This window comes from Ambystoma mexicanum, chromosome 11 (genome assembly GCF_040938575.1).
Source record: "Ambystoma mexicanum isolate Mex_15411 chromosome 11, UKY_AmexF1_1, whole genome shotgun sequence".
In the NCBI taxonomy this organism is placed as follows: domain Eukaryota; kingdom Metazoa; phylum Chordata; class Amphibia; order Caudata; family Ambystomatidae; genus Ambystoma; species Ambystoma mexicanum.
In genome coordinates this window covers 1,199,019,169-1,199,091,257 of record NC_090934.1, presented here as the reverse complement: position 1 = coordinate 1,199,091,257, position 72,089 = coordinate 1,199,019,169, and positions in this window count along the sequence as shown.

Genomic DNA, 72,089 nt, shown 5'->3' with positions numbered 1-72,089 from the left:
CTGGATATCTTGCACCCAGAAGTAGGTATCGCCATTCAGTGAAGGCTTGGCGGATGGCCAACAGTTCCTTCTCCAGGACGGAATAGTGTGTCTCGCTGGGAGTCAAGGTTTGTGAAAGGTAAGCAATGGGGTGCTTCAGTCCATCCTCAAGTTCCTGTTTCAAGACCGCCCCTATGGCCTAGTTAGAGGCATTCGTTTCCACTAGGAATGGGCGATTTATGTCGGGCTGGGTCAGGATGGGGGCTTGCGTGAACTCTGTCTTCAATCGTTGGAATGCTTTATCTTGCGGCGTAGATCAGATAAAGGGGGTGTCTTTCTTCAATAGAGCAACGATCGGCTGAACGATCTCGGAAAAGGTAGAAATAAACTTCTGGTAGAAGTTGGCGAGCCCCAGGAAGGATTGAACTTGTTTCTCAGATGTGGGAGTGGGCCAAGCCAGTATGGCCTTTACCTTTGAAGGGTCCATACCAATTCCTTCTGGGCTAAGGATGAATCCGAGGTAGTGAACAGAAGTAACGTGAAACAAGCATTTTTCGGGTTTGGCTAACAATTTGTGTTCACAAAGTCCTTGTAGTACTGCCTTTACATGTTCTTCATGTTTTAGAGGATCCTTGGAAAAAATTAATATGTCATCCAGATAGACAATGACGAAGAGGAACAACATATCAGAGAACACCCTAGCCATAAAACGCTGAAGGACTGCGGGAGCATTGGCTAGTCCAAAGGGCATGACTAGGTATTCATAGTGACTAAAGGGTGTTCTAAAGGCTATTTTCCATTTGTCTCCTTCCCAGACACGGATTAAGTGGTAGGCACCTCGGAGATTCAACTTCGTGACTATTACTGCACCTCTCACAGTTTCCAGGATATCTGAGATCAGGGGCAGTGGGTACCGATCTTTGAGGGTGCATTGATTTAAGCCTCGATAGTCGAGGCAAGTGTTAAGACGGATTTCTGAACTCTGTCCTGGAGAGGCAGAGGTTCAGAATGCCAGCCTAGTTTCTTGGAACAGGGTAACCTCTGGACAAGCCAGACCAATAAGGGTAGCGATCACGGCGGTCAAGACTATGTCTCAAGAGGGGTGAGGGTGACTGAAAGCCCGCAATGAGCACACAAAGCAAGGACACTTACAAATTACTCCAAGCAGGTGTTATATTAAAAATATATACACATTTATTACAAGGCCTTTGTAACATTGACCGTAGCGAGAAATCACAATAAAACTCAAGTAAACCAACACATACAAAACCAATACAATATATATACAAATACAAACGAGTCTAACGAGTTAGACGCACGAAATGTGTAGACCACCTAGATGGGGAGGAAAACAGGCAGTGCGAATAATAATTAGACCCAGTCCGCCTTCAGAGGCACCTAACTAAAAGGAAGTCCAAGCCCTACGAAGAGTGGAGCCTTGTGCTCAAAAGTACCTGCACACGCTGGTGCCAACGGGCAAAAAGGGGAGTCTCTTCGAGGGAATCAGGCAGTTTAGTTCGATGAACGATTGAAGATGAACAGACCTCCGCGACTCAAGCGCAGCCTCCACTGGGGGCAGAAGCAGAGCGCGAGTACGGAAAGGGGTGCTGTTAGACACAGCGGGGAAAAGCTATGGGCTCCTGCAGGAGGGCGACCAGTTCCTAGCGATGCTACTCACCGGTCCCCGATGCAGGCAGACCCAGGCTTCTCCGCGTCAGTTTCAGTGCTGGCAGGTTCAGATACGAGCAGGGGACGTCTCGGCGTCATGTAGATTCCGCAGCAGCAGAAGTTGAGTTGAGGATGTCCCAAACGCAGTGAACCCGCACAGTTTGTTACCACAGCAGGGCAACGAAGCGGCCGTGTGTATTTCAGCCAAATGTACACTATTCACTTCAGACCTGGGAATGCCAAGTGTACGAATCGTGTGAGAGTGACAAGGACTCGTAATACAACACAACCTGACGGCGGTTACAGAGCAAGACTACTGGGTAGGCTGGTCAGTCTGCTGGATGGCCCAGAGACACTTCCGAAGGCTTACGTGCAGGAGATGGTAAAGATGCCGAGAATAGTTGTTCCCACTATTCCAAGGGGTCGAAGTACCAGTACAGGCCTTCTTGTTCGATCAGAGGTAGAAAGGGTTTCACAAAGCGACAGCAGTGCAGAGGAGCAGTCCTTAAGCGGGTCACCAGCGATTCCTTGGTTCAGCCTCGTGGTTGCAGGATACTTGGCTCCTGTATTCCTTTGTTCGTGAGAACGCAGGAGATCGACCTAGTAGTGGCGTTTCCAGCCCCCTCTTATGCACGGTTCCCTTCGTGCCAAAACAGAGGGGACCCAATGGGAGATCCGCTCATAAAACACTCACACCATATGTGGACCTATCACGGACCATGGGGGTCCCAGGCATTCACACCACCCTAGACTTTCTGGCGCCCAGGATGTGTATTGGGACCAGACATCCCAGCTCCCCATCCTGGAGGCACACACAAGGCCTGTAGAAGCCTGCGAAAGCATCTGTGTTTCGAGGGAAAGTACATGCCCAAATAAGGAAGGCCCTGGGTCGGCTTGACCTGGGGGAGGTGAAGGGGGCAAGACGGTCAGTGGACAGGACAAAGAGCCTCGTGGTCTGGCCATTTTGGGAGCCAGGACACCATTTTGGGCTAAGCGCGAGAAACGCGCTTAAAATGCCAAAAGGAGCTCAAAAACACAAGAAACGATCGCTGCCACCAATCCCGTCCGTGATTCACTTGCACCGTTCATTTACAATCCAAAGAGAGTATCTAGGGCCTTTAGAAGACTAGAGACCCAAGAGAGCAGTAACTTAGCTTACAGTTCCCTCTTGTGCCATGTTGCGCGAAAGCTGCAACATGATAAAGAAACTACGGAAAACAACGTTTCCCGGTACTGACTGTTTTAAGGGCATGTCAGTTTCCCCATAAGAATGGAGCGAAAGCCCAGAGGAGTGCGGCAGAAGGCTGCACTTCTCTGGCAAAGTCTAGATCATGGTGAAAACAACAGCAAAAAGTTTAGGGGTTGCCACATGGAAGGAAAATTACCCAGTATTAAGAAATCTTTCCTAACAGCAAGGTCTGAGTTCCTTGGTATCCTTCTTGGGAACGAAAAACAACGAAGCACCCGCTGGAGATTTCGAGGGTCTTATGGTGCCGTTTTCAAGATTGGTGTCTAGGTATTCCCAAAGGGCCTTTTTCTCAGGTTCGGAAAGAATGAACATTCTGCCGAAGGGTGTTAGAGCTGAGGGATCTGTATCTATGGCACAGTCTTCGGGCCTGTGAGGGGGTAAGGATTGGACTATGGCAGTAGAAAATACATCAGCATATCCCTGATAGGCCTCTGGAACTTGTATGATATTGGAAACCATGAGTGGTGTTTCTTGGTCTCTTGGTGGTTCTTTAGGAGTTATCGAGGAGGGATCCAGGGATAGACAGTGGGACATACAGAACTCTGAGCCCAGGAACAATGATCCTGCTGTCCAATTGATATACGAATTGTGTTTTTGTAACCAGGGCATACCCAAAACCATGGGGTAATGGGCTGACTTAATGATGTCGAATCTAATCCGCTCTTGATGATGGTTTTTGGAAAGTTGGATCTCTTTAGTCTGCAGGCTTATGGGTCCTGAAGAGAGGGGTCTTCCGTCAATTGCTTCCACCGGCTGCATGGTGTTTCATGTCTCGTACGGAATATGATGACTAACAACCCAGTCTTGATCAATGAAAATTCCCATAGCTCTTCAGTCCACCAAGGCCAGAATGGGATAGGTCTTGTCTTTGGAGGGCGACAGGAAGGCCTGTAGTATCACCAAATTGTTTTGTCCAGGAGAGTTCAAGGATGGAATTGATGTGGAGCAAACATCTCTCTCCCAACACCTCGCTCCATCTAGGATCGGGAGCTGGCGTTTCCCGAACGCCGTGGAGGGGCTAGAGGGCATTCTCTGACAAGGTGTTTATCCGAGGCACAACACATGCAGAGGCCTGTGTGGATCCTTCTCATCCTTTCTTGAGGGGAAATAGGCCCACGAAAGGCCCCTATTTGCATGGGTTCCAGATCTATGTCAGGGGTTGGGGCAGAATCGGATTTAACAGAGGTCTCATGGGGATTCTTTTGAAAGGGTGTCTTGGTCTTTCTTCTTTCAGCCTTTCTTTCCTGGATTCGGAAGTCTATTTGCATGGCTAGATCCATAAGAGCCTGGAATGAACTAGGACGAGCCACCCTGGCTAATTCATCCTTAATGTCCTCGTTTAGACCCCTGCGAAATAGAGTGAAACTTGCTTCTGAGAACCAATCCGCTTCCTTGTCCAGTTGTTTAAATCTAGTAACATTCGTTAGCATATCCTGAGTACCCTGTCGGAAATCAAGTAAGCGTTCCTGAGCACTAAAAACCTGTTCTGGGCGGTCGAACATGGTCTTGAGTGCCTGAATGCATCCGTCATAATCATCCAGGAGGGCGTCCCCTGAGTTGACTAAGGGAGTGGCCCAGGTCAACGCATTCTCTGTGAGGTGCGAGATTATGAAGCCCACCTTCACCCTAGAAGTTGAAAAATAATAGGGCTTAAAAGTAAAATGCACCAAGCAGGAATCCATGTAAGGATTTTGCTGAGCCATCATATTTGTCTACCACTCCACCCAGTAACACACTGTCCTTGTTAGCGGGGTCGCAAGACAAAACAAGCTGCCTTAACGCAGCATTCCCAGCCTTTAAGTTCTGTACTTCAGTTGTGAGCTCTTGCATGCCACGCATAAGGTCCTGGACTGTTTTCTCCATAGCAGTATCAGTGTCGGTCGTTTGGCGTCTCAAACTGTCGTAAATCTCCCCCCGTCTCACCTGAGATCGCTTCTTGCTCTGTTCCGCGGGAGGATTCCTCTTGTGGACGGATCGGGTCTTGTATAGGCTCGCTCGAGTCTCGTCTGGCTGCAGAGCGCATTCAGAGTTCCGGGAAGGCCGCTGTTCCAGGATGTCCAGGAAAAAGGTAACGGTCGCTAGGAATCAGGATTCCGGGAGCAAATTAGAGGGTAGGGGTGAAAGGAAGGAAGAAGGAACCAGAAACAAGGAATAGTGGATTCGCCGAACAGCACACACACGTCAAGTCACTACCTAATGATAGCGTTGAGACGCGCGGGGCTGCGGGGGCGTGGCTAATTTATAGAACGTGCCGTGTGCGACGTGAAGACTGGTGCGAGGCAAGTCGCTTGGTGCGGCCATGTTGGGAGTAACAAAGAATACAAGCCCCGTCGGGATAAGGACCAGGAAGTCCAGAAAGGGCAGGTTCTATGGTTCATGAGAACGTGGGGGTGCAGATTATCTGGGGTGGGGATATGAACTTCATACTAGACGCCATGCTGGATAGGACTAGCACAGCCCCCAGGCCCTTATCTGGTGCAGCGCGTAGACTACTGACTCACAGCACGACACTCGACATTCACGATGCATGGAGGGCATTACACCCGCAAACGCGTGAGTACACTCACTACTCTTCAGTGCACGATAGTTCCTCCAGGATTGACATGTTTCTATTATCCAGTTCTATGCTGGGCAGAGTGGTGGAAACACGGATAATTGCACGTACTTTGTCGGATCACTCACCGATTTTGATAACCCTGGAATTGGGAATACCTGCCCCTACTATCAACACATGGCGATTCAAATCGGCCGCTCTGCAAGATATTGTATTTAAGGCAGACATCCGTGCTGACATACAGTCCTATTTTGAGCACAATACGCCCCAGTCCACCAACCTGGGGTTCCGCTGGGATGCTTTCAAAGCCTTTATCATGGGGGGCGTCCATTTCTCGGGAGGCGGGAGTCCTTAAAACCATAAGAGCTGCCCTGTCCCGCTCCGAAACTAAACTATGGGACCTGGAGTGAGCCCACCCGGCCGCGATTGACCCGAGTGTCCTCTCCCAGATCAGCGAAGAGCTCAAGTTTTTTAATGAACAAGCCACTAGGGAAGTCCAGTACTTCAGCCATCCACAGGCTGCACGTAAATATGGCGAGGGTGACAGACCCGGCAAAACGCTGGCCACCTTGGCGAGGGGTGAGTGGGGCCAAACCCAAATTACCTGCGTTAAGGATAGTCAGGGGGCAATTCAGTGGTCCGACCAGCAAATCCTTGAAGTCTTCATGGGCTTCTATTCTGAACTATACTCTCAACCCCTAGAACATAGTGACGCTGAGATGCAGGATCTCCTTGGGCAGATACCCACTACCTGTGTCTCCCCCGCAACAAGAAATCAATTAGATTCTCCTGTTACATTAGATGAAATAGTGGAGGCCATATCTAGTTTTCCTAAAGGAAAGGCACCGGGCCCCGATGGGCTAACGGCTGAATTTTATCAGGAGCATGTAGCTATATTGGCCCCCGAACTGCTCAAAGTGTGGAACGAGTCACTCCGGCTAGGATCCCTTCCCCCGACACTACGCGAGGCCGTCATTACGGTCCTGCTCAAGCCTGGTAACCCTAGCGATGACTGTGGATCTTACCGGCCCCTCTCACTAGTGAATTTGGATACTGAAATCTTTGCTAAGGTGATCGCTAACCGCTTCCTACCTGTCATGTTGTATATGGTGCACGATGACCAGTCAGGTTTCGTGCCCGGGAGATCCACGTCCCATAATATCAGAAGGCTTCTTAACGTCATGTCGCGAATTGACCAGGGTGTGAGTGCAGTTGCGGTCACCCTGGATGCTCAGAAGGCCTTCGGCATGGTGTCCTGGAGGAACATGTGGCTCGTCCTTGAGACCATGGGCATCGGACCCAGGATGATTGCATACATCAAGTTGTTATACACCTCCCCAGTTGCCAGGGTCCGTGTCAACTTCCAAACGTCTGCTCTGTTCCCTCTCTTCAGAGGCACCCGACAGGGATGCCCGTTCTCTGCGATCCTATTCGCCCTGGCTATCGAGCCCATGGTGGACTTTGTTAGGGAGTGCCACTCACGTAAAGGGATTCGGATACAGGATACCACCGAAATTATCTCACTCTAAGCAGACGACATGCTGTTGTTCGTCAGAGACCCCAATGTCCACCTTGATCCAATCCTGCGCAACATTACCCGCATTCTTACATACTCTGGTTTCACTATTAATTATACCAAATCCGAGCTCCTCCCCCTCACAAGCTCCACAGTACAACCTGCCACTGAGTACCCGCTCCGCTAGTCGCCTGACAGGATTAAATACCTGGGAATCCAGGTGTCTCTGACCAAAGACTCACTCCTAGCACACAACTACCTGGCCACGGCAGAACAAGTGGAAGCCAAGATAGCACGTTGGCGCTCTCTCCCACTATCACTAGCGGGGCGACTTTCGTTGGTAAAGATGATACTGCTCCCTAAGCTGCTGTACATATTCACCAACGTACCTGTCTGGCCCGGTAAGAAATACTTTGCAGATTTACACAAGCTGTGCCGTCAGTTTCTGTGGCACTCAGGTGCTGTGCGTAAAAAATGGACTGATATGACACTTCCCTACGAAAAGGGTGGGTTCATTGCCCCTGATATGCTGCGGTACTGTGTCGCAGCACAGGCACAGTTTGCCTCTTATTGGTACCCTGGGCCCCTCCCCATCCCCATGTCAAGCTGGAGACCCTTGCGGCATCCAGCACCAACATAATGGCCCTCATTACAAGTCCGGTGCTGGACCATGGTGCTATTAGCACCATAGTCCATGCCGGACTCAGGCATGGTGGATGGCGGAATTACCGCACCATTCCAAGGTGAGTGGGGCGGTAATTCCCCATTCACCATTTGCCCTTCCCCATTCCCATTTTTGCCCCATAGGGCATAATGGGAATGGGGAAAGGCGCTAAGTACGGTGCCGCAAATTGCGGCACCGTATTTAGCACCAAGGTCACTTTGCGGCATGGGTTTTAACGCCTGCAAAAAGCAGGCGTTAAAACCGGGACCTCTTAATCAGGCGTTAAGGGTTTAACGGCACCGTAATGTAATGAGGGCCAATGACTTTAATATTACATCGACAATACGAGCCGGACTCACCCATTGACCCGGTCCGAGCCATTGTGCATGCCTGGGGCCGGATATTCACTGCATGTGATGAGGGCCACCCATACTACAAATGGCTTCCCGCCTGGCGGTTTCCCGGGCTGGAACCCACAAACGACTTGGTCCTGGCGCGACACTGGAAGTCACTGGGGTACCTAGCCCTAACTGACTTCTACCCTGACGGGCAATTCATAACACAGCAGACTTGGAAGCCGGGTCACTCGGGGTCACCACTGGAACTCTTGCAAATCTACAGACTCCGGGCTGCCTTCCGTAATGCTTGGCCAGAATTTCTCAATGAGCCCCCTGACTCCCCTGGGATTTCCTACATTGCCAATTCGGGTGGTGCCCGCGGGGTGGTATCTTCATTATACAGACTTCTCCTAACTGTTACTCCACCACAGCCCTCCAGGGCCCGGGACGACTGGGCATCTGAACTGGAGTTAGAACTCACGGACCAACTGTGGGGGAAAATGTACTCTCACACTAATAGAGTCTCCCTGAACTTTCGCCATCGCATCCTTCAGTACAAACTGTTGAACAGGCTATACTACACCCCACACAGGATTTCCAGGTTTGCTCGTTCTGACACACGGCCCTGTCCTCGCTGCAGTGCAGAGGGAGCGGGCCATTCGCACATGTTCTGGAACTGCCCGAGGCTAGCCGCATTCTGGGATGACATCCTGAAAACATTATCAGAAATCTGCGACACTGTTATTAATCCTGACCCGTTGGGGCTTCTGTTTGGGGTGTGGGGGGTTGAGGGAGCTAGGAGTGCGGCTAAATTCTTAAATGTGAGCTGTATAATTGCTAAGAAATGTGTTTTACAGAACTGGAAGTGCTCCTCCCCCCCCCACATTCCAGAAATAGTTGAATTTATGAACATGGTCTCGGAACTGTGAGGAGGAGTACCTCAATATGCTCCCAGCCTGTTCCCGGCCCAAGAACATCTGGTCCGCCTTCAACAGTTATCTTAACAGCTTAGACACACCCTCCTCTGTGGACAATTCATCTCAATTGTCTCTGTTAAGTGCTATGGCTCTGGATACTTTGTGATGCTGCATTCCTTATTCGTCTTTATGTCACTACTCCTATGTACCACTGTACTCAGTTATACATATATTTCATCATTTTTGGCTGCTCTGATGTTTGTGTATGCTATTTACCTCTGCCAACAAAAATAAAAGTTTAAAAAAAGAAAATGGTTAATGTTTCACTGATTCCCACCTTTTGATATTTGTTAATGTTACACAGATTCCCACCTAGAAAGTCCCACTTCGAGATAGTACTGCAAATTCTAGCCTGCATCAACCTCTTGCCTGATAATTGTTAATACTGCATGGTGTCATATCTATAGAGTGCCGGTGTAGAGTTGCCCCATGTATTGGGCCGTTTCTCCCTCCGTCCAGGTGTCCTTGGTCTGGGCGCTGCTATTACAGCTACAGTTTTGCATTTACTGTTACTTTTACTGCTGCCCCCTGTGTTAGGCCTTTCTCCCTCTATCCAGGTTGTTAGCAGGTTGAAACCTGCTGTTTCAGCTAAGGTTATTGCATTCTGGTGGGTTGAGCAGCCATGGCGTAGGACGTGCTTCCCGTGTAGCTCCGGAGGATCCGACAGATGATCCGTGAAAACTACCTTTGAAGGTGCGCCATTGGTTCCAGAATTGATCACAGACGCACGGGAATGTATGCTCTGCTCATTGTATGAAGATCGAGAGAATCGTAAGCGGGATTCTGGAGGAATTGCTCGACGAACAATGGCGGCTGTTCGGTCCATTGTCACACAAGATGGCCGACGACAAAGGGAACGAAACTAGGGCACCCGAAGAGGACGAATAGAGACGGCGGCCACAGGGAAAGAACGACGATGGCGAAGTGAAGACGGAGCAACACCCCTGGGGCGGTGGGCCTTGGGTCGCGGACACTTGGGTGCTGGCCTGGACGGCAGGAGCCTGAGGGCAGCAGAGGTGTGAAAAGGCAGGCTCCTCCACGACAGGCACGAGAGGCGCTCGCTCGGCATTAATGAGCAACTAGCAGCGGTGAGAGGAGGTGGATGTCACGGCTGCCCGAAGATCACCACAACAGCCGATAAGAGCGGAAAAGACAGTTGGGGGGGACACGCGGACGCTGAATCGTATTAAGGAGGCCCAACGAAGGCCAGAAAATGGTGGCGCGAGGGGCCGTGGGCAAGAATAAGAACAAACAACCCACAATGGATATTTTTGCGAAAACACAACAGTCTCCTGCGGCCATCGCACCCAAAGGCCCGATGGCACAGGCTGAGGGCATCACAGCGGCTGATAATTACCAGATTTTAGAAGCCATTACGGAGCTGAAAGAATCTTGGGGGGAAACGATGTCGGACCTGCGCACTTCCCTGGAGGCTAAAATTGAAGCAGTGGGCATTGAAGTCTCCCTGCTGAGACAAGATGTCAGGGGACTGGAGGAACGCACAAGCAGCCTGGAAGGTGCGGTGGAAACTAACACGGACACCAGCACCAACAATGCAAAGGAGATCCATGTCCTTAAGCAACAGGCGGCCAACTTGGAGGCTCGAGCAGAAGAAGCAGAAGGGAGAGCGAGGAGAAACAATATCCGCGTGGTGGGTTTGCCGGAGGGTGAGGAGGGCCAGGACCCGACTGATTACATTGAAAACTTACTCCTACAAGGAATTGGGGCCGGCACACTCTCGCAGGGATTTGTAGAGGAGCACGCACACAGAGCCCTCATGAGGAAGCCGAGACCAGGGGCCCCTCCACGAGCGATTATCGACAAAATACTGAACTACAAAGACCGCGAGAAAATACTTGAGTACTTTCAAAAAGGGGGAACAATCGAGAGGGCCTCGAGCACTATCACGGCATACCCGGATTATACTATGCTGGTCCAAAGGCAGCGGTACAGCTATGTAACCATCAAAAGTAGGCTGCGGGCGGCTGGAATAAAACATATGTTGCTGTACCCTGCAAAACTTAAGGTGGTGCATAAGAGCAAAATGCATTTTTTGACACTCCAGAAGAAGCAACAACATGGCTGGATCTGCAGGGCTGCCCAGAACAAGACACAGAAGAGACCCAAGATGGACGCGACAAGTGACTAAAATACGGTATGCATACTGTTATGGAGGCGTGAGAACATCCCAAGGGCGCCTAGGCGAAGGCTAAGAACAATGGGCCTGGCTGTAGGAGGCTGATATTCGATAAAATACAGCTGATTGTGAGAGACTTGATGGACTGGTGTATAGTGGCGGATATATATATTTGAATTGTATGGCAAGGTGTAGTTTTCTGATGTGCTATGGGAGCGACAGGGCGAAAGTGCCCTACCCCCCGAATTATAGCTGTAGTTGTAGTAGGTTGGCCACCAGGGCGGCCTCACCCTGCGGAGCTTTGAGTACAGGCGAGAGCCGGAAAGAGCTAGATGCGGGGGAGCCCGAGATCCAGGGATGGAGCTGGGCAACAGTTGGGAGGGATGATGTTGGGGAAGGGATGGGAGGTGGGGGGGAGAGTGAGCGGAAAGTTTGGTGTGTTTTTGGTTAAAGGGGATTTAGAATGGGATGACAGCCTATACAGATTGGATTGGAACTCAAAGTTAAACTGCACCTGGAGGGGAGGGAATGGGATTATATCAGGCCATGGGGGACCTTAAAATACTCACATGGAATGTGCGGGGGCTTAATAGCTATTTAAAAAGGAACAAGGTTATGCTGTATCTACGAAGGCAGAAAATAGATATTGCATTGCTGCAGGAGACCCACCTTACATGTGAGAGGATGGACATGATTGCAGGAAAGTGGAAGGGGGTGTTGGTGGGCTCATCGTACTCGGCCTACGCAAGAGGAGTACTTATATGGGTGGCGCCACCTGTCCCGTTTCAGCGATTGCAAGTGGTGGCTGAGACAGACGGGAGGATGGTTATGCTGAGGGGACTAGTAGAGAACAGGGAGATAAGTATTGTTAACACGTACGCCCCGAACCAGAACACAGCGGCGTACAATAGGACATTGAGTGCGAACCTGAGCATATGTGTGGGAAGCGCGGTGATCTGGGGAAGGGACTTCAACTGCGTATCGAACCCGAGGGTGGATAGATTGGATGGGAAATTGGATAGACCGGCCCCTGCAGCCAGGGCGCTACAGACACTGCTTGATGACTTTGGGTTGGAAGATGCATGGAGAGTGTGGCACCCCCGGGAAAGGCAATATTCACATTATTCTCCCCCACAGCAGTTATCAACGAGGCTGGACTATGTCTTCGCATCGTCTGAAATGATAGCGGAGATTGCACACATAGAGTATAGGGCCAGGGTCCTCTCGGACCACTCGCCCCTTATTCTTGCGTGGCAATACTGTCCCCCGAGGGCGAGGATCCCGACATGGCGCCTACGAGCGGAGGCATTGCGAGACCCCTTCTTTAGAGAGGATTTGAGGGAGGAGATCATAAACTATTTTGAAACAAATACTGGAAGTGTGGACTCGGCGGGAACACTATGGGAGGCCTTTAAAGTTGTCATGAGGGGTGCGGCCATAGCGAAATCCAAGGGCCTACAGGGTGGGGTTTCGGCTGAACTGCGGGAGACGGAAGTAAAATTGGAAGAGGCCTTAAAAGCCGGAGACGATACAGCGGAGAAGCTAGAATTGATACTTAGGCTACAGCAAAAATGTGCAGAATACTGGGAGAGGTTGTGTAACCTTAATTATAAAAAATACATAGAGAGACAGCATGCGGGAGGTGATAAACCGGGGAGACTTTTGGCGTGGTTATATAAGAGCGAGACCCCCAGAGCCACAATTATAACTATAGAAAGAGACGACGGTAGCGTAGAGGACACCCAGGAGGGAGTTAACCAAGCGTTTGTGGATTATTACAAAGTGTTATACAGAGAAGATGGGGAAAGTAGCCGCGCAATGATAGAAGAAACGCTTGACGATATGGGGCTGCCCAAGATAAGCGAGGAAGAAAGAGAGGAATTGGACACCCCGATTACCCTGGAAGAACTGAGGGAGGTGGTGAGGCAGCTTCCTACTAGTAAGACCCCGGGGACAGATGGGCTCCCGAGCGAATTTTACAAGGTATATATAGAAGAGGTCCTCCCCCCGCTGCTAGAAATGATAAACGAAGTGTTTGAGATGGGACGCTTACCGGAGTCACTGAGAGAAGCTGTCATAGTACCGCTCCCTAAACCTAATAAACCTGGGCATAGCTGTGGTTCCTTTAGACCCGTGTCGATGCTGAACCAAGACGGCAAGATATTAACTGCTGTCTTGGCGAATAGATTGAAGAGGGTCATTAGCAAATTAATACATCCGGATCAAACAGGCTATGTCCCCCATAGAAACATTACCAATAATCATAGGCGACTCCAGAGAATCATTGAGTTTGGCAGAGAAAGTGATGAGGAAATGACAATCGTGTCCTTGGATGCGATCAAGGCCTTCGACTCCGTCAAGTGGCCATGGCTGCTGGCGGCCCTGAAACACTACGGGTTAGGGCCTGGCTATGTAAAGTGGGCGAAGATTTTGTATAGCGAACCGCTGGCCAGAGTTAAGACAGGATCTGTGATATCAGAGAGGTGGCAGCTTAGCAGGGGTACTAGACAGGGATGCCCGTGGTCTCCTATGCTCAACATACTAGCCCTGGAACCTCTCGCGATTTATCTGAGGCAGAAATATGACACCATAGGCATCGAGGTGAAGGGGGAGCAGCATTTGATCTCCCTATATGCAGACAACATGCTGCTGTACGTGCGGTTCCCAGAGGAAAACCTCCAGCACATTTTGGAAGTGCTCGGGCGATACACTGTGCTGTCCGTCATAGCGGTGAACCCCTAGAAGTCTAGCCTGTTCCCGCTGGGGGGGTACATAGGGATTCCAGCGGAGAGGTTACCGGTATTGCAGGTGCCGTGGGAGGTTAGTAGTTTTCGGTACCTGGGGATAGACATATATCACACCGTGGAGGAGGAGCATAGGGGTAATACAGAAGTAGCTATCAAAAAAATTGAGAAGTGCATGCAGTTTTGGGCAAAGCTGCCTTTGGCGATGATGGGGCTGGGAGCGATGCTAAAGATGGTGGTCCTGCCGAGGCTCCTACATTACTTCGGGAATATACCGTACCTGATTCCTAAGGGGTTCTTCACCAAACTGAATAGCATGTGTAGGGACTTTTTGTGGCATGGCAAGCGAAACAGAGTGGCGTTATGGAAGCTTCAGAACTTCCATGACAAAGGGGGAATAAAGCTGCCTAACTATGAGGCGTACTATGTGGCAAGCCAGTTGCAGTATGTTGCCAAATGGCTCTCTGATGAAGAGACCTCTGAACTTAGGCTGTTTGGGTGTGATTGTGCACCTTTTTATTTTAAAGAAGTGATGTGGGCACCCAAGGCGGAAATGATGGGGCGCCCTAAAATGATGCTACTGGGGTGGAAGGTGTGGTGCAGGGCATGTCAAATGATGGGGGACCCGTCCCCATGCTCACCGCAGTTACCTTTGGTTGTATTGACAGGGGCAGACGCTCAGCTGCGAATGATACTCCGGACCCACTGGGAACCGGCTGGGGTGGCAACGATGGGTGATATCTGGCAGGGGGGCTCAAGTGTTACTTTTGAGGGGCTGCGGGAAGAAGCTGGGTTGCACGAAGGCCAGTACATTACGTATCACAGAGTGGTACAGAGGATCAAGAGAACATGGCCTGAAACTGTGTTGGAGGAAGAATTGGACGCCACCATAGACGTGATATATGACATAGCTGAGGGGGGTCACGAGATTTCCAGATTGTATGAGATGTTGATGTCTAAAGTGGGGAAGGAGGTCACGCAGTTGAGACTAGACTGGGAAATGGAGGTCGGGGCCCCAATCGGAGATGGGATGTGGGAACAGGTGCAAGGGTATCATAAGAAGGTGTCCAGAAACGCGAGGTTGAAACAGATACAGCTGTACATAACACACAGGGCTTATATGACGCCTTGGAGGATATCGAGGTTTGAAAATGCAGAACGGCAAGCATGCCCCAAGTGTGACGAAGAGAACGCGGGCATGGTGCATATGTTCTGGTCATGCCCAATCATAGAGGGGTTCTGGAGGGGGGTGAAAGAAAAACTAGAAGAAAGAGGGGTCAAGATAGTAGTGGATACGGTGTGGGTCTGTCTGCTGGGGGGGTTCCCCAGACCACAGAAGCTCAGGCATGTAAGTACGCTGAGAGACCTGGTTTATGTGCTTGCAAAAAGAAAGATTGCCATGGGATGGAAGTCATGCCATGTGCCGAAGATAGAGGTGTGGTGGAAAGACTTGCAAAAATGGGCGGAAGCCGAAACCATCGCATGGCAAGAAGCGTGTAGCACTGGTGGGGAGGAGGAGAATGGGTCCCTGATGGCCTGGAAATCACCGATAGCCGAACTGTTTGGGTCATTAGCCGACCCGGCTGAGACTGTGGAGGAGGAGACCGAACCACAGGATGCGGAAACTGAAGGTTTAACATAATAGACTCGCAAGGGGGGTGGGTTAGAGGGAGTAATGGTTAGGAATTAAGGAAAGTGTAATGAATCTGTTGGAACATGCACTATTTGTTTGGTTTTTATTGTTTGTTTGTTTGTAAAATTTAATAAAAAACTTTAAAAAAAAAAAGGTTATTGCGTTCTCTGTTACTGCATTTGCTGTTACTGCATTTACTTTACTGCCGCCCCCTGTGTTAGGCCTTTCTCCCTCTATCCAGGTGTCCCGTGTCTGGGCGCTGCTGTTTCATATAAGGTTATTGCATTCTCTGTTACTGCATTTGCTGTTACTGCATTTACATTACTACCGCCCCCTGTGTTACGCCTTTCTCCCTCTATCCAGGTGTCCCGTGTCTGGGCACTGCTGTTTCATCGAGGGTTATTGCATTCTCTGTTCCTGCATTTGCTGATGTCTCCGTGTTAGGCCTCTCTCCCTCTGTCCAGGTGTCCCTAATCTAAACACTGCTATTTGCATCCAGAGTTGCTGCATCTTACTACTGCCCCCTGTTTGACCTTCTCCCTCTGTTCTGGTGTCCAGAATCTAGACACTGGTTTTACATCTAGAGTCTCTGCATCTACTGTTACAGGCACTACAATTTCTAGGTTCTGCCCTTCACCTCCAGCTGGGATGGAGATCCCACATCAACAAAGACCTCCTTTCCGACCCCTCCTCCTTCTCAAACTCCCTGCACCATACGCTCCCCCCTTAACTCCCCCCTCCCGGCGCATAACCCGCACTCTAGCACCCAACTTCATGACCCCCCCATTCTATCCCCACCTGGTCGCAACCCTTGACCCCTTCCCCCGGACAATGATACACCTGACCCCGCCTGCCCACCACCCTACCACCATTCCACCTTCAATTCTAAGATCAGAGGAGCACTCCGGCATGCCAAACTCCCTTCTCTTCAAACGCTCATCCACCCTCCCCATCCCACCCGACCACATCAACATCCTCCTTCCCTCTAGCATCTATTGACAACAACCCCACACTCCTCGTCCATACACCCCGTGCAATATCAAACTCACAAGCCAGAGGAGCTCTCTGGCACCCCAAACTTCACAAACCCCCCTCCACTACCATGCCATCCTTGTGTCCACTGAGGAATCCCCCACCCTCTCAACCTACCTCCCATGCCGCCCACTCCCCATCCCACCTGAACACATCAACATCCAACTTCCCTCTAGCATCTACTGAGAACATCTGCACACTCCCTGTCCATGCACCCAGCGCAATATCAAACTCACAAGCCAGACGTGCTCTCTGGCGCTCTAAACATCATGAACCCCCCTCCACCACCACACCATCCTCATGCTCACTGAGGAACTCCCCACCCTCGCAACCTACCTCCCATGCCGCCCTCTCCCTTCCCCTCAGCCCATACTAAACCCCCGTCCACAGACTCCCCTTCATACCCCTTCCCTTCTCTGAAAGTAGCTTTTCTTGACCTTTCTAGAACAGTAGCTTTATCCTCTTCCCCTTCCGACCCTCCAACCCTCTCTCACACTCCTATGGCACCAAAACTCCCAAAACGCCAAAAGAGTGACTGGTCCTCTCCCTCGACCCTCCATACCTCACCACTTTTCCATCGATCCAACCGCACAGCCTTTCCCACCCCTACCATCAGACCCGTCCCTCCCTCCTCTCCCAGCCCCCCCCCCCCCTTGCTCTTGACTTCTCACCCAGTACACCTAAACCCCCTGCGGCCTCCAGACTCGAACCAGAAACAATCTGCCTAAACACCCACACCTCAAATGCTCTACCCCCACCTTCCCAATACCACCTGATCCTCCCCACCTCGTCTCTCACATACCTACCACAGTTCACCTACTCTTTCTACCCCCCATCAACGTAACCCTCTCTCCCGACACTCAAAGTCCACAGGCATCCAATTCCCCCTCAACTCCCCCTCAGCCAGTCTCAACCACCCAGAATGATCCTACCACATCCCCCACCTCTTCGGCACCCATGTCCAACGAGCACTCGCTACGATGAGCGGCATGAAAACTACCTCCCCTCACAAAGTTACATGCATTCTTTTTAATGCTCGCTCCGTAGCAACAAACAGACACAGCATCTTTGACCTCCTATCCTCTGACAATCCTGACCTAATTTTTATCACCGAAACCTGGTTCTCCAATGATTTTGCAGCAGTCGCACACAAGGCCTTCCCCCCAGGCTACTTGCTTATCGCCCACAATAGAGCCTCTTTAGGTGGTGGAGTGGCAATCCTCTACAAACCCCATTTCTCTGTCTCACTCGTCGAATCCCAGACATGCAATGCCTCATGTGAATCCCTTCTGATAAAACTCTCTCTACCATCGACATTGACCCACAGCTTCCTACTCATCTACAGACCCCCAGACCTCCTGGATACGACAGACATTTCTCCAGCAATCTCTGTGACTCTATAGCTACCATTCAGGTAAATCACCCATCTCTTACACTTCTAGGAGATGTCAATATCTGGTTTAATTTGCCCAACAACCCCATGACCCATCCTCTGGTCGACAGTGTTGATGCTCTCAACCTTTTCCATCATACCACTGGTCCAACTCACTGAGGTGTTGTTGCGATTTTCAGCTCCTATGACCTGGTTTATATATCCAGTCCCAAACCGCTTATCTGGACAGACCACTTCGCCATCCCTTTTTCTATCCACACACCATCCCTTCCTCCTACAGCTCCCCCTATACCCACCTCTGATCACAAATGCTGGAACAAACTCAAGGTACTCCCCAACCTAGCAGAATCCCTGCTACTCCGCCCCCTGCAACACTGTCCTGTGGTAGACCCTTAACCATGGAACCCTTCGACTCCTGGCTTAAAGAATCACTAATTCCTCTCACCCCCTGCATCTCACAACCTCACGCAACGGACCCTCCTCAAAATGGTTCACGCCCTACCTGAGGACTTAAAAAAAACAAAATAACTCTCTTGAACGCAAATGGCGATCATCTAAAACTGATCTCAGCAGATCCATGTTCGCCCTCCACCACCGTGATAACAAATCCGAGATCCGAAAGGCCAAAAAAGCATATTACAATAAACGAATTCTGAACTGTGGCAGCAGCAGCAAAGAACTCCAGAAAATCATCTCTGAATTTGTGAAACCTACATGCACCTCTGCCCAATCCACCCCCACACAATCACTCTACGACTCCCTCTCGGTACATTTCTACAACACCACTTGACAGGATGGTAAGCCTTAACACCAAATTATCCTCGCTCACCCCGTACCCTACCCCAACTTCTCCTGGTCCCATTCCCTGAGGCCCACCTTACCAACCTTCGACTCTTTCAAACCCATCTCCAGAGACAAGTTCCTTGACCTACTATCAGCCAGCAGACCCTGCCGGTCGCCCATCGACCCCTGCCCCGCCTTTGTTCTGAAAGAAAGATTCTCCTCTACCTGCACAGGAGAACATGCAAGAACCATACTAAACAACTCCCTCACCTCTGGCATCTTCCCTGAAGCCTTTAAAATAGCGCATATGAAGCCACTTCTAAAAAAGGCATCCCTCGACCGCCCTGACCCTGAGAATTACAGGCCGATCTCCAACACCAGATTTCTCGCTAAACTCATTGACCCCATTGCTTACTCCCAGCTCAACTGCTTTGTAGAATCCAACATACTCCTCGATCCCTCACAATCACACTTCAGACTCCGACATGGAACATAAACCACTCTGATCTCGATCTGGGATGATCTCAAGGTCATGGCAGACTCTGAGGGTTGCGCAGCACTGATTCTCCTCAATCTCTCCGCAGTCTTTGACACCGTTAACCATTCAATCCTCCTTGACCGCCTCCACTCGCTAGGAATCCGTGGCTCGGCACTCAAATGGATTGCCTCTTTCCTCAACAATAGGAAACAAATCGCCTTCCTCTTCCCTTTTGTCTCAACTGCTCGCCCTGTGAACACTGGAGTACCCCAAGGTGCATGACTCTCTGCTCTCCTTTTCAACCTCTATCTGACCACTGTACCAGGAATCATCTGCGCGCACAACCTTGCCTGTTACAACTACGCCGACGATACCCAAATTATCCTAAACCTCTCCAAGGCAAGCACCAACCCACGCCCTGACGTAGAAGCCTGTCTCTGTGATATTGAACAATAGATGACAAGTAACAACCTCCTTTTGAACCCTGATAAAACTGAAATCATGGTGTGTGGCAATACTGCCCTTCTCCCACAACCACTCCCATGGCCCCCCTCGCTGGGCCCACCACCCTCTCCCTCCACTATAGTCAAAAGCCTAGGGTGCACTATGGACTCAGGCCTAACCCTCTCCCGTCAGATCAATAATGTTTCAAAATGCTGTCACTACCACCTCAAACTTCTTAGACACATTTTTCCTTAACTCTCCTACCCCAACAGACTTGCCGCTGTCATGTCTATTGTTATGTCGAGACTGGACTATGCCAACTCCTAAATCTGGGAACACTGGCATACCAACTCAACAAACTCCAAAGAGCCCAAAATGCTGCAGACAAACCCCTCCTCGCCCTGGGACACAGAGAACACATCGCACCTGCTCTCTGAATCCTCCACTGGCTCCCAGTTGGACGAAGGGCCATGTTCAAGACCCTATGCATTACTCACTGTGCAGTGCACAAGACTGGCCCAACGTACCTACAAGAGAAGATAAAACCCTACCTCCCATCTCACACTCTAAGATCAAGCACTGCCCTCTTTCTAGTGATTATGACCTCTAAGTCTGTCAGAATCGGAGGATCCACCTTCTCAACCTTGGCCCCAACTCTGTGGAACTCACTCCTCCCACATATTCGACACACCCAAGACTACATGGCCTTCTGCAAAGCTCTAAGAACCTAGCTCTTTCCAACATGACAACTAAGGCCATCTAAGGCAGCTGAGACCTTGCAACTTGATAACAAATGTTCAAGAGATCCTGAGCAATGACACCACTAAATGCGCCTACTAAGTCCTTAATAAGCTTACTCTGAATGCAGCAATCACAATCGCGCACTTGAATTCCGGAATAGCGAGCTTGTTAGTTCAGAAGCCCCACAAAGACACTCACCTCTCTTATCACTATGCTCACTCTCTACTCTACACCAACACACAATTAGAGCACTGCTACACCCCTCGATCAATTCGGCCTAGCTGTTCACATACAAACAATATTCCATGAACACCTCAACATTCTGATAAAACGCAGCTACACCTGACGAAAGTCGGCCTAGTTGCAGACATAAGCATCCTACACAGGCCTAACGCAGTCAGAACCTAGTCATGGTGACCATCCTCCAGACTGCACACATTCAACTGATATCGAATACCACCACACCTAATGCTAGAATGCAGCTACCATCAGGCAATCGCTTCAGCTGCGCACATAATCGGTGCACCAAAGCACCCTTTGACACCTTCCTCTCTCGAATGACCTGGACTATGGTTCCCGAGGGCGTTCAACCTACCAGCGCTTTGAGGTCATACCAATGATATATAGAGCGCTATGTGAATGCCAAATAATATAACAACATACCAATTCCCCACACGGATAAAAGGCAGAGCACGAAAGCACACTCTGAGCGAGGCAAGACACATGACTAAACAGCAGTTCCAAGATGGCAGTTTAATACAAGCAGAAAGAAGGCGAGACCGCAGAGGGCTGCAAGGAGGGAAGTACCCTTGACTTTTGAGGACTGTTACTTTCGTGTGCCTTGGAAAGTGAGAAACCTAAGATCAGAAATGAAGGCTGATCAAACCTATACAGTGTGTCGGAGGCATCCGGGGCTCTCTCGCGTCGATAACCAAGGTGGGGAGGAGCTATTGCCGCATTTGTAGTGTCCTTGGCTCCTACAACAAAGCAGCATCAGAAAGGACAGCACAGCCTGTGAGTCAGAGAAACTGATATCAAACCAGCTTGTCTATTGAACCATGGTTGCAAGCGGCAACATTGTATAAAGTGAACAGTGTGTGAGGCATTTGTAATGAGCGACGCAAATAATTGGAAACCAATTGGAGTTGCTGAACTTTGTAATTGAACTTTGGGAGGCCAAGAAGAGATGCCATACATAGAGTCTCTGTTAGGTATCCAACTGATGTGGAGTGTGAGAAAAGGGTATATTAAGATTGAAGTGGTCATGCAGCGGGTCAAGCCAAACCCTGTGCACATTCGAAAGTCTTTGATGGTTTACATCACAATTGGTCCGAGCCCGGCTGAGGGAGATTTATTGAGTGAGTGAAAGGAATCTAAGCCCTGAAGATGGGGATACAACATCAAACTTTTTGGTTTGAAAGAGGTCTGAGCCCGTAAGAGGGGGATCCAACATTGAACGTATGTTTTGAAAGGGATCTAAGCCCGGGTGAGGGGGATCCAGAGTGAACACCCAAATTGAACACGAAAAAAGGAAAGGAATGTTTGCGTGTTATTACTTTTTTGTACACCAGGCCCTCTGAGTCAAGAGACTTGCAAGAAGCAAAGAGACTTGGACACAGACGATCCTGAACTGTGGAAAACGAACTGTATCCTCGTGCCGCAGAAGCCATAGTGTGTGCTTTGGTCGAGTGACCCGTCTTGCCCGTGCTGAAAACGTGGAGAAGGGAGGTCAATGGCCCGAACATCCTGACTTATCATTTTGTGAACACTTCTTTCTTTTTTTTTTAACATCACCCCACATTATTTGTAAATTAGTAGTAAGGATTGGCAATAGTTTTTTTTAGTATAGGCCCTTTTTATTTTGACAAGACTCCGCTGGGACTGCAGTATTATTATTATTATGATGGACGTAGCTTTCTCCCATCTGTAGATTTAGGTTTAGATAGGCATTCATCACACCCTTGTGAAAGTTAAATAAACACCATTGACTGTGGTCACTTGTCTCTGTCTTACTGTTAATATCATGCCTTCCTTACATGTGGTGTCAGGAATGGGATGTGACTCAAGTGAAATACATTGGGGAACCCTACAATTCCAGAAGCTTAGTCATAGATCCTTCAACCCCTCTGTTGCCACAAAAGAATCAATAGGCTTCAACATCTGTATCAGTAGAAAGGATACTGTCCCACAGACTTAGTTTTGATACCCGCTCGCAAGTGTTATATAAGAGTGGCCCCAAAATCTGTTCTGGCTTGGAAGTTTGCTTAGACGTTCTAGCATGCGTCATTGATATTGACTTCCAGGGAGACATAAAGGTTCTCTTAGAGAACCATTTGAAATTCCATTTGAAGTACATCGTGGGGACACAATTGTTCAAGAGATTCCTGAAAAAGCTCTATTTCCATATTTTAGAGAAAGTGAACCAGAAGAAACAGAGAGAGGTGCCTTAGGATTTGGGGAAGCTGATAAGACATTGAGCACTAAAGAGAAAAAGGGAGAAGAGCCTACCATCTATCCGGACCTAGCCTTCGCCCAGTGAAATGAACCAGCTCTCGGTTAGGCCTTCTTAGAAGCAATTCCTGAAGGAGAGGGTGTAGAGAAGGGAAGCCCTTTCTTCTTCTTAAAGCAAGGATTGCTATATAGAAAAGAAACATCCACAGAAGGCTTCAGTAAAACCCAGTTAGTGATCCCCAAAGCCCACCAAAAGATTGTGCTAGAGATTGGCATTCCCATCTGACCGGGGGCACTTAGGGCAATCCAAAACACAGGCACACATCAGTGGGAAGTTTCACTGGCCAGGTATCCATGCTAATATAAAAAACCTTTATTCAGACATGTGAAATATGTCAGAAAATCACTACTCACATCCCCTTGCCTGCCCCTCTTAATCCTATGCCAGAAGTCCCTTTTTCAAGAATTGGGATGACATCATTGGACCTTTAGAAACATCTAGACTGGGTAACAAATATGTCTTTGTGATTGTCGACTATGCAACCAGATACCTAGAGGCATTCCCTATGAGAAACAACACCACTCAGCAAATTCTAAAGCACCTTGTACTATATTTTTCCTGAGTTGGCTTTCCTAAGGAAATCCTGACGGATCATCACATTTTATGAGCGAGCAAATGGGGGAATTCAAGTAACTTCTCCATATTACCACCTTACGAACGTGTACCATCCCCAAACAGATGGTTTGATAGAAAGATTCAATAAAATGCTTAAAATGATCCTAAGAACGTTGGTAGATAAGGATGGTAAGGACTGGGAACGTATGATCCCCTGGGCCCTGTTTGCAGTGAGGGAAAACCCTCAGGCATCCACTGGATTCCTTTCGAGCTCCTTTATGGTAGAGAACCTAGAGATGTCTTGGACATGCTCCGGGGGACCTAGGAGGAATGGTAAGAGGCGCCCATTCCCTTTTCGGAGACAGCTACCAGACTGCGAGAGCATATGAGACTTGTTTGAAATCTAGTCTATACTCATATGGAAAAGGCCCAAATCCAGAAATACACCTATGACAAAAAGGTGAGCTTAAGATTGTTTTTCGTAGGACAAAATGTATTGGTCCTCTTGCCTACCTCAGAAAACAAGCTAGTTTGCAAGTGGCATGGGTCATATGAAATACTGGAACAAACAGGAACTTGTACTTATAAGGTAGCACAACCTGACGGGAAACAGAAGGTACATCTATATCATGTAAATCTCTTAAAAGAGTAGAAGAAAAACCTGTCTGCCACCAATGCCACAATACTATATTGTTTGGTGCCAGAAAAGGTAGACAACTTTGAATTAATTCCTCAAGAGCTACCTAGTCAACAACAAGAACATTTTAAACATGTAATTATCTCATTCCCCAATATATTCTCGGAAAAACCAGGAAGAGTGAAAGACACCTATCACTACATTACAACACCTGAGGGAAAAGTGGTTAATCTGAAACCATATAGCCTCCCGGAAGCCTGCAAAGAGATAGTGGTTGTGAATAAAATGTTAAGAGCGAACATTATCAAACTCTCTTCAAGTCCATGGTCCTCCCCTATTGTGTTGGTCAGCAAACCCAACCATTCCTGGAGGTTTTGCACAGATTTCCAGCAAGTTAATGCCATTTCCAACTTTGATGCTCATCCCATGCCATGCATCGATTACCTCATTGATAAACTCGGAAATGCAACCTTTCTATCATCCCTATACTTAACAAAAGGGTATTGGCAGGTCCCAGTGTACGGACCTGATAAGGAAAAGACAGCTTTCTTGACACCCCTAGGACTGTTTCAGTTCAAATTCCTCCCTTTTGTCTTACACAGGGCTGCAGCCACTTTCCAACGGCTTATGGACAAAATATTACAGCCTTCTTCTGATTTCTGTGGAGCTTATATTGACGATATCGTCATTGATAGTAAAACTTGGGAAGAAGGCCTTTTGCATCTCTTCACCATTATGAGAGCTCTCAGAGAAGCTGGCCTAACTGCCAATCCATCCAAATGCAGACTAGTCCAAACAGCTGTGAATTACTTCCGCTTCTTTGTAGGGAATGGTAGTGTGCAACCTAAACGCGACAAAGTGAAAGGGGTATTAGATACCGCTATACCTAAAAAGAGCATTTTTAGGGTTAATCGGTTATTACTGTAGATTTATCCCAAACTTCTCGGGCAGGACAGCTAGACTGACAGATAAACTAAAAGAGGCCAAACCCCAGAAAATTAATTGGACTGATGAGGACAATATATGTTACAACAACCTAAAGCAAACCCTGTGCCAGAACCCGATCCTAAAGGTAGTAGATTTCTCAAAACAATTTGCATTGAAGACAGGCGCCTCCCTTAAAGGGCTAGGAGCAGTCTTATCACAAATTTGCGACAGATTGGAACATTCCATCTCGTTTACAAGTCGCACGCTTTTCCCATGTGAATACAATTACTCTGTGCTGGAATTGGAGGCCCTTGCCATCAAATGGGCCACTTTCCATCTCAGATACTACCTCCTAGGGAGAAAGCTGACACTCGTCACGGACCATTCTACACTAGTTTGGATTAGCCAACGAAAAGACTCCAGCCCTCGAGTCATGTGATGGTTCTTAAACCTGCAACCCTACTGTTTCACTGTGGAGCACCGAAAAGGTAAAGACCAAGGGAACGTGGATTTCCTCCCTCGGTTCCCCTGTGAAACAGATGCGGCTACATCGCATAGGGGAAGGGTATGTGAGAAACCTGAAGGTGTCTCACCCGCTAGTGCCCGGGGATCTGTCATCGAGGTGGCCAGGAGACGGCCATCGCTTTTGGAGCAGTTCCTGGAGTTGGACCAGTGCAGGAATATCACCACTGGATGAGGAGTCTTTCGGGAGTGGAAGTGGGGGCACCGGAGGGTGAGATGGAGTATCCCCTTCCCTGTAAAACCTTTTCCCCAACCTACCAGGTAGGATATGTGAGAAACCAGAAGGTGTATCACTTATTAGTCCCTGGGATCTGTTATCCAGGTGTCCAGGACACAGCCATCGCTATTGGATTTGATTCCTGGGGGTGCACCAGTGGGGGAGGATCATCTGGATTAGGGGTCCTCGGGTAGTGGAAGTGGGACACCGAAGGTTGAAACACAGTATCCCCTTCCTTGTAACACCTTTTACCCATCCTGCCTAGAAGGACTTGTAGAAACTCTACCCCCCCTTTTTCAACACAAACACTTTCTCATAGCGTAAACGACAACTGACTAATACCCGAGCTGTTTACCTGGCATGTCCCAACACAAGAGTCAGGCAGAGTCAGGCAGAGTCAGGCAATTGCCGACAACTACATACACCTGACTACCCTTTCCCCTCCCCATAAGGATAAAAGACAGACACAAGAGCATACTCTGAGCAAGGCCAAACACATGTGGAGACAGCCATTCCACAACGACAATTCAAACGGAGGAGAAAGGCGGCGAGACGGGAAAGGACATCAAGGAGGGGCTTGGCCTTGCCCCTTTCAACCCAGGGGGATCCAAGGGTGAAAGGCAATCACCCGACATAAAGGTTAACAGAAGGACATTTACTTCTGTTGTTTTAGCGTTTCAGGCCCTCTGAATCAAGAGACTTTGCATGAGAAGAGACTTGGGCTCAGAAGGCCTTGATACTGAGAAAAGGAACTGTAAGCTCATGCCAGAAAAGCCTAGAAGTGTGCTGTGCTCGAGAGTCCCGCATTGTACCATGCTAAAAACATGGTGAATGGAGACCCCGGCCATAACAACCTGACTGATTAGTTTGTGAACACTTCTTTCTTTTCTTGTGAACGTTATCCCACACTCTTGTGTAGCATAGCAATAAGGATTGGCAATAGGTTTCTTAGTATAGGCCCTTTTATTTGACTAGACTCCACTTAGATGGTATTTTTATTATTATTTGATGGTCGTAGCTTGCTCCCATCTTAGATTTAAGTTTAGATTAGGCGTTTATCTCTCCCATTTTTACAGTTCAATAAACACCCTTGAACTGCGGTCACTTGTGTCTGTCTTACTTTGATGCCACGCCTTTCTTACAGATACCTAGGAACTCAAACCCCCCCTTTCCTGACGCAAACACCTTCTCACGGGCAGTTCACTGTGAGTGACAATGGACTAATACCAGAGCCATATACCTGACATGTCCCAACGCCTCAGTCAGGCAAGGTCAGGCAATTACGGATCATTACTCACACCTGATTTCCATCACACTTCCCCACATGGATAAAAGGCTGAGCACAAACGCACACTCTGAACGAGACAAGACACACAAGGAAACCGCAGTTCCAAGATGGCAGTTCAATACAAGGAGAAAGACGGCGTGACTGGAGACGGTTGCAAGGAGGGAAGCACCCTTGACCTTTAAGGACTGTTACTTTCGTGAGCCTTGGAAAGTGAGAACTCTAAAACCAGGAATTAAGGCTGATCAAACCTGTACAGTGTGTCGGAGGTACCCAGGGCTCTCCCGTGTCGATAACCAAGGCATGGAGGAGCGATTTCCCTGTGGTACTGTCCTTGGCTCCTACAACAAAGCAGCGTCAGAAAGAACAGAACAGTAAGTGAGTCGGAGTGACTGATATCACACCGGCTTGAACAGTGTGTGAGGTGTTTGTAAGGAGGGACGCAAATAAGGCCAAGAAGAGATACCATACAGAGAGTGGTCCGGCACTGCGTGGGCACTCATTCGAAAGTCTCTGTTAGGTATCCAATTGATGCTGAGTGTGAGAAAAGGGAATATTAAGATTGAAGTGGTCATGCAGCGGGTCAAGCCAAACCCTGTGCACATTCGAAAGTCTTCAATAGTTTAATGTACATCACAATTGGTCCGAGCCTGGCCGAGGGAGACCAATTGAGTGAGTGAAAGGGATCTTATCCCGGACGAGGGTGATCCAACATTGAACTTTGTGGATTGAAAGGGATCTGAGCCTGGAAGACAGGGATCCATCATTGAACTTATGCTTTGAAAGGGATCTGAGCCCAGCTGAGGGGGCATCCAGGATGAACCCCCAAATTACACACGGAAAAAGGAAAGGAAAATGTGTGTGTTATTACTCTTTTGTACACCAGGCCCTCTGAGTCAAGAAACGTGCAAGAAGTAAAGAGACTTGGAAACAGAAGGTCCTGAACTATGAAAACCGAACTGCATCCTTGTTGCGCAGAAGCCATAGTGTGTGCTTTGCGCAAGTGACCCGCCTTGCCCAGTGCTGAAAACGTGGGGAAGGGAGGCCAATGGCCCGAACATCCTGAATTATCATTTTGGGAACACTTCTTTCTTTTTTTTGTGAATATCACCCCACATTATTTGTAAATTAGTAGTAAGGGTTTTCAATATTTTTTATAGTATAGGCCCTTTTTATTTTGACAAGACTCCACTAGGACTGCATTATTATTATTTTGATGGTCTTATATCTTGCTCCCATCTGTAGATTTAGGTTTAGATATGCATTTATCTCAACCTTTGTGAAAGTTCAATAAACACCCTTGAACTGTGGTCACTTGTGTCTGTCTTACTGTTGATAGCATGCCTTCCATACAGTGCACAGCTCCTAATTGCCAATTAAAAGTACAAATCACAGCCTGCCCTATCTGTGGCCTAATGTGCACCTGGTACTGTAAGCATGGGCACAGGGGATAACTTTGAGGTCACACTATCTTACAAACCCCAGCTCGATCCCAGTGGCGTTGGTGCCGTTCCAGTTCTTCCCACCCCTCGCTTAAACGTGTTACTTTCCCTCCCTGGCACCTCGCAGCACCAATCACAGGGGTCTAGGATATTCAGCTGTGATCTTTCTGATAAATTGGCAATGCAACAGCTTTATGGTAGGGGGTCTGGGAATGACACACACTCTGGAATGTTGGGGTCTTGGGACAGGGGCATCTGTGCACTATAACGTAGGATTTGGCCTGGGGTAGGTCAGTGACTCATGCCCTCCTTCTTGTGGCATAACTGTTCACAGGGAGCTCTCTGCCCCCTCATGACCTTGCAGGGCGCATGCTTTCTAGGGTACACATGCTAGGAATATGAGACAATGAGAGGTTTATAAATCTCTGCGGTTTTGGCCTTTTGCACTGCTGCCCAAGCTGCAACCCACTCCTGCATTCGCACACATATTTCTAGGTTTCGAGCCCGGGCCTACTGTCCTGGCTGCAGGGCAGCACCAGGCCTCAATTTCAAGATGGCTGCTGTTTTCTAAGGTGGCTTTTCATTCTCTAGTGCAATCTACATCAAGTCACATAATAATCTATCCATAATGCAGCTTCTATTGCCACCTCCCTCCCCCTACAACCTCCACAAGCTTTTACAATACACTGTTAGGCATCTGCCACATTCGGAACCTCTTGAGGGCCGCGGACAATTGCCCCCACTTCCCAACACACACCCCCCTGCCCGACTACCATGCCCTATAGCCCCCTTTACTTTTCGGCCCACTGGCAAAATAAGGTAAATTCGGCCCTCTGGCAAAATAAGATACATTCGGCCCTCTGGCAAAATAAGTTGTGCACCCCTGCCCTAAATTGAGAATCTTTGCTCTGTTCTAAAAGGACACTCATAGAAAAAGGTGCTTGTCAGGATGTCTTTACAAATTATTCTAACCTGCGTCTGGCCCTTCCAATGTAAAAAAAAACATACAACAGCAACAAAAATACAATTTGAGCTCTTGGCCCTGTCAAGAGAATGCTGGCTGGTTTCTGACTCCCACCCTTGTGTCTGTTTCTTAATGGGACACCATCTAAACTGTTAACCTCTCCTTTACACAGTTCCGTTAAGTTACAAAAAGGGTCTACCCCTATTTTATGTTATTGGGAGCCTACTCCTATAAGTGGAACATACAGAAATACCAATACATAAATGAATGGGCTACCTTTCCCTCTTGCTCCGTTATTTGGGGCTCCAGGAGACATGCATATATACAATATTGATGCATTTTATCTTCACCAAATGTATCTAATATATAAAGCTGAATGTATGTACGTGTGTATGTTTGTCCCGCTACACAAATCCACACTGTTGAACCCCCTGCTACCAAATTTAGCATGGATTCCTCATTTGTCTGGGGCAAGATTGTAGTCTATGTTTGGATGCAAAAAATTCACTCCGTAGACACCCTCATTTACTGATGCCCACCACGATTCACTACAGTAGATACTAGAAGGAGGCAAAATTTGGAAAAGTGTCTGAAGCAAAATGTTCGATGTGTTGATTATTCCTTTGAAATGCATTACTACTGTATACCGTTCGAAAGTGTTTATTAAAGCATTTTTAAAGGGAATTATAAAAAGAATTTACAAATTTGGGAAATGGCAATGTTACAGTTTACTTAAGTTCATTTACGAGAAGAGAGCACAATCAATCAATCTTTCTTGGCCATTTTCTCAAATGTTCTGAATCCATTGAGTGACTGAAACATGCCGCACAAAAAACAAACATCACTTGGAAAAGCTCCATCGGATGCAAAGTGAAAATCAATATCAAGAGCTTCTGAAACACAACAACAAACAGCAGCACCATTTGCCGACCAGAGCACAAGAGCAACTTTCTCAAGGGCAAATAAGATGCCAGAGCAAACTGAAGCAAGACTTGCTGACATGAGGACAAGAACAACATCCTCTAGTGCACATGAGACACCAGAGCAAACAGAAGCAAGATTTGCCGACAAGAGGACAAGATCAATATTCTCTAGGGCACACGAGACGCCACTCGATCAGGATATGGGCAACGCTGGGTACCCCAGCTAGTACTCCATAAATACAGATATTAAAAACAAAAAATATACTTAATTCATATAATGGTTAAAAAATCATGTGAGGGGTCAGAAATGAGATGTGGCCACAAAGTTGTAGTTTTCTCAACTTTTTACACATTTATTAAAATAAAAGGGGATGAGATAAATGCCTATCAGCCCCTATCCCCCAAGTCTCGGGGGCAACATGCTCACCTTGGAAGCAAGACCACACAGAGCAACACAGGTTCAAAACCCCCGGGTCCGCGCTTAGAAACCTCTGGGTATTACCCTAGAAACCTCTGGGTATTAAGCACATTATGAATCACATATCATATCATATTATATCCTAACCAGAAAGTTCCTGTGAGAAACCTGAGGGTGTTCTCACACTTACTCCCCATGTGTCCTCTTTTCAGGTGGCCAGGGAAAGGCCATCACTTTTGGATCTTGACCCTGGGGGTGGAGAAGCGAGGGAGAATCACCTGGGTGGGGGGGACCCAGGGGATTGAGGAGAGGACATTGTAGGGGGAGATGGGTACTCCCCATTCCCATTCTAGGATGAACCTGTAATCCTAGAAGCATTTGTGGGATATTGTTACCCCTTTCCCTCTAGCCAGTGTAAGGAACTCATGGTGGCAAAAGTAAAGACAGACACAAGTGATCACAGTTCAAGGGTGTTTATTAAACTGTATGAATGGATGAGAAAAACGACTAATCTAAACCTAAATCTAAGATGGGAGGAAGCTACGACCATCAAATAATAATAAGGCAGTCCTGGTGGCGACTTGTCAAATAAAAAGGGCCTATGCTAAAAAAATCTTTTGCCATTCATTACCTCTAAGTTACAAAATAGTGTGGGATAATGTTCACCAGAAAAGAAAGAATTGTTCCCCAAAGTCAGGATGGTATGGCTGCGGTCTCCCTTCCCCACGTTCTTAGCATGGGTCAAGGCGGGACTCTTGAGCATGGCACACTCCTTGGCCTTGCCAGCACAAGGTTATAGTTCATTGCAATGATACCAGGACCTTCTGGAGACAAGTCTCTTTTCTACAAAGTCTCTTGCCTTAGAAGGCTTGATGGACCATAAACAACAAACAAAAAGTATCTTCAATAAATCTTCACATTGGGTGATTTGTCTTCACCCTTGGACCCCCCTCAACTGGGCTCCGATCCTTCTTGAAATGTGGGCTTCCCTCAGTCAGGTTCACTATGGCCAACCACTCACTGTGGACATCCCTCAGTCGGGATCATATTTGTTACCACAATGTTCGCGGGTGTGTTACTGTTCACCCTAATTCGCATGCATCCTTCACTCTGGTTCACATTTGCCAAACAGTTCAGTTCACTTTAGTTTTATGACAAGGTGGGGTACAGTTCAGTTCACTTTAGTTTTATGACAAGGTGGGGTTCACTCCCCTTAGCCTTCCCTTGGCTTTATCACAGTATAGGATTCGGTTGTATACTAATTGTTCGTATTACAATTGTCCGAATGACAATTGACCTTCTGCACAATTGACCGAATATAAACGGTCAATTAAGATATATATGCAGGGGGAAAATCCCCCGCAACCACCTACCCAATCCACCCCACCTAAACCCCCCACCCAATCCCCTTATTTTATTATTACCACATCCCAACCCATTATATATATATATATAAATGACCATATGGTCAATTGTGCAGAAGGTCAATTTGGACCACTGCAAAACGGTCAATTGTGTCATTCGAGCAATTGTACTCGAACAATTCGGGTAATATCTAGGATTCACCCCCCTTAGCTATCTTCTAGGTGCCCCTCAGTCGGGCTTTGATCCTTGTTCTCAGTCAGGCTCTTCACTGGCACGGTCCGGGGCTACTCACCTGGCAAATGTACCCTAGTTGGCAGCTGCATCATGCTGGATTTGGACGGCGGGATGGAGGCAGTGGATCCAGGCATGGTCTTAGTGTCTGGTGCAGGATCCTGTAGAGACGCGGGGCACGCGGGGCATGGGCGCAGCCATTTGCGGACGCACTGTGCATTTATGGAGGTCCAGACACAGCCTCCTTGTGCTCGCCCTCTGCCCACGGTGTCCTGCGTAGCGGGAGCAGAGGGCTATTTAAACCCAGCTCTCCATGACATGGGTGCATCTCAATATGCTCCGCATGTTTGTTCCTCTGGTGAATCACCTTGTGTCTGCTTGCCTGCCTCCCGCTGACAGCCTTACCTTTCCCTGCCTGGGCTGTTCTCCCCCACTCTCCTTCGCCTCTTCCTTGGGAACTGCCTTGCCTTGGTCTCCCTTCTCCTGCCTTGTTCTCCCTTCTCCTGCCTTGCCTTGGTTGCCTTCTACTGCCTCCAGCCATTGCCTTCCTGCCTTGTTATCCAGTTCATCTGGAAGTTGTTTTCCACTTCCTGGACTGCCTTTCTGGTGTTACCCAACATCTATTGCACCAACGTTACCAGCTTTCCCGGCCTGCGCCCTGTGCTGTCCTCATGCCACGTAAATCCGGGAACAGCTACCTTGTGGCGTGGGGAGTTGGCTCTCGGGAGCATGTTCTGTCTTTACAAAATCAGGAGGGTACTCAGGGGTCAGGCTCCTATACTGACCACAGGTTGGAATACTGGAGGACAAAAGAAGACCCCGAAATGAAACACCCCTGCCATGGACCCGGATCAACTGTGACCAGGTACTTGACAGATAGATAAACCCAACAATCTCCGGCAACATGGAAGCAGTTCAAGAATTAAGGAATGAACTACAGGCCCTGAAACTGGAAGTTGATACCCTGAAACAAGAAAATATGTTGTTGCATGGCGCACTGCACAGGGATCCGGCGGCTGCATCTGCTGAGAACAAGGCGGCACACGTTTCTACCCTAAAATATGATGGCGACCCGCGCAAATTGATGGAATTCTGCAGTCGCTGTAAAATCTAATTCCGGTTCCATCCACAACATTTCCAACATGATAAAGCCAAGATGGGTTTCGTCCTGAGCAACGTAACTGGTAGTTCTTTAGCTTGGGCTGCTCCTTACATTTCTGCCAACAGACCCATACTGGAGGACTTCGAAGAATTCGAAAAGATGATCTTGGCAGTGTCTCACTCCCTACACCTTACTGGGACGGCCCAAAATCAGCTCCTTGATCTAAAACAGGGACATTCGGGCCTTGTCTCCTATTTGAGTCCTTTTTGTCAACTCGCCGCAGATTCACAGTGGCCTGAAGTCACCCAACTGACACTCTTCCATAGAGGCCTGCAGGAAGAGTATAAGGATGAGCTAGTCCATACCCCCGTGCCTGGAACTCTACAAGGCCTCATTAACCATGTGATACAGATTGATCACCGTCTGGCAGAGTGGCGAGGGGAACGAAAGAGAAAGGGTACAAACCATCCCCACATGGTTCCTCCTGCTGTGTTGCCTTCACAGTCTGGTAATGGGCCCTCTGGTGAGCCTATGTAGTTGGGTACCTTGCGTAGGCCCCTTTCCGAAGCCAAAAAGAAAAGACAAAGACAACATTGCTTATGTCTTTATTGTGGAGGCAGCGGGCATTTCCTGAGGTCTTGTCCTCTTCACCCAGCTAAGCAATCAGGAAACTGAACGGCTTGTTGGAAGAGCAGAAGGGAACAACAAGTCCATCCTGTCAGGAATTGGGGCTGGGGCAGGAAAATATGTGTGTTATGTGCAAAACAGTAGCTGAACTACATTTCCCAGCAGGCGTTGGGAAGTTTGAAGTCCTAAGGCTTGGCATGCAATCACAGCTGTTGTGAGATTGCGGGACTACTACGCCAGCCGCCTGTGCTCAGGTGCAGATTATTGGCAATATCCAGCATGGGCCATCACGGCGGTGTGAGACGCCGAAAGAATGCAGGAGTGTTTTTAGCCCGGGCCGCAGCAGTGAAGGTTTCCACGGCATCGGCACGTACTTTGTTCTACAGCTTCTGGTCCGAGGTGTCCTGCGGAGTCCTCGGGCACTCAGATAGTGCCTCAATGTGGTTTTAACGTTTCGTAGAGTATGTGTATGATATTGAGGGGGCTTCTCGCATATGCCTACGTATATGATCAAACACTACGGTCGCATGCCTTATGGGTCCGCAGAGTTGGGGTTGGCTGAACTGTCAAGCAGCAGACTTTTGTGGTTGTTTGTGGGTGATGGGGCACCGTGGTCAGACGTGGATGTTAGGTTTTGGGACTGAGACTTCATATACAGTTTTGAGTTCATTGTCATTACATGAGGAGGAAAGGAGCACAAACCTAGTAGCATATAACGAGGGAAACCCTTGGATGTAATGAATGACCATATTTTTCCTTTCGCTTGCCCAAAGGCCATGTGTTTGTCTTTTCATCAGAAGAGACATGTAAGTGCCATCCTGCTTGCCATTGTGTCAATATGTGTGCTTCATGCTCCAACAATCTCAATGTCCTGTGCTTCCATGCTGTAATATGTTCCATGTCATGTGCTGTCAGGTCACAGTAATGTTTTATGTCATGTTCCTGCTTGCTGCTCATGTCCTATGTTATATATACTATACATTTGCCAGTGGTAGGCTCTTAGGTTAAGGAAGGGGTATTCAGGTTCAGGTGTATGTTCTAGATATCTATTACTTGCATATGTAATGGTAAGAGTAGGTCAGGAGTGTTGGTGTGGATGTGTTGCTTTTTCCTAACCTTCCCATACCTATCCAATTATGTTTCCCTTACCCCCTTTCCGGTTTTCCTCATTTCCCCTCTCTATCCACAACCTCTCCCTAATCCCTCTTCCCCCCATTGGCTGCCACGCCGTTACCTGTTGCTTAAAATCCATCCACCTGTGCCAACCTCTGTGGGAGGGGTCGATCTATTTGGCTTCTGTGGTTCTAGGGAGAGTGTTGATACACTCTACTCCTGTAAAACACATCTCGACCATCATTTATGCCTTCTGAACCCATCGGTAAACCCTATGATTCCATCTCAGTTGCTTACCATGGATGTTTCTCTGTTGTGGAACAAGGCTCTCGACATGGTATCCACCTAGGCCCTGTTGGATTGTGGTGCTTCAGGGAGCTACATGGATGAAGACTTTGCCCGTATGTCTGGGATACAGCTCTCACCCAAACCAGTTGCATGCCAAGTCGAGGTGGTTGATGGTACGCCCCTAGATTCCGGCCCAGTGTCACTAAAGATCATTCCTATGACAATACATGTTGGGGAACAGGCAGAGACCATTGCGTTTGATGTCATAGAAGCACTGTTGTATCCCATCATTCTGGGCCTCCCATGGCTTTGTTTACGTAATCTATCAATTAGACTGCCAAGTCTCTACAATTACCAGTGCACCTCTCTCCGCTATTTCTGCAGGACATCAACAACAGATCTTTGGTGTCCTCTCATTCCCCGATTTTGGGGTGCACGGCACAAGCCATTCCTAAGGAGTATTAACCATATCATCACGTATTTGCAGAACCAGAACAGATACTGTTACCTCCCCATCGGATACACTACTGTGGTATAAACCTTCACCCTGTGATACTGCCACCACATGGTTGCGTGTATTCTCTGACTGTTCAAGAAAAAGAGAAACTGTGCCGTTATCTGGATGAATGTCTGCAGAAAGACTATATTGCACCTTCCAATTCACATGCTGGAACTCCCTTGTTTTTTGTTCTCAAGAAGGAGGGCACACTACGCCCTTGCATAGAGTATCGAATTCTGAATTAAATCACTGTAAAAGATCACTACCCTTGTCCCTGATACAACATATCCTGGAATCACTACAGTCATCCTCCGTGTACACCATACTGGTCTATGAGGAGCTTACCATTTGGTCCGTATCAGGAAAGGTTACGAATGGAAGACAGCCTCCAAAACACCTTTGGGGAAGTTTGAATACAACGTCATGCCCTTTGGGTTGTGTAATGCCCCTGCTGTCTTCCAGCGTATCATGGATTCCATATATGCATACTTGATCTGAGTTACAGTTTGGGTCTATCTGGATGACATTCTGATCTTTTCACGCTCACTGCAGGAAAACATCAGCCATGTCTCTGAGGTTCTTTCCTGTCTTGCTGTTAACCACTTATATGCCAAAGCGGAGAAGCAGAGAAGTGCGTATTACACCAGGAATGGATGGAATTCCGGGCTACAGCATGAACCCTGTTGGAGTACACATGGATCCTCGCAAAATCAGAGCGGTCTTGGACTGACCTGTCACTAAGGACATGAAAGCTACCCAGAGATTCCTGGAATTCGCCTATTTTATCATGTTTCATACCTGTTCTTTCTCGACTAACTGCTGATATTACCCGTCTTTAGGGCACCAAGACAGAGTTTCGTTGTGATGCGGTTGCCAATGCCTCTTTTTCTGCCCTTAAGACAGCCTTTATGGTCGCTTTGGTTTTACAACATCCAGTGCCTGTTGAGGATGTTCTTCTACAGGCTAATCCAGAAACTCATCAGGAACATCCAATTGCCTCTTTCTCCAGAAAACTCTCTTTGTGTGAACTGAATTATTCTGTGATAGAAAAAGAGATTCTTGTGATCAAGGAAGCATTCCAGGAACGAAGGCATGATCCCCCTGTGGGTTTGCACATCAATGAAGTATGTATGGATCACTGCAACCTGCAGTACTTGCGTTCTCTTCAGTACACTAACAGTCGTTAGGCTCGACTGGGCCTTGTTCTTCTCCCAGTTCGATTTCGTCACATACATCCCAGGAGATTGTAATCTTTAGGCTGATGCCCTGTTTCGTCTCTATGACCAGGCATCCTCTGGTCCTATCTTGAGGGAACCTCTGCTACCGGAAAAGCATTTCTTATGTGTCATCCTCCAGTTTCCGCAACATATTAAAGACTCTATGGCACAAACCTTAGAAGTCAACAACCTCCAGCTAGACCCGTTGGTACGGATGAATGATGGGCTGTGTTTTCAGAATGGCTGCCTTACATCCCTGCTATAGCTCAACACAACAGTCTCTTGGCCTGTCTACATGATTCCCAAGTCATTGGTCACAGAGGTACGCTACTGTAGAACTGCTTTTGCATCAGTTTTGGAGGCCAGGACTTTGTCAACATGTGCAACTCTATGTACATCAGTGTCCAGTGTGCTCTCAAATCAAGTCCAGCAGACATCCGGTCGGACTCTTGCAGCCTATGGAAAAACCACCATATCCTTGGCACATCATTGCCACAGACTTCATCGTGGAACTCGATATCTCTATCATGGTTGTAGTAGATTGCTTTACAGAACTGGCTCATTTCATTCCCTTACACAGGGTCCCAACTGCTGCATGTATGGCACAAGTATTTCTTCATGAAATATACAGACTGCATGCTCTGCCGGAGAAAATCATATCAGACCGGGGTCCTCAGTTTCTTTTGCGTTTTTGGGAGGCACCGTGTCAACTGATGGGAATTCAATGTGCCTTGAGCTCTGGCTATCACCCACAGAGCAATGGCCAGACCTAACGCACAAATCAGTCCTTAGAGCAGTACCTCCGCTGTTACACCAACGCCTTGCAGTCAAATTGGGCATAACAGCTGGGCACTGCTGTGGTGGCTTACACTAATGCAGTGCACATCATTGCCACAGACTTCATCGTGGAACTCGATATCTCTATCATGGTTGTAGTAGATTGCTTTACAGAACTGGCTCATTTCATTCCCTTACACAGGGTCCCAACTGCTGCATGTATGGCACAAGTATTTCTTCATGAAATATACAGACTGCATGCTCTGCCGGAGAAAATCATATCAGACCGGGGTCCTCAGTTTCTTTTGCGTTTTTGGGAGGCACTGTGTCAACTGATGGGAATTCAATGTGCCTTGAGCTCTGGCTATCACCCACAGAGCAATGGCCAGACCTAACGCACAAATCAGTCCTTAGAGCAGTACCTCCGCTGTTACACCAACGCCTTGCAGTCAAATTGGGCAAAACAGCTGGGCACTGCTGTGGTGGCTTACACTAATGCAGTGCATTCTTCGATCAAGGTTAGCCCATTCTACTGCTCCTATGGTCATGATCCCAAGATCCCGCCTGTGACCGTGCCTGTGCAGTCTGTCGTGCCATCAGCTGAAGTCCTGGTACAACAGTTGGTTCACGTACAGAAGGATGTTTCCATCGCTCTTTGTGCCGCTGATGTCTCTCAAAAGGACATGGCTGACCACAAACAGTTGGCTGCTCCTGCCCATTGGATTGGGGACACGGTGTGGCAATCCAGCAAGGACCTGCCGGTTCATAACCTACCTGTGAAGTTGGCCCCTCGGTTCCTGGGTCCTTTTCGAATCACTGCCCAGATCTCTCCAGTGGCTTTTCATTTGCGATTGCTGAAATCTTGGCGTGTGCACCTGGTGTTCCACGTTTCTTTGCTGAAGCCATACGTGGCAGCCACTTTTGGTCGATCTCCTCCTTGTCCTGCTCCTGTGGTTGTGGATGGTTTGCCTGAATATGAGGTCCAGGACATTTGTGACTCCAAGTTTCGGTGAGGCTGTTTATATACCTGATTGATTGGAAGGGATACGCTGCTTGTTATCGTTCCTGGGAACCGGCTTCCAACATGCATGTGCCTCAGTTGGTTTGGCGCTTCTTTCTCTGTTTTCCTCGGAAACCCGGTTCTCCGGATGGGGGGGCACAGTTTTAAGTCTCAGGCTCTTCACCGCCGCGTCCCGGGGCTACTCACCTGGCAAATGTACCCTCTTTGGCAGCTTCATCATGCTGGATTTGGCTGGAGGCGGTAGATTCAGGCACGGTCTCAGGTGCAGGAATCCTGGGGAGATGCAGGGCGTGGCCGCAGCCATCGCGGGAAGCACTGCACATGCACGGAGGCCCAGACACAGCCTCCTTGTACTCGCGCTATGCCCACGGCATCCTGCATTGCTAGGCAACTACGCCCGCTTCGATGATCGCGCCGTGGGAGCAGCAGGCTATTTAAACCCAGCTCTCCATGACATGAGTGCATCTCAATACGCTCTGTATGTTTGCTCCTCTGGAGAATCACATTGTGTCTGCTTGCCTGCCTCCTGCTGACAGTCTTGCCTTTGCCTGTCTGGGCTGTTCTCCCCACGTGCCTTCTCCTCTTCCTTGGGAACTGCCTTGCCTTGGTCTCCCTTCTCCTGCCTTGCCTTGGTCTGCCTTCCCTTGCCTGGCCTTGGTCTCCCTTCTCCTGCCTTGCCTTGGACCCTTCTACTGCCTCCAGCCATTGCCTTCCTGCCTTGTTATCCAGTTCATCTGGCAGTCGTTTTCCAATTCCTGGACTGCCTTTTTGATGTTACCTAACATCTATTGCACCAGCGTTACCAGCTTTGCCAGCCAGCGCCCTGAGCTGTACACACGCCACGTAAATCCGGGAAAGCTGCCTCGTGGCGTGGCAAGTGGAAACCGGGAGCCTGTTCTGTCTTTCCAAAATCAGGGCGGTACTCGCGGGTCATGCTCCAAACCATATTGACCAAAGGTTGGAATACTGGAGGACAAAAGAAGACCCAGAAATTAAACACTCCCGCCACGGACACGGACTAACCGTGACTAGGTACTTCACAGTTAAGTCTCCCTCAATCGGGTTCACTACGGCCTTTCACTGAAAATGTAACATTCAAAGTCTCAATGTCTTTTTAAATAATTATTCACTGGGAACATCCCTCATCTGGGTTCACATTTGTCGCCACAATGTTCACGGATAAATCTCTGTTTACCCCCAATTTGCAGGCAGCCCTTTGTCGTTTCACATTTGCCAATTTCACAGTTTACTCAGTTTTCCTCAACGTGTCATACATTTTTCGAGTGTACAAGGGACTTTGTTTGACCCTCATATGACCACTTTGGCACATTCTGTCAGCCTCCCCTAAGGCCTCTTGGTTCTCATAGTTTTCAACAAAACAAAGCAAAAAGGTTCCAGTCAGAGTCCTTCGAATGAGCACTCCCGTGGCTCCGGACCACTCTGCCACTGGACCTTTACTGGGGTTTCTTTCAAAGTTTAATTACGCAAGTTCTTTGTTAAACAATGTTGCCGCCTGCAACCTTGGGCCCAGCACAGTTCGGTTCCCTATCAGTCCTCTCTGACTCACCGGCTATGCTGAGCTGTTGGAGTTTCTTATCTCGGGAGTCAAGGATGGCACCACGGCGGCAAGCGCTTCACCCCGCTTTGGCTATCAGTGCAGGAGTGCGTCAGTTGTCCTGGACTTCCCGGTCTTATGATTTCCATTTCAGAGGTTTGCGGTTCTGAGTTGAGAGGGTCCCGGGTAGTTCCCTTCTCATTGTCCCTGCAGGTCTCGCCGCCTTTCTCCTCCGTTTGAACTGCCAGTTCGGAATAGCTGCTTCCTCGTGTGTTCGGTCTTGCTCAAAGTGTGCTCTTGTGCTCTGTCTTTTATCCCTGTGGGGAAGAGAAAGGGCCGTCAGGTATGTGTAGTTATTGTCAATTGACTGTCTGGGACATGTCAGGTAAGCAGCTCTGGTGTTAGTCCATTGTCTTTCATGGTGTGAGATCGTGTTTGTGTTGGAAAAGTGGGGGGACAGTATTTTCGAATATCCTAACTGGTAAGATGGGGAAAAGGTGTTGAAAGAAGGGGGTACCACATCTCACCCGTCGGTGTACCACTCCCACAGGACCCCATCCAGGTGATCCTCCCTCACTGGCCCACCTCAAGGAACTGGATCCATTAGCGATGGCCGTGTCCTGGCCACATGGATGACAGATCCCCGGGGACTAGCTAGGGAGACACCTTTGGGTTTCTCACACCCCCTAGGACAAATAATATAATTCCTCATGACATCTTTTCCCCATCCTACCCAGTAGGATACTTAGGAACTCTACACCCCCACTTTTCCGACACAAATACTTCCTCACACCATGAAAGACAGCAGACTAACACCAGAGCTGTTTACCTGACATGTCCCAATACAAGGGTCAGGCAAAGTCAGGCAATTGACCAGAAACACACACACCTGACGGCCCTTTCCCTTCCCCACATGGATAAAAAGTGGCGCACGAAAGCACAGTACGAGCAAGGCAGACCGCATGACGTGAAGGCTAACTCAGCACGGCAGTTCAAGAGGAGGCGAAAGATGGCGAATACCAAGAGGGTGAAAGGGAGAGACGTGACCTTGCCCTTTCCTATCCAGGCCTGTGAGACCTTCACAATCGGAAACATAAGGGCGTAAACAAATGACAGCGTGTGTTGCAGCAGATGTCTACGCTATGCAAGACCCTCCTCTGCTGATAACCAAGCTGAGGAGAGACGCTTGTCTCTGTGGTACCAACCTTGACTCGAAGGAGAAGAAAACCAAGTGGTTCATCAACCCTGGTGAGTCGAGGGGAGAGTCGATAAGAAACCAAACTGTGTTGAACGAAAAGTAGTAAGAGCTGATTTGAACTTTGAAAGCAACTATTGAGAAAAGAGGGGGAAAACCTGTAACAGAGGCGACCGGCACTACGTGGGTGCTCACGCAGGAAACTTTGGGTGATTACCTGATGATAAGAGACTGCCATAACCAGAAGACCTTGGGAAGAGGCAAAGAGAGGTCAAAGTGGTCATACAGGGGTCTTATAAAATCCTCTGTACCGTTGAAAGTCTTTGACCGACTGATGATTGTGAAAGAAAGGGAAATTAATCCTGCATGGTGAAAACTAGTAAATGAACTGTGTGTTAAAAGCTGGCAAGAGAGAACCCGGCGGAGGGATGCTAACAAGATGGTTTGAAGTCTAAAGTCCCACAGTGTACTGTTTGTGGAAAAGCTGGTGAGAGTGAACCCAACAGAGGGAAGCCGACAATCAGGGGTGAAGCATGAAGAACTGTACAAAAAGACATTAAGACTTGTGAAAGTAAGAAGCACTGGAAGACCAGGGGAAGTGAATGGTCCTTCTTGTCAAGTGGGTCCGAGGCTGGTCGAGGGAGATCCAGGGGTGAAAAGTCATCACGCAAAGTCCATTGAGAAAGGAACTTTTTGTTTGCTTGTTTGATGTTGAAGACATTAGGCCCTTGAAGGCAAGAAACTTTTTTTTATTAAAAAGAGACTTATGCATCGAGGAACCTGATAGGTGGAACAGAACTGTTAGCTTGTGCTAAAAAAGCTTGAGCGTGTGCTGTTCTCCAAGGCCCCACTGTGTCATGTGCCGAAAATGTGGGGAAGGGAGACCCATGGCAATCACATCCTGACATATTATTTGTGAACACTTCTTTCTTTATTGAACCCTTATCCCATACTCTTTTTGTAATTAGTTGTAAGGAATTGGCAATAGGTTGTTCTTAGTATAGGCCTTTTTATTTTTACACAACGCCACAAGGACTGCCTTATTTTTAATTTGACTGTCGACGCATGCTCCCATCTTAGATTTAGGTTTATATTAGGCATTTTTCCACCCTGAATTTACAGTTTAATAAACACCCTACAACTGTGATCACTTGTGTCTGTCTTTACTGTTGCCACCATGAGTTCCTTATACAGGGTATGTGAATTAGAAAAGGTGAGATTTGTAAGGTTTGTGAAATGAATAAAAGGAGATGGTGTTTGGTTAAAGCAGACTGGGAATTCAGGAAATAATAATCAGAGGGACAGGGAGGAGAATGACTGGGAATATTCAGGTAGGACAAAGGAAAACAGGCATTCTAGAAGATGTAGTTTCTGCATGCAACATGGTTTGGGTTCCATGGGGATTTACCATATACAGAGAGGTTGTCGGATTTAGGCAAGGGAGATTCATTGGGTGGAAGGGAGGTAGATGTGGTACAGCCTACAAACGCCTTGAGGACTCACCTTTTTCTCTGCTATAATACCACGTCTCACCTGGGGTATTCCCTCGAACACAACCCCGGGCTCCCCTAGCCAGGTGATCCTCCCTTGCTCGTCCACCCCCAGGGTTGGGACCTAAGAGCGCCAGCCCTTCCCTGGCCACCTGAATAAGGGATTCTCTGTGTTTACTTGAGAGAATACCCTCAGGTTTCTCACACCTGGATAACACCAGAAAATATTATTAACCCAGAAGACACAGAAAGAGGGTAAAAGAGAGCAGGGTTAATAATGAGACATGGGGCCTCATTACACGGAAGGCGGTAAGGGTTAACGGTCACCGGTAATGGTACCGGTGACCGTTAACCCTTACCGCCTTATTACGAGGTCCCTTTGTGGGTTGGTACTTTAACGCCTGCTTTTTGCAGGCGTTAAAAACCAACCCGCAAAGGGACCTCGGTGCTAATTGTGGCACCGCAAATTTGCGCTACCGTAATTAGCACCTTCCCCATTCCCATTATGCCCTATGGGGCAAAAATGGGAATGGGGAAGGGCAATGTTGGAAGGGGGAATTACCGCCCCGCCAACCTTGGAATAGGGTGGTAATTCCCCTTTCCACCAAGGCGGTGCCAGTATTTTACCGGCATGAACCATGGCGCTAATAGCGCCATGGTTCACCGCCTACCGTGTAATGAGGCCCATGGTGTCTCCCTTTACCTTCTGAAAATCAACCTCCCCTCCCCGAGCCTTCATGGGCTGTTGTAAATCATTTTCCATTATTTTCCCTCATTCAACCCTCTATGGTACTGGGACAAGGAAGAAGGGATTAGGAGTAGTGAACACTAGTAAGCCATTTCACCACTCTAATACTGACACAAGGAAAAGGCCTGCAGAGTATTGTAAAGGTCAAGCATGTCTCAACTACTCCACTAATTCAAAAGCATAGCCCCCTGGAGGAGACGGCAAGGACCGGTGAGTGTAGTGGGAAGAGCACTAGAACCGGGCGCTTGTGGGGCTGTGTGAGAAAACTGAATTAGTTGCAGAATGAATGGGAAAGCCTATCCCTGCTGAAAGTAACACAAAGTAACGGGTTGAGAGGGAAATACAAGGACAATATAATATGCAAGCGGCAGAGTGAAAAGTCACAATGATTGAATACCAAACTAAAGGAGGGCTTTTGGCAAAGATGTGCCTTGATGACAAGTGTGTGTGAAATTCAAATATTGTCTATTGAAAGCAAAACACTAGTCATATGAAGCATTAAAGAAAGCGAGTATGGAAGATTGTGAGAGAGCATGAAAGTGAGGTGGTGAAGGAACAAAACCACCACTAAGTGAATTATATATGAAAATACATTGTGACAAGGCCAAAAGACTGGGAACGGAAGTGGGGGACAGGGGGATCATAGGGGCCTCTGCCTTCGTGGAAATAAACAAATCAGAAGTAGTTTCCGTAGTGGGGAGGACCAAAGGGATATCTGCCTTTTAGGACCCATGTAATAGAGTGTGTGAAACAGGAGAAACAGAAAGACAAAAAGGGAAATTGTACATGCATACACTATGCATAAAACCATTGACATCCACCTCTTTCGCCATTCTGGTACTGGTCGTGCTTGTTCACTCCCTAAAATCATGTTTGCCTCATCATTCCTCATTTCTACTGTGATCATTTAAGGAAAAAAACATGTTTTTACTCCTGCAATTGCAATATCTCCTGGTGTTGCAGTATATGCTCAATGAATACAATTAACGACCTCATAATCACAGGGCTATTTTTAGGATCCTGTAAAAAAGTACAAACATTAACGTCTCTTCTGACAAGAGCAGTATAAGCTTTCAGAATAAATACAAAATCAGCAAATCTAAGCCTGTGTACATCCCCATCGGTCAGGACCATGGGGCTAACCAAATAGATACTCAGTGAGAAAGAAGTCTGGATATTTCTCTCGTTTCCAATTCTTAACTGGGAACTGTCATTTAGGCATAAATTTGACATATCCATGTCATTTGACTCTCAGCAAAGGTTTGCACTCCTACTATAATATCTATAAGGAGTGTCCGAATGAGTCACAGTCCAAATGCAAAATCTGCATTATCAGCTAGTTGGTTTGTCGTCCTTCTTCTTCGTCATCGATTGAGTCTGAACACGCTGAAATTCTTCTTCTTATCTTGCTTCTGGATCGGCAATAGGAGGAGGAGGGGCGGTTTCGCCGTTGTACAATTTCACATTATTTAAGTGAAGCCAAGCTCGCCTGCCTTGGACTTTTACTGCCGAGGGGGTTATATTTTCAATGATAAAGGGGCCATTGAAATGTGGCTCATGCCACTTTTGGGTGACATTTCTCATCAGAATGGTGTCACCAACAAAACATTTAGGTGCCAATAAATGTTCAGGAGATTTGGTTGCTGGATTGTTTTCATCTGTGTTCTGAGACCGACCCCCCTGATGCCGGAGCAGATCTGAAATGAGATGCTAGACGTCATACATGTCAAATAATTGTGCAGCTCATCACCTAACATTTTCACTCTGGGCATCACTTATACTCCTCGATGAAGGTGTAAGAGGCGTTCTCATTCGTCTCCCTGTCACTAGTTCATGTGGGGTAAGGTGGTGGTCTGAACCAGGCTGATTCCTTAGGGCATATAAAGCTAAGGGCAGGCAATATAGCCATCCCTTCTCCAAATTAGCTTGATTTTGGCAATCCTTTCTTTAAGGAGGCCGTTGAGTCTCTCACATATTCTGTTTGCTTGCAGGTGATAAGCAGAAGAAAATGTGTGTTTAATACTCAATATTAGTCCTATCTGTTCAAACATTTCATTAACAGAATGTGGCCCATTATCGAATCCCAGCACTTCACACACACCCCCATCTTGGAAAGATTAATATACTAAAAACGTTGCGGTGCAAGTGGCATCAGAGTGTGCCCACGGACCTGCCTCAATCCACCTAGAGATGGGACACACCACCACTATCAGATACCTGTATCCATTACATACTTGCAGCATGTCAACATAATCAAGACGTAAATGCTGAGAAGGACCATTTGGTTGAGGTATTACTCCTCTAATCGTTCTCAGTGTATGCCCAGTCATAAACATTTGACACACAATGCAATTCACTACGTGGAATGCAACATGTTCTAACAAATTTGGAACGAACTAGTCTTCTGCAATTGTTGCAGCAAGACTTTCCCTAGTTATATGTGCGGGGGCAATGCAGCTGTTCAAGCGCTACTTTTAACACTTGTACTGGCATCACTGGCTTTCCAGTGTTATCCTGTCACCATAATGCTTCTATGGGGGATAAAGAACACTCGCTTTGTTTCCATAACTCCTGCGGGGCACTCCTTTGAATCTCCATTAATTGCGTCTTTGGCAAATGAGTAAACCCTTCTTGCATTACCATAATCATGACTACTTTCTCTTTGACATTTGGAGTGTAAAAACTTGAGCTATCTGAGGAATACGCAACCCTTTTGGCTTCTGAATCTGCGGCTTTGTTCCTGCAAGAAATAAAATCTGTTCGCTTAGTGTGAGCTGTGCATTTAATGACTGCTATGACTACTGGGAGTCGTAGTGCCTTAACAAGCTTGTCCAATAAGGATGCATGCTGCACTGGAGTGCCGTCCGATCGGAGGTGGCCTCTCCTTTTCCAATGTGCTAGCCCTGTGTGTACGGTTGACATCACATAGGGGGAGTCACTGTATAGCGTCACTTCCTGCCCTTTGTGTTTCTCGAGCGTGACAATGAGGGCTTCCAATTCTGCCGCTTGCGCTGAAAAGCGAGATGGTAGCCTGGTACTTGCTACAATTTCAAATTTCCCCTTCAATCTTTCGCCAGAATGCTTTTCTCCACTAATCTGATCAATTTTTCGAAGAACCATCAATAAAGAGAATTTCCTCTCCTGGCAAAGCGTTTTCTTTCATGCAAGGTATATCATCATAAAATTCAACATAATTTGCACAGGCATGCACATGATCACCTTCTGTTACTGGCTCAGCTACAAATGTGGCAGGATTCACTATTTTACATCTGACAATTTTGATTGTTGGGTTCCAAATCATTACTTTCTAGGCTGAAGTTCTCTGAGATGTTAATGTACCTTTGGGTTTCTCTAAAATGGCAAATAGAGCATGCTCCACGAAGCAAGTCATAGAGCAACCCATAACAATACTTGTAGACTTCTCAATTGCGAACGAGGCGGCTGCCAATGACTGTTCGTAAGGAAAGTGTCCTTTCATAACTGGGTCTAAAATCCCACTATAATACGCTAGAGGCTTGTACCTCAATGTAGTCCTCTGTGTAAGCACTGCTGTCATGCCTGTCCCATTTGTGTGCGAAAACAAATAAAATTCCTCAGCATAATTGGGAATTCCTAAAACAGGGGCTATACAAATCGCTTTCTTCAATTCCTCAAACCCTTCCTCCATCTCCTCAGTCCATTCTATTTCTACTTTGTTCACCTGTGCTTTCTTTAAAGCCTGCAAAATGGGTCTCGTATATGAACTGTAGTCAAACACCCAGGCTCTAACATAATTGCATAGTTCCAGAAATTGTTACATCTGTTTTACAGTGTGCGGTTTTACAGTTTTCATAATCGCCTCAGTTCTTTCAGGTGTCACCTTTTTTCCCTCATGTGAAATCAACTGTCCTGTGCATAACATCTCTTCTTGAAAATACTGTAGCTTCTCCTTGTCTACCTTATATCCTTTGTCTGCTAAGATAGTCATCAACTGAATTGAGTCCTGCCTGCACTCGTCTTCTGTAGGGCAACAAATGAAAATGTCATCTACGCATTGGACCACCGCAATTTTCAAATCAACATTGCCTAGGTCCACCTGGAGTACCCTGTTAAAGATTGATGGAGACTCACAGTACCCCTAGGGCAAACAAGTGTGTTTTAGACGAGTTTGGCAAAACGTAAATGAAGTCAAGTCTTGTGAGTCCTTATGGAACAGGATTGAGAAAAATCATTTTTCAAATCGATCACCGTGAAATATCGAGCTTGTACTGGGATACTACATAGCATTGTTGCCGGGTTAGGAACTAGAGGAAACTCTGCATCTACAATCTGGTTAATCGGTCCCATATCTTGTATGAATCTCCACGACCCTCCTTTTGATGTTTTTATAGGATAAACCGCGGTGTTGCACAATGATTCTGATGGCACCAGAATATCTTGTTTCATCAGTGCTGAAATGGTCTTGAATATACCTTCATCAGCCTCTCGAGACATGGGATACTGTCTTGCTCGAGGTAAAATCACTCCTGGCTTCAGCTTTAGTTTAACGTCCCTCATTCCCTTTAATAATCCTAAATCATAAGGACCTGTAGTACATAGGACGCTGGGCACCTTCTCCAAATCCTCTTCAATAAATGCTGGACGCTGCCACATTATTGCCATTTACTGTGGGATTTCCCTCTTCTCTATTCTTATCCAGTATGTAATGCTCATAAAGAACACTACTTCATTGTCTGTTGGGTCTTCTCTTAACATGTCATCAGTAATGTCAGTCAACTTTTACCCTTCTTCGAGAGCTATTACTGTCCTCCATGGTCTACCCTCATCATCCGTTCCTTCGAGCATCGCCATTTCCCTTTGTGCTATGGCTGCTTCTAACTCTAGAGGGATAGGCTGCTCCCCCTCTTCGTCCATAGGTATCTGTGGTCTAAACAAGAATTTGTCAGGTATCCTCACAGTCTTCCCCACTAAACCAGGTAGCCATGTTAGTAGAATGCTCAACCCATAAAGAAAAACCTCTGGCTCTACTGAAACGCCTGCAGAGCCATTTGCCCTGTGAACGCCAGTATGAATTCACCCACATTTAAGTAGGGTATTCCGGGTGCGGAACATTCTATTCCCTCATCAGTAAATGAAATCGTCATGTTAAGTTTTGTCATCAAATCTCTTCCCAAAATGTTAACTGGTGTTTGTCATAAATACCACAATGGAACAGACATGTCACATTCTCCTATAGAGGCTGGTAATTCATCAGTAAAAGGAGCTCGAATCGTAGCTCCAGTGAAACCGTGAGCATTCATGGCAATTCCCGACATTGGATATTTTCCCTCTCGTATACATGAACGAGTTGCCCCAGTGTCTACTAGAAAAGAAAAGGATTTGCCTCCTATCGTCACAGCAACCCTTGGTTCCTCCTGGCTGTCATGAAACCTTGCTTCTGTCCCCTCTTGTCTTCCTGGTCTATACTACATCATACCAGAGTGACCTCACATGCCCCCCAACATGGCGGACGCCGCTTTCGGATCCGTGGTCTAGCTCCTGGGAAAACCAATACAGCTAGATAAAACCGGAATCACCAGATATGAATGGTCCCCTAAAGAATGCCTCTGGGGCACCTATCCTGGACTGAGCAAGATTAAACATGTTGTCAAATTCATGAACATGGCATGCATATTGGCAAAAAGGATGATTGCAATGGCATGGAAAACAAAGGGGGGACCGCAATATGCACTATGGAAGAGGGAAATGGAAAGGTGGGCGGCAGCAGAGACGGAGGCCTGGGGAGCGGGCACAGTTGGAAATGATGGAGATGTTAATTGCACATTTGAAGCATGGAAAGCCCTGATTAGAGATATGTTTCTCCCATCTGATGATATGCCCCCTTGAACAACCAAGCTTAAACGAATATATACAGAGCAACAAAAAGCTATACGCAAAGTCCTGACCCTGCCGTACTGTCCCTTGAGAAACTAATAGAGTGAACTGGAACTACAACCCTCGTAATACTCAGTGAAATAATGTGAAATAGAAAAGGAAGACAATTGTTGTTAATTGTTGTACGTTGTTGAAGTTGTAATATGACACTAAGCAAAAATGAAAAACGGCACTGTAATGATAAACATGAAGAAACAACCTGTAATGCATAATTAATAAATGCCAATAAAAAATGTTTTTTAAAAAAACACAGCTAGATAAGCACCCCGCCCCTGCGGTATGGCGCGTGTCAATGCTTGCAGTTTCCGAGTTCCGGTCGCTGTTTTCCTTGTGTTCGCCTACCTTGGAATCTCTTCCTACCTTGGAATCTCTTCTCAAGCGGTTCCATCCTTCCTGGACTGTTCGACAGGCTGCCGTGTCCTGCAATCTAACCGCGTTTGCCCTCGGAGCACGGCTCCTTCTTCCTGGACATCCTATAGCCGCGGTGTTACAAACTTGATGGTCGTGCAGAGTATGGGCAACCCCTCTGTCCCCAAGTATCACACTGACAACACCAGAAATACTGTCTGTGTGATCTTTGAAGCCACAGGTGGAAGTCCGCAAACCTGGACGTGGGACACAGCCGGAAGAACCCCTTGAGCGCTGCAAGGCAAGGTGCAATTGTGGTTAGAATGCAGGACGAGGTAAAGTATACGGAATGTCAAATACAAGAACACAATGTACCTGTGAGGATATGAAGGTGGTTCCGAAAAAGGCCGACGAGGCGTTGACCTTTAGACGGCTGTTGGGCCAGGCAGTGGGCAAGGTGAACACCTAGTGCAGGACCGTAATCCCAAATTGGTACGTGATTCGTGGAAGAAAACCAAACAGTCCGAGGTCAAAAAACATACGATCCAGGTAGATAAAGGGTTAAGCAGAGCAGTCCGTTTGGGCGAAGCGTAGCAGTCAAAACCGGTAATCCAGAGTACAAGAACAGTTTAAGGGCCAAGCGTAGCAATCCGTGAAGCAAACCGTGGTCAGGCGATGGGTAAGTTCCTTGGAACGAAGAAGTGGGCGACACGTGATCCAGACGAAGAACAGCTGTGAAGCAACGCTTTCTGTTTCCAAGCGTCCTTTATCCATCCGGCAGAAGTCACGTGATGTATGTACGGAACCGAAGCGTTGCGTCGTTGCTAGGAGACAGGGAATCACGGGATCCGCGGCGCGCAGTGATGCGCGGTTCTCCGCAAACGGCGCAAGCCGATGCGATGATGTGGAAACAACCTCCAGTTCAGCTGCCACAGACGTGAAGGGCGGTAAATGCCAGTCCTAACATTCTGTGACCGGGAGTGAGGGGTACGTGTGCCAGATTTTGTATGTCGGGTAGCAGGGTGAATGGGAGTTGTGTGCGGGGAGGGGCGTGACCTAGATCGTGTGGTCGGCGTGACAGAGTCCCCCCTCAAAGGCCCACGACCCCGTGGGCAAGCCGGGCAATCCCTATGAAAACGCGCAACAAGCCGCGGAGCCCGGACATCCCGGGAAGAAACCCAAGAGCGGTCCTCGGGACCATACCCCAGCCAGTCCACCAGATATTGGAGGCGACCCCTATGGAAACGGGAACCCAGTACCGCACTGACTTCATATACGTCCGGAGAGGACACAGAGACAGGAGCGGGCGGAGCAAGGACACGAGTAGGAGCAAGGTAGGGCTTGAGGAGGGAAGTGTGGAATACAGGGTGGATTCGCCAAGCAGGAGGAACAGAGAGGCGGAAAGCCACAGGATTCAGGACTCCGGCGACCCTGTAGGGACCCACAAAACGTGGTAACAGCTTCCGACAACCAGGTATCCGTAAGTGTCGAGTCGACAGCCATACCCGGTCGCCCACACGATATTCCGGTGCCACGGTTCTCCTCCGATCCGCCTTAGCCTTCATCACCGTCTGGGCTTCACGGAGGTGAACCAGTGTTTGTGCATGAACCCCGGCCAGATCGCGCACACAGGCATTGGCAGCCGGAGTGGCAGAGGAGAAATCAGGGTGCGGCAGGGTACGCGGATGCTGACCATACATAGAGTAGAAAGGGGAGAAACCAGTGGCTGAATGTCGGGAGTTGTTGTAAGCGAATTCAGCGAGATGGAGCAGATTGAACCAGGAGTCTTGGTACTGGAGGGTCAGACAGCGCAGGTATTGTTCCAGGGCCTGATTCACCCTCTCGGTCTGCCCATCGCTTTCTGGGTGATAGGCCGAGGAGAAGTGAGCATCAATACCCAGGAGCTTAGTAAGGGCACGCCAGAAACAGGACGTGAACTGGGTCCCACGATCTGAAATAATGACTTGTGGCAGACCGAAAAGGCAGAATATCGACCTAAAGAACAGGCGGGCCAGGGTTGGAGCTGAGGGGATGCCCGTACAGGGAACAAAACGGGCCATCTTGGTGTAGGAATCAACAATTACCCATATGGTGTCGTAGCCCTGTTTGCGGGGTAGGTCCGTGATGAGATCCATGGAGATGGTGTGCCAAGGCCTGGGGGGAATGGGCAACGGTAGGAGCAATCCCAGGGGTCGTCCTCTGCGTGTTTTGCACTGGGCACAGATCGAACAGGTGTTTACGTAGTGTTCTACGTCTTTCCTCATGGATGGCCACCAGCACCAACGTTGTAGCAATTCCAGGGTGCGTTGTTGCCCAGGGTGGCCGTTTATAGCAGCATCATGTGACCAGGCAAGCGCCTGGTTACGTACATCACATGTAGGGAGAAACAATTTGCCTTGGATGAACGGCAACCCCTCTTGGAGGGCTATGTCCCATTCGGTGAGCATATGAGGATGTTTGGAAACCCATTGTCTGATGGCGATGAGCATGGGTGGGGATGGTGTGCACAAACATACTACATGGCCCTTCCCTAACAGCGTGTCCGGAAATAGTGACAGTGATTCCCCACCAGGAGAACGGGAAAGAGCATCAGCCTTGCCGTGGATACGACCCGGTCTGTGTTTAACAACGAAATCGTAGGCAGCAAAGAACAAATGCCAGCGCACTTGTCTGCTGTTAGTACATTTTAGGGAGGCCAGGTCTTGCAGGTTTTTGTGGTCTGTGTAAACCACTGTCTGATATCTTGCCCCCATAAGATGGTGTCGCCATGTTTGGAGGGCATCTTTAATAGCCAACAGCTCTTTCTCGGTCACAGTGTAGTGTGTCTCGGCAGCCGAGAACTTCCGAGAGTGAAAGGCTACTGGATGTAAGCTACCCGTGGTTGGACAAGGCTGAGATAACACCGCCCCTAAAGCAAACGAGGAGGCATCCGCTTCCAGAACATAGGGAAGACCAGGGTCAGGGTGTTGCAGGACAGGAGCAGAAACGAATCTGGACTTGAGCGTCTCGAAGGCTTCCTGATGTACGGGGGTCCAGGTGAACGGGACGAGAGGACTGGTCAGAGCGGTCAAAGACGAAACAATAGAAGAGAAGCCGGCGATGAATCTCCGGTAAAAATTAGCGAAGCCGAGAAAGGATTGGAGCTGTTTGACGTTAGCGGGAGTCGGCCACCCCGTGACAGCCCGTACCTTGGTCTGATTCATGGATAACCCTCCGGGGGAGATGTGAAAGCCTAAGAACTCCACCTCTTTTGTATGGAACAGACATTTCTCGGGCTTGGCGAACAAGGCGTTCGCCTTGAGGCGAGAGAGGACCTCCCTAACATGACCGACGTGTTCCTCCAAAGAGGATGAGTATATCAATATATCGTCCAGATATACCACCACGAACGTATCCAAGATACTAGAAAATACGTCGTTGATAAATCGTTGGAACGTTGCGGGGGCGTTACAAAGCCCGAAGGGCATCACAGTATATTCAAATAACCCCTGTCGGGAACAGAATGCCGTCTTCCATTCATCTCCACGCCTCATCCGGACTAGGTTGTATGCCCCCCTTAGGTCCAGCTTGGTGAATATGGATGCCTTGGTCAATCTGTCCAACAGCGTGGAGATGAGTGGGAGGGGATACCTGTTTTTCACTGTGACGGAATTCAACCTCCTGTAGTCCACACAAGGGCGAAGATCGCCCTCTTTTTTCGGTACAAAAAATATCGGGCTAGCAGCAGGGGAACAGGAGGGACGGATGTGACCTAATTGTAATGCCCGCTGGATGTACTCCTTGAGAGCTCGTTCCTCTGACTGGGTTAACGAATAGATCCTACCCCTGGGAATGGGAGCATCTGGGACCAGATCTATCGGACAATCGTATGGTCTGTGTGGGGGTAACCCTTCTGCGGTAGCTTTGTCAAACACCATATGAAAATCGTGATAGTCAGCGGGTATGTTTGACATGACGGCCCCCACGGTATGCGTGGGCACAGGGTCGGAGGCTACGTCATCAATGCGGGTGGAAGCCATGGCACTAAGAATGGTAGCAGGAGTGGAGACCGAATCCCTTTCTGTGAGACAAAAGTGTTGGCATACTTCTGACTCAAATGTGACTTGTCCCGTCCCCCAGTTTATCAAGGGGTTGTGCTGTCGTAACCAGGGTATCCCTAAGATGACGCCAAACTGTGGTGTAGTGATAAGGTCAAACGACATGGTTTCCCTATGGGTACTCTGTATCATTACTTCCAGAGGAGCAGTCTGGAACTCGATTGGGCCGGAGGATAGGGAAGTGCCATCAACCGCGTGTACGGGTTCTGGGTGTTCTTTTCTAACCAAGGGCAGATTGAGTTGATGTGCCAAGGCAATGTCGATAAAACAACCAGTGGCCCCGGAATCAATCACTATCTGTACGATGTGTGCGATCTCTCTAGTGGGTTTCAGAAGGGCTTGTACTACCACCGGTCTGATGGGACCGAAGGCGGGTTCAGCGGGGGTCATGGACAGGCTCGCCGGTGCCCCCTGTATCATGGGCGAGCCTTCTGAAAACCCGGGGTCTTGTTCTTGGGGCGTCGGGGGCATTCCCTTACATAGTGCCCGTTCAACCCGCAATAGAAACAGGCGTTCTCAGCCCTCCGACGTTCACGTTCGGATGATGTTAATGGACTTCGGATGCCCCCTATCTGCATAGGTTCAGAAGCGGTGTTAGAAGTGCTTGGGCTTGCTTGGCTAGTGAAAGAGGTTTCTGCCCTCCGCTCGGATCGCCTTGCGTCAACCTGTAAGGCAAGATCCACTAGATCCGTGAAGGCCGCAGGAAGGGCAGGAATCACCGAGAGTGCATCCTTCATGGTGTTACATAGCCCACGATAAAACACGATAGCCTTTTTCTCCTCCGGCCAGGAGGTCTCGGCGGCCAGCTGGTTGTACCGTGTGATGTACTCTATTAGTGTTTGTTTCCCTTGTGTCAAATCCAAGAGTTCCAGGTCCCTTGAGTGGGCCTTATAACGAGTGTCGAAGACTTTGGCCATTTCGGCTATGAGAAGATCAAAATCGTACAAGGCGGGATGATCGTTCTCCAACATTGGATTAGCCCAGGTGGCTGCCACCCCGGACAGATGTGACAGAAGAAATGCGGCCTTGGTGACTGAATCGGGGAAAGCCAAAGGTCTGCACAAGAAGTGCAGCTTACATTGATTAATAAATGTACGGTACTTCCGGGGGTCCCCCTGGTAGCGTTCTGGAGCGGCAAGGGGAACGGGTGTCGGGAATAACACGGGAGTGGGAGTTGGGGCCTGAGCAGGTGCTAGTCGGTCTGGAGAGGTTGGGTCCCCAAACTCGGCGTCTGCGGGTAAAGGGTGTTGGGTGCTTTGTAAGGCGTCTAGGCGATGATGTATGGCTGCTGTGGCGGCGGCCATGTCGGTCCTTAGGGCCGCCACTGCCTGCATCAAGGCGGTCACAGGATCCCCGGTGGAGGGATTCATACTCTGGACGACCAAAAGGGCTTCACAGTCTGTTACAAACTTGATGGTCGTGCAGAGTATGGGCAACCCCTCTGTCCCCAAGTATCACACTGACAACACCAGAAATACTGTCTGTGTGATCTTTGAAGCCACAGGTGGAAGTCCGCAAACCTGGACGTGGGACACAGCCGGAAGAACCCCTTGAGCGCTGCAAGGCAAGGTGCAATTGTGGTTAGAATGCAGGACGAGGTAAAGTATACGGAATGTCAAATACAAGAACACAATGTACCTGTGAGGATATGAAGGTGGTTCCGAAAAAGGCCGACGAGGCGTTGACCTTTAGACGGCTGTTGGGCCAGGCAGTGGGCAAGGTGAACACCTAGTGCAGGACCGTAATCCCAAATTGGTACGTGATTCGTGGAAGAAAACCAAACAGTCCGAGGTCAAAAAACATACGATCCAGGTAGATAAAGGGTTAAGCAGAGCAGTCCGTTTGGGCGAAGCGTAGCAGTCAAAACCGGTAATCCAGAGTACAAGAACAGTTTAAGGGCCAAGCGTAGCAATCCGTGAAGCAAACCGTGGTCAGGCGATGGGTAAGTTCCTTGGAACGAAGAAGTGGGCGACACGTGATCCAGACGAAGAACAGCTGTGAAGCAACGCTTTCTGTTTCCAAGCGTCCTTTATCCATCCGGCAGAAGTCACGTGATGTATGTACGGAACCGAAGCGTTGCGTCGTTGCTAGGAGACAGGGAATCACGGGATCCGCGGCGCGCAGTGACGCGCGGTTCTCCGCAAACGGCGCAAGCCGATGCGATGATGTGGAAACAACCTCCAGTTCAGCTGCCACAGACGTGAAGGGCGGTAAATGCCAGTCCTAACATTCTGTGACCGGGAGTGAGGGGTACGTGTGCCAGATTTTGTATGTCGGGTAGCAGGGTGAATGGGAGTTGTGTGCGGGGAGGGGCGTGACCTAGATCGTGTGGTCGGCGTGACAGAGTCCCCCCTCAAAGGCCCACGACCCCGTGGGCAAGCCGGGCAATCCCTATGAAAATGCGCAACAAGCCGCGGAGCCCGGACATCCCGGGAAGAAACCCAAGAGCGGTCCTCGGGACCATACCCCAGCCAGTCCACCAGATATTGGAGGCGCCCCTATGGAAACGGGAACCCAGTATCGCACTGACTTCATATACGTCCGGAGAGGACACAGAGACAGGAGCGGGCGGAGCAAGGACACGAGTAGGAGCAAGGTAGGGCTTGAGGAGGGAAGTGTGGAATACAGGGTGGATTCGCCAAGCAGGAGGAACAGAGAGGCGGAAAGCCACAGGATTCAGGACTCCGGCGACCCTGTAGGGACCCACAAAACGTGGTAACAGCTTCCGACAACCAGGTATCCGTAAGTGTCGAGTCGACAGCCATACCCGGTCGCCCACACGATATTCCGGTGCCACGGTTCTCCTCCGATCCGCCTTAGCCTTCATCACCGTCTGGGCTTCACGGAGGTGAACCAGTGTTTGTGCATGAACCCCGGCCAGATCGCGCACACAGGCATTGGCAGCCGGAGTGGCAGAGGAGAAATCAGGGTGCGGCAGGGTACGCGGATGCTGACCATACATAGAGTAGAAAGGGGAGAAACCAGTGGCTGAATGTCGGGAGTTGTTGTAAGCGAATTCAGCGAGATGGAGCAGATTGAACCAGGAGTCTTGGTACTGGAGGGTCAGACAGCGCAGGTATTGTTCCAGGGCCTGATTCACCCTCTCGGTCTGCCCATCGCTTTCTGGGTGATAGGCCGAGGAGAAGTGAGCATCAATACCCAGGAGCTTAGTAAGGGCACGCCAGAAACAGGACGTGAACTGGGTCCCACGATCTGAAATAATGACTTGTGGCAGACCGAAAAGGCAGAATATCGACCTAAAGAACAGGCGGGCCAGGGTTGGAGCTGAGGGGATGCCCGTACAGGGAACAAAACGGGCCATCTTGGTGTAGGAATCAACAATTACCCATATGGTGTCGTAGCCCTGTTTGCGGGGTAGGTCCGTGATGAGATCCATGGAGATGGTGTGCCAAGGCCTGGGGGGAATGGGCAACGGTAGGAGCAATCCCAGGGGTCGTCCTCTGCGTGTTTTGCACTGGGCACAGATCGAACAGGTGTTTACGTAGTGTTCTACGTCTTTCCTCATGGATGGCCACCAGCACCAACGTTGTAGCAATTCCAGGGTGCGTTGTTGCCCAGGGTGGCCGTTTATAGCAGCATCATGTGACCAGGCAAGCGCCTGGTTACGTACATCACATATAGGGAGAAACAATTTGCCTTGGATGAACGGCAACCCCTCTTGGAGGGCTATGTCCCATTCGGTGAGCATATGAGGATGTTTGGAAACCCATTGTCTGATGGCGATGAGCATGGGTGGGGATGGTGTGCACAAACATACTACATGGCCCTTCCCTAACAGCGTGTCCGGAAATAGTGACAGTGATTCCCCACCAGGAGAACGGGAAAGAGCATCAGCCTTGCCGTGGATACGACCCGGTCTGTGTTTAACAACGAAATCGTAGGCAGCAAAGAACAAATGCCAGCGCACTTGTCTGCTGTTAGTACATTTTAGGGAGGCCAGGTCTTGCAGGTTTTTGTGGTCTGTGTAAACCACTGTCTGATATCTTGCCCCCATAAGATGGTGTCGCCATGTTTGGAGGGCATCTTTAATAGCCAACAGCTCTTTCTCGGTCACAGTGTAGTGTGTCTCGGCAGCCGAGAACTTCCGAGAGTGAAAGGCTACTGGATGTAAGCTACCCGTGGTTGGACAAGGCTGAGATAACACCGCCCCTAAAGCAAACGAGGAGGCATCCGCTTCCAGAACATAGGGAAGACCAGGGTCAGGGTGTTGCAGGACAGGAGCAGAAACGAATCTGGACTTGAGCGTCTCGAAGGCTTCCTGATGTACGGGGGTCCAGGTGAACGGGACGAGAGGACTGGTCAGAGCGGTCAAAGACGAAACAATAGAAGAGAAGCCGGCGATGAATCTCCGGTAAAAATTAGCGAAGCCGAGAAAGGATTGGAGCTGTTTGACGTTAGCGGGAGTCGGCCACCCCGTGACAGCCCGTACCTTGGTCTGATTCATGGATAACCCTCCGGGGGAGATGTGAAAGCCTAAGAACTCCACCTCTTTTGTATGGAACAGACATTTCTCGGGCTTGGCGAACAAGGCGTTCGCCTTGAGGCGAGAGAGGACCTCCCTAACATGACCGACGTGTTCCTCCAAAGAGGATGAGTATATCAATATATCGTCCAGATATACCACCACGAACGTATCCAAGATACTAGAAAATACGTCGTTGATAAATCGTTGGAACGTTGCGGGGGCGTTACAAAGCCCGAAGGGCATCACAGTATATTCAAATAACCCCTGTCGGGAACAGAATGCCGTCTTCCATTCATCTCCACGCCTCATCCGGACTAGGTTGTATGCCCCCCTTAGGTCCAGCTTGGTGAATATGGATGCCTTGGTCAATCTGTCCAACAGCGTGGAGATGAGTGGGAGGGGATACCTGTTTTTCACTGTGACGGAATTCAACCTCCTGTAGTCCACACAAGGGCGAAGATCGCCCTCTTTTTTCGGTACAAAAAATATCGGGCTAGCAGCAGGGGAACAGGAGGGACGGATGTGACCTAATTGTAATGCCCGCTGGATGTACTCCTTGAGAGCTCGTTCCTCTGACTGGGTTAACGAATAGATCCTACCCCTGGGAATGGGAGCATCTGGGACCAGATCTATCGGACAATCGTATGGTCTGTGTGGGGGTAACCCTTCTGCGGTAGCTTTGTCAAACACCATATGAAAATCGTGATAGTCAGCGGGTATGTTTGACATGACGGCCCCCACGGTATGCGTGGGCACAGGGTCGGAGGCTACGTCATCAATGCGGGTGGAAGCCATGGCACTAAGAATGGTAGCAGGAGTGGAGACCGAATCCCTTTCTGTGAGACAAAAGTGTTGGCATACTTCTGACTCAAATGTGACTTGTCCCGTCCCCCAGTTTATCAAGGGGTTGTGCTGTCGTAACCAGGGTATCCCTAAGATGACGCCAAACTGTGGTGTAGTGATAAGGTCAAACGACATGGTTTCCCTATGGGTACTCTGTATCATTACTTCCAGAGGAGCAGTCTGGAACTCGATTGGGCCGGAGGATAGGGAAGTGCCATCAACCGCGTGTACGGGTTCTGGGTGTTCTTTTCTAACCAAGGGCAGATTGAGTTGATGTGCCAAGGCAATGTCGATAAAACAACCAGTGGCCCCGGAATCAATCACTATCTGTACGATGTGTGCGATCTCTCTAGTGGGTTTCAGAAGGGCTTGTACTACCACCGGTCTGATGGGACCGAAGGCGGGTTCAGCGGGGGTCATGGACAGGCTCGCCGGTGCCCCCTGTATCATGGGCGAGCCTTCTGAAAACCCGGGGTCTTGTTCTTGGGGCGTCGGGGGCATTCCCTTACATAGTGCCCGTTCAACCCGCAATAGAAACAGGCGTTCTCAGCCCTCCGACGTTCACGTTCGGATGATGTTAATGGACTTCGGATGCCCCCTATCTGCATAGGTTCAGAAGCGGTGTTAGAAGTGCTTGGGCTTGCTTGGCTAGTGAAAGAGGTTTCTGCCCTCCGCTCGGATCGCCTTGCGTCAACCTGTAAGGCAAGATCCACTAGATCCGTGAAGGCCGCAGGAAGGGCAGGAATCACCGAGAGTGCATCCTTCATGGTGTTACATAGCCCACGATAAAACACGATAGCCTTTTTCTCCTCCGGCCAGGAGGTCTCGGCGGCCAGCTGGTTGTACCGTGTGATGTACTCTATTAGTGTTTGTTTCCCTTGTGTCAAATCCAAGAGTTCCAGGTCCCTTGAGTGGGCCTTATAACGAGTGTCGAAGACTTTGGCCATTTCGGCTATGAGAAGATCAAAATCGTACAAGGCGGGATGATCGTTCTCCAACATTGGATTAGCCCAGGTGGCTGCCACCCCGGACAGATGTGACAGAAGAAATGCGGCCTTGGTGACTGAATCGGGGAAAGCCAAAGGTCTGCACAAGAAGTGCAGCTTACATTGATTAATAAATGTACGGTACTTCCGGGGGTCCCCCTGGTAGCGTTCTGGAGCGGCAAGGGGAACGGGTGTCGGGAATAACACGGGAGTGGGAGTTGGGGCCTGAGCAGGTGCTAGTCGGTCTGGAGAGGTTGGGTCCCCAAACTCGGCGTCTGCGGGTAAAGGGTGTTGGGTGCTTTGTAAGGCGCCTAGGCGATGATGTATGGCTGCTGTGGCGGCGGCCATGTCGGTCCTTAGGGCCGCCACTGCCTGCATCAAGGCGGTCACAGGATCCCCGGTGGAGGGATTCATACTCTGGACGACCAAAAGGGCTTCACAGTCTGTTACAAACTTGATGGTCGTGCAGAGTATGGGCAACCCCTCTGTCCCCAAGTATCACACTGACAACACCAGAAATACTGTCTGTGTGATCTTTGAAGCCACAGGTGGAAGTCCGCAAACCTGGACGTGGGACACAGCCGGAAGAACCCCTTGAGCGCTGCAAGGCAAGGTGCAATTGTGGTTAGAATGCAGGACGAGGTAAAGTATACGGAATGTCAAATACAAGAACACAATGTACCTGTGAGGATATGAAGGTGGTTCCGAAAAAGGCCGACGAGGCGTTGACCTTTAGACGGCTGTTGGGCCAGGCAGTGGGCAAGGTGAACACCTAGTGCAGGACCGTAATCCCAAATTGGTACGTGATTCGTGGAAGAAAACCAAACAGTCCGAGGTCAAAAAACATACGATCCAGGTAGATAAAGGGTTAAGCAGAGCAGTCCGTTTGGGCGAAGCGTAGCAGTCAAAACCGGTAATCCAGAGTACAAGAACAGTTTAAGGGCCAAGCGTAGCAATCCGTGAAGCAAACCGTGGTCAGGCGATGGGTAAGTTCCTTGGAACGAAGAAGTGGGCGACACGTGATCCAGACGAAGAACAGCTGTGAAGCAACGCTTTCTGTTTCCAAGCGTCCTTTATCCATCCGGCAGAAGTCACGTGATGTATGTACGGAACCGAAGCGTTGCGTCGTTGCTAGGAGACAGGGAATCACGGGATCCGCGGCGCGCAGTGACGCGCGGTTCTCCGCAAACGGCGCAAGCCGATGCCATGATGTGGAAACAACCTCCAGTTCAGCTGCCACAGACGTGAAGGGCGGTAAATGCCAGTCCTAACATTCTGTGACCGGGAGTGAGGGGTACGTGTGCCAGATTTTGTATGTCGGGTAGCAGGGTGAATGGGAGTTGTGTGCGGGGAGGGGCGTGACCTAGATCGTGTGGTCGGCGTGACACGCGGTTATCTTGGGACCGCTGCTCCTCCTTCCTGGACTTCCAAATAGTTGCGGTGCCTTCAAACCGCTACAACTCCTCCCTGGGCTCCTGCATCCACAAACTTACATGGTTGTTCTGACTGCTCCTACTCTTCCCTGGGAATACTGTTTTCACATCGGATAATTGAACTACTACCCGACAGAGTGGCGTCGGAAGAAACCTGCCCTTACCTCCACGAGACTTGCACATCCAAGAAGTGCAGGCAGCTTGAATGAACAAAGAAGAAACACTCCAAACTCTCACAGGTGAGCCCACAAGCAGGTTTTGATAGTGGGGGTCTGATGTCACTGATTGTACGGAACACATGAAGTCGCCCTGTGAACTGTCCTATTGTGGGTACATGCATACGCCTGTACCTGTGAAAGGATTTCCTCCTACCATAGTGGCATCTCCTATTCTAGGTGTCAGTAATTGTCCCTTGTTTGCATACTGTTGTGTCTGCCTGGGGGCGTGTTGTGACTGCCATTGCAGTAGATTCATTTGCACTTGCTCTGGCTGCTGTGTCTGTTGCATTTGCGGCGCTTGTGTCTGATACACTGATCTTGGGCAAACCCTTCCCAAGTTTGTGTGTTATGTGGTGGAGTATATGCTGTCCCCCCTCTTGAGATTTGGCCATTCAGTACATTCCTTTGGCTCCCACATACACGTGCAATGTGCTCTATCATCCCGCAAGTCCAACATACAGGAGGAGCCCACCTGACTAGTCCCCCTTGGTTGAATCCCCCTTGCGCATTCTGGTTCTCATTCTGCGCAGTTTGAAACTCACGTTGATTGTTCCAACCCTTCATCTTTAGTCCATACCTCTGCCTTGTGGTACGAACCCATTCTCTCCTTGGTCCATCTGGCACTGAGTATTCACCTGCGATGTACCCACTGCTTGCAGCATTTCCCATTCCTTCTCCACTTGTCAATAATGCCACTTCTATGGCAAACTTAGAAAAAAAATTCTGAACGAATTTGGCTTCCGCAATTTTCCTAGCCTCATCTTTCTTCTTGTTTTTCTCCTACAATAGCCGACAGTGATGCACTATCGTCAACTGTATTTCAGCCTCTGTACTTACTTGGGCAGCCTCTGACATAAAATGTGGTAAAATAATGGCACTGTTTCTTCTCACGGCTTGCGAGTTTCAAGTTGCCAATGCTCTTGAATGTCCAGAATGTAAGCAATAGGGTCTTCATCTTGCAACTCATGATTGCACCCCTATCTGATGTGTCAATATACTGCACCCTGAGAGCCATCCAAACATCTGCTCTGCAATTATTAAATGGCGCTCCATTGTGTGTTGTGTTTTGTGCTGTCACACATGAATAGCCTGCTCTCCTCCATATGTCATGGGCTCTCTCCCCAAGAATAGCTGCCAAGAGACTCTTAATGTTCCCTATGGCCAGTGTGTTTCCTCCTGTCATTTTTTCTAACTCATATGTCCATTTCCCAGCGCCTGAGGTCAAACTCGGGAGCTTGCACCTTAAATTATCCTTATCCATCTGCGGCAACGGAATATATAGGGAAACTGTGTAAACCCTAACCCGCAGTCGGCTCCCATCGTCTGCCTATTCATGGCAGGGCCAATTGTCCATCTCCTTACTGGTAGCGATCTTAACCTGCTCACATATGGCGGTGATTCTCTTTTTTCGCTATACAATCGTCCTCTGGGATGCTCTTGATATGTTATGGTATCTGGCGTCCTATCCTTGGGTTGCCCTTGATTGGGCCATCTTACTTCTTTGACCGTCTACAGGCTTCCCTCTGGGGCACACACGCTCCCTCCGTCTTCCCCAAGGAAGAATTCTGTTTCCTCATCTGACATGTCTAGTCCCCAACTAGTGTGACTCATCTCCTTCGCCTTTATCTAAGGTTAGTATGCTTAAGGATAAGGCTCTGTGCTTGAGACTAAATGGATTTTCTTCTTTGCTTGCAGATTTGCTTCCTTCCTTTAATTCTTAATAGGCCTTATCGATCCTGTCTCTGATACTTCCTATATCAAAGTTTTCTTCTTCTAATGTTACTCTAGATGCCCCTGACGTTGCTCCCTTTAAAGGAAGAAACTCTTATACTCTTCTATTCTGTCCCATCGTATTGCTGGGCTAGGCTGTACTGGTTCCTTATGAACAAGGCTAATATCAAAGTCCTGCTGTCTCCTTCTTCATTCTTACTCTTCATCTAATTCTCTTCGTTTTCTCACCTCCCTTTTAATTCTCTCCTCTTCTTGTCTTCACTCTTTTCTCCTCACTTCTGCTCTCCTTTCCACCTCTTCTCTTTGTCTCTGTATCCTTTTGTCCCGTAATGTCTGTGCTTCCTCCTCCTTTCTTTTCTATCCCTATCTTCTATTGCTCTCTGCCATTGTCATACTTTCTTTGCTCCTCTGCCCACTCCTGTTTTATCTCTTGCTCCTCCTGAAACATCTGTTCTCGTCGCTCTTTCTTTTATGCTCATCTTCCTTTAACCTCTTTTCTTGTTGCTCTCTGTCTTTTCTATCCTGTTCATCCTCATCTTCTCTTTGCCTTACTTCCTCAATGCTTTTCCCATCTAGCTTAAGTAATATCTGTCCTCCCATCCATTCATTCTGCTCAAGCGTCACCTCGTCAACTTTGTCCTTTTCCCCTTTCCATCTCTTAATCTCTCTTTCTAACTCTGTTGATGCGTTTGATCGCTCACTATCCTCTTCTTTGTTTTGTATGATCTTAAAGATCTCTTCTTTTTGCTTACTCTCCTCTGGACTATCGCTGCTGCTATAAGCGGGCGGTTCTTATATCAGATTACTATACCCTGTCACCGCTTTCAGTTCTTTAGAGGATACAACTCTTCTTCCACACTAGCATCTTTTACTTCAGGTGAGGTAAAGGGAGCAGAGGGCTCAACACCTTCCTCCTTACACTGGCTAAGCATCCACTCCTCAGGTGGCAGATCCTCCCTTTCTTCCTGGTACATCTTCCAGAGGTCTAGAATAGCTAACCTTTTCTCTAATTTCTTCCCCGTGTACGCAGCGTGCAAGTATGTGGTCATGTGTTGCAATATGGCTTTTGACAGTGATCACCTTGTGGCCACGGCATGAACATCTTATCTGCTGTGCTTTTCACCCATTCCACACTATACTGTTTGAGATTGGGCATGTGCTTTGGCATTGTCTTACATAAGAGCATCAGGGGAGTGTTTCCCATTGTGATGAGTCTCAATTGACTGTCAATACTTACCAGGTTTTGTAAAAATACTTTCACCACTTTTCAATATTCTTAAAACAACAAATACAAGCGCGCTACCAACGATCGCAGCTAAAGCCTCTTACTTTGGCAATTATCTCGGTCTATCTCTGGATTGGTACCAACCACTTCCCTAGATTGTCTTTTTAGCTCCTTAACTTCATTTCAATTCCTTCACAACTTTTGTCACTTCTTCAACACTTTAACTCAACACATAACACAGACAAATACTCAGTGATCACCCTTTTTCCCCTTGCCCCTATTCAAATATCCAGTCACAGGATTTAAGTTGTCTCCTTATGCAAACCTGTCCACACATAGCATAGTGACTCCAACTGGAGTGTGAGACAACTTCTTCTAGACCCGCTTGGGTCAGACTTCTGTGCGCTTCTATCTCTATCTCCACACAATATTTCCAGTACTTTTATATTACCACAAACCCATCCCCTTAATGTGCCATTCCCCTCAGTCTACTCACCATTCGGTCATTTGACTCAAGGCCTTCCGTATCGTCTCCTTCTCCAACTGACCACTTACGCCTTCCGTTTGCATCGCGCCCTTGGAAACCAGGTAGGGATTTCGTCAAAGAGGAACCCTGCTCACCATCTCAGTTTGTCTTGCAAGATTTCTATTCGGCCATTCTCCAAAGGAAACCGTACGATCTTCCGGCTAGATGGCAGAGGATGTCCAATCGTCCGAAACTCTGGCGCTAACTGATCGATGGATCTGAACCATCCTACCACTGCTACCACATGGGATTAGGGCCCTTTGTGGGTAGTGCATCATAAAGTAGATGGGATGCAAAGTAACTCTTTAAACCAAATAATCAAACCAACTGAGGAAGATGGCGAAGTTTGTTTACTGTTTTATTATTACAACGGACATCAACAGATGTCGCACAGCAGTCTTTCAAAGCATTTCATAAAAAACAACACTTTTATAGTAAAAACTGGTCATACGTGACATCATACTACGTGGCAAATAAGAAAAACCTATGGGGTTGTGGTTGGCTCAAGGGGAACATCTAAGTATACTTTCTATAATGGGTTGGGTTGTGATTGGGTCTCTATAGTCAGATGGACAACTCATGCCCACCCCTAGTGCATGTCATCTTCAACGGTTATTAGAAACACAGTACATCATTGGCTCTCAAACTATAAGGCCCTTTGTTATATGTCCCCCTGCAATTGGTTGGCATGCTCGTGCCCTTCTGGAACATTCGGTTCACTTAGCGGCATGTGAGCTCAGACCCAAGTGTCAGGAGGTGGACATGACTTTACCTCCCCACCCAATTAGCCCAAAATCTTTCATCACCCAAGCCTTCTGCCATGAAAATTGTCTTTGAACTTGGCCTTGCAATGCATTCTCATCTCTGGGAATATAAAGGACTGTGGACACACGCTTATCATAGTTCTGGAAGAGCGTGTCCATTCTATTTTCATCCTTTGCTCATGTGACAGGAGACCACAATTCGGCCCATTTTGCTGAATTTAATTGTCATTAATTAATAAAACTTGGCACTCATTGTGTTCTTTCTTTGCACCTTAACAAGGAATGATTCAGCTTCTCACATTCTCTGCCTTCAAGAATAGATTACCAGTCTTGGCAGCCCTTCTCGATTCTTCCTTTTAGCCCTTCTTTTCATGGTTTTGAACTTACTAAAGTTGTGCTCTTCATATGTGCAATCATCATTTTGCATGTGAAAGTTTACTTGATTCTTTACTTAGCCATCAGTTTCTATAAGGTCCATACATTCTCTTCTTCAGCCAATCTTCTCTGTGCGTCACTCTTCTTTCTTGTGACATAACCAACTTCTCTTTTTCTATTTTTCATACTGCTTCAGGGATTGTCATCTCTTCAAGAATAAATCTGATAGGGTTTTCTTAGTGGTTACCATTTCTCGAAGATTCGATGCAGAATAGTCACAACTGCAAGTGTCAAGCATGGCACAATTTCAGGCTGCCAGCACACAGGTAGTATGGGGTCGAGACTTGCAGCAGGGACAGTTGGCTGCTCCTCTACACTTTACTTAAAGTGCATATAAAATCATAGGCAAGTGCAAACATACTTGTTGGTTACTGGGACTGCCCCTCTGCCAAAGATACCTCTGCAGGAAGTCAGAGGGCTAATCCAGAGACGTATACTAAAATGTTGAGATCCATATGGAGGCTGCCATGATGGACTCACAAAGAGCCCACGTCGTGAGAGCAGCCATTGTGAGCCTACTTTGTGGTCATCTAGACAAATGGAAGCCCTATGAAACAAAATGGATGAGAGTAGGATTTAAAAAAAAAAATATTAGTACCCCAATGGCTACCATAGGGCTCAATGAGAATGGAGAGGATGCAAACAACGGGCCCGTTAATAATGGGCCTGTTGTTTGCATCCTGGTCTGCTCGAGGGACGGGACCCGCGAGGACGCTTTACCAGGTGTCCTTACCGGGTCCCGCGAGGAGACCACATAATGAGGCGGTAGGGGGTTAACGGGGCCGGCAGCTCTACCGGCCCTGTTAACCCCCTACCGCCTAACGTGTAATGAGGCCCACTGTTTCCTTTTGACAGTTAAAATTACCCAGCCGCACATGCACAATGAGCCATGCAAGGCTGGGGGCATTTTGCTTCCCCAGCCTTGCATGGCTCATTGGAAATGCTGGCTGGGGAACTTCATGTCTGTATGTGCAATGGGGTGCTCCTGCGCCTCCTCGCACATACAGACAGAGCAGGCTGAAGTTGGGTATCTGCTCACCCACGCTCAGGCCCCTACACGCATGTGCAAGAAGCTTCCTCATTCCTGTTCATGCTAGCAGGGTCTGGATCTCTGGGGAGGAAACTTCAGGACCCGTGGCAGAAGGTAAGTTTGTTTATGTTCATGTATTTTTTTTATTTAAAAGATGTGAATGGATGCATGCATTGTTGTATTGTTAGGTGAATGCATGATGATGGATGCTGGTCTGAATGAGAGTGCTTGCTGTGTGTATGTTGTGTAAATGTGTGCTTTGCTCGAGTGAACTGCCTTGTCCCGTGGTGAAAAAACATGGGGAAGGGAGGCCAAAAGCCTGAACATCCTGACATATCGTTTTGTGAACACTTCTTTCATTTTCATCAACACTACCCCCACACTGTTTGTATTTAGCGGTAAGGATTGGCAATAGTTCTTTTTAGTATAGGCCCTTTTATTTTGACGAGACTCCACTAGGACTGCATTATAATTATTTGATGGTCGTAACCAAATCTGTAGATTTGGGATTAAATAGGCGTTCATCACACCCTTGTTGAAGTTCAATAAACACCTTGGACTTAAGCAGGACCTGGAGGGATGGAAACTGCTGAATCTATCTTTATGGGGTAAAGTCAACGCACTTAAAATGATTTCGACAATAAAGATAAGTTATGTACTGAGCATGCTACCTTTGCATGTTGTGAAGAAGTTTTGGAAAGATTTTGATGCTATCTTGCAGAAAGTTTATGGGACGACAATTCTCCTAGGTTGAAACTATGGAAATTGCAATTGCCTCAGGTGAGAGGTGGATTAGGGGTTCCAAATGTGTATGCCTATCATCTGGCATGTATGGCCAGATACTTTGCACCATTGTTGGAAAGGAAGTTGGATGATTCGACTAAGGCGGAAGCGTGTCTATTAGGGCCTCTGGCCCTGTTGGCTATCCTGACAACTATATCGGGACGAACAACTAAAGTGGAACCCACAACCCAATTTTTTAGAAGCTGTTGGAAGGAGTTTGTGAATCTACTGGGAGAAAATGTTTTTAAGAGACTCGACTCATCCATATGGTACAACGTTAAAATAAGGGAAAATGGTCAAACCCTTTTTTGTCCAGATTGGTTCTGGTTGGGTGTACAGTGGATTAGGGACCGGAGAAATAATGGAAGATGGCTGACCCTAAATCAGGTGAAATACCAAATTGCTCACAACCTGATTATCAAAAACGTAAAAAGGCAGTTAAAGACATTGAGTTTGAGGAGGGCACTGATTCTCAGGACTCTGAATGCTACTGGCAAGGTGGAGGGTGGGTTAGCGAGTAAATACTATAAATTGATTGTGTCTAGATCTATGGACAATACAACCCTGTTAGAAAAATGGACAAAGAGACTGCCATGTGAGATGAACAGTGGTAGGTCGTTTGCAAGAATGTTTGCCTAACTTCTGTAAGCCTGGGCGAGAGATTGCGTCATATTAAGGTCCTGAATAGGATGTATTGGAAGCCTGAGAGATTACATAAGAGAGGTCTCTCTGATAGGAGTGACTGTTGGGGCTGTGTTCACAGAGTGGGCACCTTGGAACACATGCTCTGGGAGTGTGTGAGAGTGTGATTTCTGGAGGAGACTCTGCATTATTTTTAATAATGTGTTAGGGCTGACCTTGAAGTATGATTTTAATGCATTCATTCTTGGTGATGAAGAATTGCTGAATGTTCTATGCACTTCAACGGAAATGGCTATTTAGGGGTGCCTCTGTGCCAAAGAAATCTGATATTAAGAGGATGGAAATCGAGATTGTCTCCAGAAGTGAATGTTTGGATGGAGGAAATGTTAAAATTGGCTGACATTTAAAGATTGAGTTATCATTGCAAGAAAATGCTTGTATTTTGTAGAGGATATGGGGTAGATTCCTGGACATGTTCTAGCTCTAGCTGTGCTTTCTTTCGGTTAAGACATGCTTGACCGTATATTGTATCTGCTGATTGTTGTAAAATATATACTTTGTTAATTATAAAATTAAAAAAACAATAAAGACCCTTGAACTGTGGTGTCAGGGGTGGGATGTGACTCAATTGAAACAAATTGGGAATCCCTAAAATTCTAGAAGCTTAGTCATAGAGCCTCCAAACCCTCTATTGCCATAAAAGAATCAATAGGCTTTAATATCTGTAGCAGTAGAGAGACTACTATGCCTCCTGGGAAAAGAGGAATGATTTCCACAGACTTAGTTTTGATGCCCCCTCCTGGTTGTTATATAGGATTGTCCCCAAAATGTGGCCTGGCTTGGAAGTTCGGTGTAGACCTTCTAGCAAGCATCATCGATCCCGACTTCCAGGGAGACATAAAGGTTGTCTTACAGAACCATGGTGAAATCCCATTTGAAATACATTGTGGGGACAATATTGCCCAAGGGATACTTGAAAAGGCTCTATTTCCTTGTTTTAAAGAAAGTGAACCAAAAGAAACAGAGAGAGGTACCTTAGGCATTGGGGAGGCCTTTCAGCCATCTACCACTGAAGAAAAAAAGGGGGAAGAACTTACCATCTATCCCGACCTGGCCTTCACCCATCAAAATGAGCCAGCCCTCATTGAGGCTTTCTTACAAGTAATTCCCGAAGGTGATGGTGTAGAGAAGGGAAGTCCTTTTTTTTCTTCAAGCAAGGATTGCTATATAGAAAAGAATCATCCATAGAAGGCTTAAGTAAAACTCAGTTAGTAATCCCCAAAACCCACTGGATGATCGTACTAGAGATTGCGCATTCCCATGTGACAGGGGGACACATAGGACAATCCAAGACCCAGGCACACATCAGTGGGAAGTTGTACTGGTCAGGTATTCATGCTGATATAAAAACCTTTGGTAACCTGGTAATAGAACTGTATACTCGTGCAGACGAAGCCAGAGTGTGTACTTTGCTCGAGTGAACTGCCTTGTCCTGTGCTGAAAACATGGGAAAGTGAAGCCAGCAGCCTGAACATCCCGACATATCATTTTGTGAACACTTCTTTCTTTTTCATGAACACTACCCACACTATTTGTATTTAGAGATAAGGATTGGCAATAGTTTTCTTTTAGTATAGGCCCTTTTATTTTGACTAGACTCCACTAGGACTGCATTATTATTATTTGATGGTCGTAGTTTGCTTCCATCTGTAGATTTAGGATTAGATAGGCATTTATCACAACCTTGTTGAAGTTTAATAAACACCCTTGAACTGTGGTCACTTGTGTCTTTCATACTGTTGATACCATGCCTTCCTAACACCAGCCACAAACACAGATGTCTCCCGCATGAAGGGGGGAGAAATGGTTGAGGTGTGGCTGCAGCCTCATGAATAGTATGACTTTGGGTGAAGGCAAGCAAGGCAGCCTGCTGCCATCGGCTGTCCCTGCCTGATAGAGGAACTGTCATCAAGCTCTTTGTCCAGTTCCCCCATCGAGGTTGCGGCTCCTGGGAGGAGTGCGCGTGTGCCTTGTGGGAGGATGACAGGAAAAGGTGCATGTTCGCTTCATGGAGCATTGGGGGAAATGTAGCCCAGACACCCTGCATCAGTGTCGCGCAACCTGCCCCAACATCAAGCGACTAAGGGTGCAGCTTTGCCGGCTCCTGAACTGTGCCCTCAACTATCCTAGACTAATACATGCGTGAGGTCAAACTGGTTTCCTGAAGCCCCGCAAATGCTTAAAGAGGACTCAGTAAATATGTATGTTGATGCTGTGAGCCAGCATAGCATGTTATTGATGTTCTTAAAGTGGTCCCAGTAAGTATAGGTATGTGAAGTTGTGCTCCCGCAGATTGTCGGCATGCTTGATATAATTCCACTAGGTGACAGTGGTATCATCTGCTGGTTGAGGTGTCTGTTCTCCCCTGCTGATTAAAGTTTCCCTAAGAATGCGGTAGAACTGCCAACATGCCACCAGCAGTCCACAAACTTTCACTGCCACCTGCAATATATGTACAGAATGGTTGGTGTATGTTTCAATTGTTTGTAACTGCTTTGAGGAACCTGAGGGCATCCTCCATATACCCCCCTTGGATATTCCTCTCAGGTGGCCAGGGAAAGGCCATCGCTATTGGATTTTGACTCTGGGGGTGGATATGTGAGGGAGGA